The sequence below is a fragment of the Salmo salar genome, chromosome 05 (assembly GCF_965601325.2).
Source record: "Salmo salar chromosome 05, fSalSal1, whole genome shotgun sequence".
NCBI classification, from domain to species: domain Eukaryota; kingdom Metazoa; phylum Chordata; class Actinopteri; order Salmoniformes; family Salmonidae; genus Salmo; species Salmo salar.
In genome coordinates this window covers 286982-359070 of record NC_138295.1, presented here as the reverse complement: position 1 = coordinate 359070, position 72089 = coordinate 286982, and the positions used below count along the sequence as shown (strand labels likewise).

Below are 72089 nucleotides of genomic sequence, written 5' to 3'. Positions count from 1 at the left end.
GACATGCGTGTGTCTCCTAGGCAACCCTGTAACAGTGACATGCGTGTGTCTCCTAGGCGAACCTGTAACAGTGACATGCGTGTGTCTCCTAGGCGACCCTGTAACAGTGACATGCGTGTGTCTCCTAGGCGACCCTGTAACAGTGACATGCGTGTGTCTCCTAGGCAACCCTGTAACAGTGACATGCGTGTGTCTCCTAGGCGAACCTGTAACAGTGACATGCGTGTGTCTCCTAGGCGACCCTGTAACAGTGACATGCGTGTGTCTCCTAGGCGACCCTGTAACAGTGACATGCGTGTGTCTCCTAGGCGACCCTGTAACAGTGACATGCGTGTGTCTCCTAGGCAACCCTGTAACAGTGACATGCATGTCTCCTAGGCGACCCTGTAACAGTGACATGCGTGTGTCTCCTAGGCAACCCTGTAACAGTGACATGCGTGTGTCTCCTAGGCAACCCTGTAACAGTGACATGCGTGTGTCTCCTAGGCGACCCTGTAACAGTGACATGCGTGTGTCTCCTAGGCGACCCTGTAACAGTGACATGCGTGTGTCTCCTAGGCGACCCTGTAACAGTGACATGCGTGTGTCTCCTAGGCGACCCTGTAACAGTGACATGCGTGTGTCTCCTAGGCGACCCTGTAACAGTGACATGCGTGTGTCTCCTAGGCAACCCTGTAACAGTGACATGCATGTCTCCTAGGCAACCCTGTAACAGTGACATGCGTGTGTCTCCTAGGCGACCCTGTAACAGTGACATGCGTGTATCTCCTAGGCGACCCTGTAACAGTGACATCCATGTCTCCTAGGCGACCCTGTAACAGTGACATGCATGTCTCCTAGGCGACCCTGTAACAGTGACATCCATGTCTCCTAGGCGACCCTGTAACAGTGACATCCATGTCTCCTAGGCGACCCTGTAACAGTGACATGCATGTCTCCTAGGCGACCCTGTAACAGTGACATGCATGTCTCCTAGGCGACCCTGTAACAGTGACATGCATGTCTCCTAGGCGACTACAGCAGCCGTGTGCAACAGCTTTCCATCTTGTTGGTTTTCTAAACCCAGTTTTTTTAGATGAGCGTTGAGGTGTGCAGGAGTCTCTGTCCCGCTGATGTTCTGGAATTCTCTAATAAAACAAGTCCTGTCAATTTTCCTCAAAACTTTGTTGAGTCTTATACATCTTTGCCATGGGGTAGTTGGGCGTTAATTCACATTTCATTCTGTGTGAAGGCTGTTATAGGTCTGTTGTGGCTTCACTCACAGGTGTGAAATTAGCTCTTGACTAATCCAGAAGGAAAACTAGGGATGTCTTTTTCAGGAACATTAATCCTACTCCGGGATTCTCCATTCTCATGCCTTTTCAAATCTAGTTTTATTGGTCGCATACACATATTTAACAGATGTTATTGGTCCATATTTAACAGATGTTATTGGTCCATATTTAACAGATGTTATTGGTCCATATTTAACAGATGTTATTGGTCACATATTTAACAGATGTTATTGGTCCATATTTAGCAGATGTTATTGGTCCATATTTAGCAGATGTTATTGGTCCCATGGTTAGCAGATGTTATTGGTCACATATTTAACAGATGTTATTGGTCCATATTTAACAGATGTTATTGGTCCATATTTAACAGATGTTATTGGTCCATATTTAACAGATGTTATTGCGGGTGTAGTGAAATGCCTGGTTCTCCTAGGGTCCTGCCTTAGTCCTGGTTTATTAACTATTCTCCTTGATGTGTGTTTAGTCCAGGACTAGGACCTACTGTGTTAATGTTAACCCCATTTCTTCTCACAGCTGCTCTGTTAGGTGAAATGCTCTAAGGCGGTGTGTAGACAGAGAAAAGCCTGGGTTGCAGGCTCAACACATTTATAACATAAATACTTTACCTCTGAGATAAATCTACCAACTTAAAAAAAAAAAGTGATACCTTTGATAGAAGCAACAAAAAGAGGGAAGGAAGAAAAGTATTGCATTGTAAAAGTATTGGAGGAGCTTCTTCTAAGAGCAGGCTCCATTTTGTCTCTTGTTGTGGAGAGTGTAGTTATGTTTATGACCACTAGTTGTCAGCATTGTCCTGTATCCGCTGTGAGAGCAAGGTGACGGTCTTATCTGCAGAGGGCTAAGAGTTGGCGTGACAGCAGGCTTCAGTTCCAACCAAGCAATGACACCTGATGCAACTAATCATCAAATCCTGTTCATTAATGAGGAATGTATTAGTTGTGTGACTGCTTGGCTGGAGCAAAATCCTGCACCCACACGGACACAGGTGAGTTAGAATCAGGAAACCATATGTTGGGGAAGCTACTCTGAAAATATAGTTGATCAATTACTGGAGGAAGTTAAGCTACGCTAAGCTACCCTTAAAGATGTACTATGCAGAAAGGGGCCATTTCCTGTACTATGCAGAAAGGGGCCATTTCCTGTACTATGCAGATAGGGGCCACTTCCTGTACCATGCAGAAAGGAGCCATTTCCTGTACTATGCAGAAAGGGGCCATTTCCTGTACTATGCAGAAAGGGGCCATTTCCTGTACTATGCAGAAAGGGGCCACTTCCTGTACCATGCAGAAAGGAGCCATTTCCTGTACTATGCAGAAAGGAGCCATTTCCTGTACTATGCAGAAAGGGGCCATTTCCTGTACTATGCAGAAAGGGGCCATTTCCTGTACTATGCAGAAAGGGGCCATTTCCTGTACCATGCAGAAAGGGGCCATTTCCTGTACTATGCAGAAAGGGGCCATTTCCTGTACTAGTTTAGTGTAGAGAATCATCATCGAAACCGCTGTGAAATATTGTTTTATTTCACCTTAATTTAAATATCTTTTACATAACCGTAAATATTTTGTTTGAAGCTGGAAGTAAAAGACACAAACACGAACCCTAAGAATGGGAAGCAGAGAACTAGTGCACATAGAACATGGAATAGCTCTCTCTGCCCTTAACCTTGTTCTGAACACCTCCAAAACAAAGGTCATGTGGTTTGATAAGAAGAATGCCCCTCTTCCCACAGGTGTGATTACTACCTCTGAGGGTTTAGAGCTGGAGGTAGTCACCTCATATAAGTACTTGGGAGTATGGCTAGACAGTTGTCGTGGAAAATTGCAAGATTATGTTATAATGCTTGTATTGTATTATAATGGTTGTTTTATTCGACAGAATAGAGTATTCTGTTAACTATTGTGTGTGTGTTCTACTGAGGATGGGGCCTCTATGAGATAACACTGACAGAGGAGATTTACGATGTCTTTGGGTGATTAAACCTAAAGAGCATTCCAGAGGACATGAGGTAATGTTTCTGTTCTATACCGTACCAGGGAGAGACGGGTCCAGTTTGGAGTAGGAGGACCAGACACTGGTCTGTTCTATACCGTACCAGGGAGAGACGGGTCCAGTCTGGAGTCGGAGGACCAGACGCTGGTCTGTTCTATACCGTACCAGGGAGAGACGGGTCCAGTTTGGAGTAGGAGGACCAGACACTGGTCTGTTCTATACCGTACCAGGGAGAGACGGGTCCAGTCTGGAGTCGGAGGACCAGACGCTGGTCTGTTCTATACCGTACCAGGGAGAGACGGGTCCAGTTTGGAGTAGGAGGACCAGACACTGGTCTGTTCTATACCGTACCAGGGAGAGACGGGTCCAGTCTGGAGTAGGAGGACCAGACACTGGTCTGTTCTATACCGTACCAGGGAGAGACGGGTCCAGTTTGGAGTAGGAGGACCAGACACTGGTCTGTTCTATACCATACCAGGGAGAGACGGGTCCAGTTTGGAGTCGGAGGACCAGACGCTGGTCTGTTCTATACCGTACCAGGGAGAGACGGGTCCAGTTTGGAGTAGGAGGACCAGACACTGGTCTGTTCTATACCGTACCAGGAAGAGACGGTTCCAGTTTGGAGTAGGAGGACCAGACACTGGTCTGTTCTATACCGTACCAGGGAGAGACGGGTCCAGTTTGGAGTAGGAGGACCAGACACTGGTCTGTTCTATACCGTACCAGGGAGAGACGGGTCCAGTCTGGAGTCGGAGGACCAGACGCTGGTCTGTTCTATACCGTACCAGGGAGAGACGGGTCCAGTTTGGAGTAGGAGGACCAGACACTGGTCTGTTCTATACCGTACCAGGGAGAGACGGGTCCAGTCTGGAGTAGGAGGACCAGACACTGGTCTGTTCTATACCGTACCAGGGAGAGACGGGTCCAGTTTGGAGTAGGAGGACCAGACACTGGTCTGTTCTATACCGTACCAGGGAGAGACGGGTCCAGTTTGGAGTCGGAGGACCAGACGCTGGTCTGTTCTATACCGTACCAGGGAGAGACGGGTCCAGTTTGGAGTAGGAGGACCAGACACTGGTCTGTTCTATACCGTACCAGGGAGAGACGGGTCCAGTTTGGAGTAGGAGGACCAGACACTGGTCTGTTCTATACCGTACCAGGGAGAGACGGGTCCAGTTTGGAGTAGGAGGACCAGACACTGGTCTGTTCTATACCGTACCAGGGAGGGACGGGTCCAGTTTGGAGTAGGAGGACCAGACACTGGTCTGTTCTATACCGTACCAGGGAGAGACGGGTCCAGTTTGGAGTCGGAGGACCAGACACTGGTCTATACAATGAAAACTGTTGACTTAGCAGTTGCTGTCTGCTATGTTTTATAGATATCTTTCATACAAATCTTAACCTTGTGACCTATTCTATGTATCTGTGGTTCATCATGTACGTTGAGAGGGGTGTATCTTGGCTATAAAAGATCTTTGTACTTTTGTGTTATCACTTCTCAATGGCGCATCATTGAATGTCAAGTGCTATTGCAAAGCTCTTATTATTAAAGATGTAGTTATAAGTATAACTCTGACTGGTGTGTGAAGTTTGTAACTCTCCTCATTTGGTAATGCAGAAATTAGCCACCACACAGTACACTGTCCTTCTCTCAGCACATATCAAAGCTGCAGGCTAATGTTACATCTAAACTTGGTTTCCTCCATCGTAATCGCTCCTCTTTCACCCCAGCTGCCAAACTAACCCTGATTCAGATGACCATCCTACCCATGCTAGATTACGGAGACATAATTTATAGATCGGCAGGTAAGGGTGCTCTCGAGCGGCTAGATGTTCTTTACCGTTCGGCCATCAGATTTGCCACCAATGTTCCTTATAGGACACATCACTGCACTCTATACTCCTCTGTACACTGGTCATCTCTGTATACCCGTTGCAAGACCCACTGGTTGATGCTTAGTTATAAAAGCCTCTTAGGCCTCACTCCCCCCATCTGAGATATTTACTGCAGCCCTCATCCTCTACATGCAACACCCGTTCACTCCCCCCCTATCTGAGATATTTACTGCAGCCCTCATCCTCCCCATTCAGCACCCGTTCACTCCCCCCTATCTGAGATATCTACTGCAGCCCTCATCCTCCACATACAACACCCCTTCACTCCCCCCTATCTGAGATATCTACTGCAGCCCTCATCCTCCACATACAACACCCGTTCACTCCCCCCTATCTGAGATATCTACTGCAGCCCTCATCCTCTACATACAACACCCGTTCACTCCCCCCTATCTGAGATATCTACTGCAGCCCTCATCCTCTACATGCAACACCCGTTCACTCCCCCCTATCTGAGATATCTACTGCAGCCCTCATCCTCCACATACAACACCCGTTCTGCCAGTCACATTCTGTTAAAGGTCCCCAAAGCACACACATCCCTGGGTCGCTCCTCTTTTCAGTTCGCTGCAGCTAGCGACTGGAACGAGCTGCAACAAACACCCAAACTGGACAGTTTTATCTCCATCTCTTCATTCAAAGACTCAATCATGGACACTCTTACTAACAGTTGTGGCTGCTTATCGTGATGTATTGTTGTCTCTACCTTCTTGGCCTTTGCGCTGTTGTCTGTGCCCGATAATGTTTGTACCATGTTGTATTGCTACCATGTTGTATTGCTACCATGCTGTGTTGTCATGTTGTGTTGCTGCCATGCTATGTTGTTGTCTTAGATCTCTCTATGTAGTGTTGCTACCATGCTGTGTTGTCATGTGTTGCTGCCATGCTATGTTGTTGTTTTAGGTCTCTCTTTATGTAGTGTTGTGGTGCTACTTGCTACCATGTTGTGTTGTCATGTGTTGCTGCCATGTTGTGTTGTCATGTGTTGCTGCCTTGCTGTGTTTTCATGTGTTGCTGCCATGTTGTGTTGTTGTCTTAGGTCTCTCTTTATGTGGTGTTTTGGTCTCTCTTGTCATGATGTGTGTTTTGTCCTATATTTGTATTTTATTTTTAATCCCAGGCCCCGTCCCCTCAGCAGGCCTTTTGGTAGGCCGTCACTGTAAATAAGAATTTGTTCTTAACTGACTTGCCTAGTTGAATAAAGGTTGAATAAAATAATAAACAACACTAATCCATCTATGTTATGGGAAACCACCAAAGCTTATTTGTGTGGCCTGATAATATATTGTAGTGCAATTTTTTTTTTCTTTACGTCTGAACAAAGAAATCTGGAATTACAACTTTCTAATTTAGAACAGGAACACAAACACCCATCCAAGGACAATTATAAAAAAGTGGTCAGATGAAGCAGGTGCTAAACTACAGGACTGTTTTGCACAGCCTGGAATATGTTCTGGGATTCCTCCGATGGCATTGAGGAGTACACCACATCAGTCACTGGCTTTATCAATAAGTGCATCGAGGACGTCGTTCCCACAGTGACTGTACGTACATACCCCAACCAGAAGCCATGGATTACAGGCAACATTCGCACTGAGTTAAAGGGTAGAGCTGCCGCTTTCAAGGAGCGGGACTCTAACCCGGAAGCTTATAAGAAATCCCGCTATGCCCTGCGACGAACCATCAAACAGGCAAAGCTTCAATACAGGACTAAGATTGAATCATACTACACCGGCTCCGACGCTCGTCTTATGTGGCAGGGCTTGTAAACTATTACAGACTACAAAGGGAAGCACAGCTGCGAGCTGCCCAGTGACACGAGCCTACCAGACGAGCTAAACCACTTCTATGCTCGCTTCGAGGCAAGCAACACTGAGGCATGCATGAGAGCATCAGCTGTTCCGGACGACTGTGTGATCACGCTCTCCGTAGCCGACGTGAGTAAGACCTTTTAAACAGGTCAACATACACAAGGCTGCGGGGCCAGACGGATTACCAGGACGTGTGCACCGGGCATTTGCTGACCAACTGGCAGGTGTCTTCACTGACATTTTCAACATGTCCCTGATTGAGTCTGTAATACCAACATGTTTCAAGCAGACCACCCTAGTCCCTGTGCCCTAGAAAGCGAAGGTAACCTGCCTAAATGACTACCGACCCGTAGCACTCACGTCGGTAGTCATGAAGTGCTTTGAAAGGCTGGTCATGGCTCACATCAACACCATCATTCTGGAAACCCTAGACCCATTCCAATTCGCAAACCTCCCCAACAGATCCACAGATGACGCCATCTCAATCGCACTCCAGACTGCCCTTTTCCACCTGGACAAAAGGAACACCTATGTGTGAATGCTGTTAATTGACTACAATTCAGCTTTCAACACCATAGTGCCCACAAAGCTCATCACTACACTAAAAGGGTACGACAACACATTTTCCCACTCAGGAGACTGAAAAGATTTGGTCCCCAGATCCTCAAAAAGTTCTATAGCTACACTGTCGAGAGCATCCTGACCGGCTGCAACACCGCCTCGTATGGCAACTGCTCACTCGGCATCTGACCGTAAGGCGCTACAGAGGGAAGTGCGTACGGCCCAGTACATCATTGGGGCCAAGCTTACTGCCATCCAGGACCTATATACAAGGCGTGTCAGAGGAAGGCCCAAAACATTGTAAAAGACTCCATTCACCCGTTATAGAGTGTTCTCTCTGCTACCACACGGCGGTACCGGAGCGCCAAGTCTAGAACCAAAAGGCTCCTTAAAGGCTTCTACCCCAAATTTATCAAATGGCCACCCGGACTATTTATTTTGACCCCCCCGTTGCAACTCGCTGTTTACTATCTATGCATAGTCACTCTACCCCCACCTACATGTACAAATTACCTCAACTAACCTGTACCCCAGCACATTGACTCTGTACCGGTACCCCCTGTATATAGCCTCCACATTGACTCTGTACCGGTACCCCCTGTATATAGCCTCCACATTGACTCTGTACTGGTACCCCCTGTATATAGCCTCCACATTGACTCTGTACCGGTACCCCCTGTATATAGCCTCCACATTGACTCTGTACCGGTACCCCCTGTATATAGCCTCCACATTGACTCTGTACCGGTACCCCCTGTATATAGCCTCCACATTGACTCTGTACCGGTACCCCCTGTATATAGCCTCCACATTGACTCTGTACCGGTACCCCCTGTATATAGCCTCCACATTGACTCTGTACCGGTACCCCCTGTATATAGCCTCCACATTGACTCTGTACCGGTACCCCCTGTATATAGCCTCCACATTGACTCTGTACCGGTAGCCCCTGTATATAGCCTCCACATTGACTCTGTACCGGTACCCCCTGTATATAGCCTCCACATTGACTCTGTACCGGTACCCCCCTGTATATAGCCTCCACATTGACTCTGTACCGGTACCCCCCTGTATATAGCCTCCACATTGACTCTGTACCGGTACCCCCTGTATATAGCCTCCACATTGACTCTGTACCGGTACCCCCTGTATATAGCCTCCACATTGACTCTGTACCGGTACCCCCTGTATATAGCCTCCACATTGACTCTGTACCGGTACCCCCTGTATATAGCCTCCACATTGACTCTGTACCGGTACCCCCTGTATATAGCCTCCACATTGACTCTGTACCGGTACCCCCTGTATATAGCCTCCACATTGACTCTGTACCGGTACCCCCTGTATATAGCCTCCACATTGACTCTGTACCGGTACCCCCTGTATATAGCCTCCACATTGACTCTGTACCGGTACCCCTTGTATATAGCCTCCACATTGACTCTGTACCGGTACCTCCTGTATATAGCCTCCACATTGACTCTGTACCGGTACCCCCTGTATATAGTCTCCACATTGACTCTGTACCGGTACCCCCTGTATATAGCCTCCACATTGACTCTGTACCGGTACCCCCTGTATATAGCCTCCACATTGACTCTGTACCGGTACACCCTGTATATAGCCTCCACATTGACTCAGTACCGGTACCCCCTGTATATAGCCTCCACATTGACTCTGTACCGGTACCTCCTGTATATAGCCTCCACATTGACTCTGTACCGGTACCCCCTGTATATAGCCTCCACATTGACTCTGTACCGGTACCCCCTGTATATAACCCCCACATTGACTCTGTACCGGTACCCCCTGTATATAGCCTCCACATTGACTCTGTACCGGTACCCCCTGTATATAGCCTCCACATTGACTCTGTACCGGTACCCCCTGTATATAGCCTCCACATTGACTCTGTACCGGTACCCCCTGTATATAGCCTCCACATTGACTCTGTACCGGTACCCCCCTGTGTATAGCCTCCACATTGACTCTGTACCGGTACCCCCTGTATATAGCCTCCACATTGACTCTGTACCGGTAGCCCCTGTATATAGCCTCCACATTGACTCTGTACCGGTACCCCCTGTATATAGCCTCATTATTGTTATTTTATTGTGTTATTATATAATTTTTTTTAGAACTTTAGTTAGAACTGCATTGTTGGTTAAGGGCTTGTAACTAAGCATTTCACTGTAAGGTCTACACCTGTTGTATTCGGCGCATGTAAGGGGTGCGTATTGACGGCAGAGAAGTCAGGCGCAGGAGAGCAAAAAACTGTGTTTACAACGGCGCAGTTTAATAATTAAAACCACCGGAAACAGAAGAATAAATAAATGGGTACAAAACCCGTCGCACACCAGACATAACGTGCACAAGCACTTACAATAAACAATTCCGGACAAGGACATGGGAGGAACAGAGGGTTAAATACACAACATGTAATGATGGAATTGAAACCAGGTGTGTGGGAAGACAAGACAAAACAAATGGAAAATGAAAAGTAGAAAGCCGGCGACGCCGACCGCCGCCTGAACAAGGAGAGGCAGCGACTTCGGCGGAGGTCGTGACAGCGCGTGTGACAAATACAATTTCATTTGATTTGATTAGATATGTCCCTGCCCCTTGATACTGGTTTATGTGTCAAGAATTATCTGCAATTTATGATCAGTCAGCAGTTCACACACCAAGTAGTCTACTGGGAATACATTCAACACTTAAAGTAGATGGCCCTAGCTAGCATAAAGACAGTACCAGACCACAACAGAACAAATAATAATACTTATCACTCCTGGAGATATCAGGAGTCCGGAAACTCCCGGTTGCCACATCGAAAATGCCCTTCATTACGAAGTCTTCTTCCGCGAGGTGCTGTCTGCAGATCCTGCTAGCTCAAGCTTGCACGTCGTTCCTTTTCAAGACATGAAGCCACTCCTTCAAAAGTTGTGGGTCCTTGAGTAGCCGATGGTAGTTTACAGAGGGATTTTTTTGGAGCCAAATCATACAACCTGGCGCTATACAGTTCATGTGTGAATTACTACTTGTTGTTGCCATCTACATCGTCCGCACCGAACCTCACTCTCTTCAATTCATTCTCCAAGCGAACAGTAGCGGTGCGTCCCCCCCATGTGATAATTGGGTTGTTTGCTCCATAACCTCTTAGTTAATATGCCTTGCGACCGTGATATAAAGGCCTAAAGGCCGAGACAATAAGAAGACACAATGGCAGAATAAATTCAACCACACCTTTGTTTTATCACAAAACCTGATAGTAACCTCTGTCTAGTGAAGTCCACAAGCATATTGCATGTAACAAACAGTTACATGACCTACAGCACAGTCAATCAAGTTAATGTTTCAAACAACTGTTGATTTAGAACCACAAGTCGCAAAGAAAACAAGAGCTGCCTCCACTATTCCAGCACCATTTCAACTTCAACATTTCAACATCATCAAATAATCTCTGCTTAGTCTAATACAGTGACAACTAAAAGAGACCAAAAACTATTTAGTCCAATCAACGTAAGCTAAATATGATGTGGCAGTCCATGGTTCTGATTTCTGTGCGTGTGCGTGCTCGTTCGTGCAAGTAGAAAAACATGTTCACTCACCCTACTTGTGGAGAAACGCCATCCTCCTCTCTTTCAAGTTGATGAAGCGGTCTATCACTCTGTCATACAGTACACACTTTTAGTTGTTGTTGTCCTAGGTTACCTGGCTAAAAGAGCAGGTGTATTAGGATTCATTCTAACTGACGATTCATTCTAACTGACGATTCATTCTAACTGACGATTCATTCTAACTGACGATTCATTCTAACTGACGATTCATTCTAACTGACGATTCATTCTAACTGACGATTCATTCTAACTGACGATTCATTCTAACTGACGATTCATTCTAACTGACAATTCAATCTAACTGACGATGCAATCTAACTGATGCAAGTAACTGACGCAAGCAGTCAAATTAGATTTAAAAAACAGATTAAAAAAACACCTTATGGAAAAGCTGGGACTGTGAAACAACACAAATATTGGCACAGACACACACACACACACACACACACACACACACACACACACACACACACACACACACATATAGCCCTTCGTACATCAGCTGATATCTCAAAGTGCTGTACAGAAACCCAGCCTAAAACCCCAAACAGCATGCAAAGCATGTGAAAGAAGCACGGTGGCTAGGAAAAACTCCCTAGGAAAAACTCCCTAGAAAGGCCAAAAACCTAGGAAGAAACCTAGAGAGGAACCAGGCTATGAGGGGTGGCCAGTCCTCTTCTGGCTGTGCAGGGTGGATATTATAACAGAACATGGTCAAGATGTTAAAATGTTAAAATGTTCATAAATGACCAGCATGGTCAAATAATAATAATCATAGTAGTTGTCGAGGGTGCAACAAGCACGTCCGGTGAACATGATGGTTCGTCTGAGGGCGTTGCGAGATTTCTTATAAGCGTCCGGATTGGTGTCCCGCTCCTTAAAAGCGGCAGCTCTAGCCTTTAGCTCGATGCGGATGTTGCCTGTAATCCATCGGTACGTACGGTCACTGTGGGGACGACGTCGTCGATGCACTTGTTGATGAAGCCGATGACTGAGGTGATATACTCCTCAATGCCATTGGATGAATCCCGGAACATATTCCAGTCTGTGCTAACAAAACAGACCTTTAGCGTAGCATCCGCATCATCTGACCACTTCCGTATTGAGCGAGTCACTGGTACTTCCTGATTTAGTTTTTGCTTGCAAGCAGGAATCAGGAGGATAGAATTGTGGTCATATTTGCCAAATGGAGGGCGAGGGAGAGCTTTGTATGCATCTCTGTGTGTGGAGTAGAGGTGGTCTAGAGTTTTTTTTCCTCTGGTTGCACACAACATTTGGTAAAACTGATTTAAGTTTGCCTGCACTAAAGTCCCCGGCCACTAGGAGCGCTGCTTCAGGATGACCATTTTCTTGTTTGCTTATGGCCTTGTAGAGTCTATAGGTCTGTCATGACGTTGCCCTCTTTGAGTACAGCGAGCACCATCTCTCTCTCTGTCTCTCTCTGTCTCTCTCTCTCTGTCGGTCTCTCTCTCTGTCTCTCTCTCTCTCTCTCTCTCTCTCTCTCTCTCTCTCACTCTCACTCTCACTCTCACTCTCACACCCAGGCTGCTGTTAGGCAGGTCATAAATTCCTGGAGGAGATTCTTCCTCATGGCCAGACAGTATCGAGAGAGTGAGTTTTCATAGAGAGAACAAAGGAACTTCTTCCACCTCACAGAACTTGAGAACTGAACAATATTCATGTTCTGGAGAATGTATAAACGGTCGGTGAAGTAGCCAGCTACGAACTGGTCTGTTTGGTACAATTTTGTGACACTCATGAGAGACAATACACCCACATTACCATAACCCTGTTATTACAAGAGTCTCAGTTGTGAGGCTTGCATCTAATTGTTGTATAAAATGAATGAGTAAAGATTCAACTATTTGTGAAATTATATAATGTGATTTTAAACTGTTTAATGAAGGAAACTCCAATTCCCTTTGGAGTTTAACTAAATCATAGGCCCGCCCCATGAGCACAGACATTGATCTGGCATCGTGGGAAAGCCCCTTTCAGCTCTTCCGAATATAATTTTTCTTGAGTTTATCTTGAGACCAAGCTTACCTCAACTACGAGAGGGCTACGGTTTGAGCCCAGACGATGACACACTGAGCATAAATATACACTGCTCAAAATAGTAAAGGGAACACTAAAATAACACATCCTAGATCTGAATGAATGAAATAATCTTATTAAATACTTTTTTCTTTACATAGTTGAATGTGCTGACAACAAAATCACACAAAAATAATCAATGGAAATCCAATTTATCAACCCATGGAGGTCTGGATTTGGAGTCACACTCAAAATTAAAGTGGAAAACCACACTACAGGCTGATCCAACTTTGATGTAATGTCCTTAAAACAAGTCAAAATGAGGCTCAGTAGTGTGTGTGGCCTCCATGTGCCTGTATGACCTCCCTACAACGTCTGGGCATGCTCCTGATGAGGTGGCGGATGGTCTCCTGAGGGATCTCCTCCCAGACCTGGACTAAAGCATCCGCCAACTCCTGGACAGTCTGTGGTGCAACGTGGCGTTGGTGGATGGAGCGAGACATGATGTCCCAGATGTACTCAATTGGATTCAGGTCTTGGGAATGGGCGGGCCAGTCCATAGCATCAATGCCTTCCTCTTGCAGGAACTGCTGACACACTCCAGCCACATGAGGTCTAGCATTGTCTTGCATTAGGAGGAACCCAGGGCCAACCGCACCAGCATATGGTCTCACAAGGGGTCTGAGGATCTAATCTCGGTACCTAATGGCAGTCAGGCTACCTCTGGCGAGCACATGGAGGGCTGTGCGGCCCCCCAAAGAAATGCCACCCCACACCATGACTGACCCACCGCCAAACCGGTAATGCTGGAGGATGTTGCAGGCAGCAGAACGTTCTCCACGGCGTCTCCAGACTGTCACGTCTGTCACATGTGCTCAGTGTGAACCTGCTTTCATCTGTGAAGAGCACAGGGCGCCAGTGGCAAATTTGCCAATCTTGGTGTTCTCTGGCAAATGCCAAACGTCCTGCACGGTGTTGGGCTGTAAGCACAACCCCCACCTGTGGACGTCGGGCCCTCATACCACCCTGATGGAGTCTGTTTCTGACCATTTGAGCAGACACATGCACATTTGTGGCCTGCTGGAGGTCATTTTGCAGGTCTCTGGCAGTGCTCCTCCTGCTCCTCCTTGCACAAAGGCGGAGGTAGCGGTCCTGCTGCTGGGTTGTTGCCCTCCTACGGCCTCCTCCACGTCTCCTGATGTACTGGCCTGTCTCCTGGTAGCGCCTCCATGCTCTGGACACTACGCTGACAGACACAGCAAACCTTCTTGCCACAGCTCGCATTGATGTGCCATCCTGGATGAGCTGCACTACCTGAGCCACTTGTGTGGGTTGTAGACTCCGTCTCATGCTACCACTAGAGTGAAAGCACCGCCAGCATTCAAAAGTGACGAAAACATCAGCCAGGAAGCATAGGAACTGAGAAGTGGTCTGTGGTCCCCACCTGCAGAACCACTCCTTTATTGGGGGTGTCTTGCTAATTGCCTATAATTTCCACCTGTTGTCTATTCCATTTGCACAACAGCATGTGAAAATTTATTGTCAATCAGTGTTGCTTCCTAAGTGGACAGTTTGATTTCACAGAAGTGTGATTGACTTGGAGTTACATTGTGTTGTTTAAGTGTTCCCTTTATTTTTTTGAGCAGTATATATATACACTGAGATCATATGACACTTAAATAAAGTCCACCTGTGTGCAATCTAACTAATTATGTGACTTCTGAAGGTAATTGGTTGCACCAGATCTTATTTTGGGGCTTCATAGGAAAGGGGGTGAATACATATGAACTCACCACTTTTCCGTATTTGTTTTTCTTCAAAGAATTTTTAAACAAGTAACTTTTTTCATTTCACTTCAAATTGATTGCAATTATTCCCGAATGAGTGAGCGTTCATGTGCAAAGGATTAGCATTTCAATTGTTATAATTATCAACTTTGTAGCGTCTCTTATCTTTTGCGCCCTTATCGGTCCCTTTGTCTAACAAGCCGCCATGCCGGTTTAGCCCACTAGGGCACATTCCCCTATCATTTCCTTGTAACCATATCTACTTGTTTGTTTGTGTGCATTTCTGTGATTATTTAGTTAGTAAATAAATGATTTAAGACAATTGATGTATGGATGACTCATTGTGAAGACTGGGTTCGTGCAGATAACCAACAATTTACGACGTTTGGAATGAGACTAACGTGAGGTAAAGAATAATTCATTAATCAGAAGACTAATTGATCAGATATTAAAATATCTGAAAGTTATATTAGGAAAATTATAACTTTGTAATCTGAATATTTTCCTTGGTGCTCCGACTTCCTAGTTAATTACATTCACATGATTAAGTTAGTTTAATCACTTAATAATAATTACAGAGAATTTATTTGATAAAAATAAGTCTTCAGTTTAATGATGCCAAAGACAAAGCAGGTCTTAGTGCCAGCATCAGTCTGTGGTGGTAAATAGACACCTAAAAATAATATAGCCAGCTAGTTAACATCAGCATTCTACATCTAGCTACATATTGAACTTCCATCCTCTCAGGCCAGGGGCACAACAATGTATGAATTAATGGTTGGATCAGAATTGCAGTTATAATCATTGGCCAGTAGGGAGAATTAAGTAAAACCAAATCCCTATCTCCATTCATGGCTAACTTATGAAAGGGCCAATTTTACCTAGCTAGCTAGGTACCGGAGAACAATAACACAACGAGATGCAACAATTCAAGTTTTTCTGTCAATGACGTATGCTCTCAATGGGATTTGATAGGAGTGACGCCAAAATCCAAGCTGGCTTCCCTTGGTGCACCTGGACCACTTACAGTTGAGCTCACTCAGTTTAGCTCAATGCTGATTGACACCTGTTTTATACTTTTTATTTATCAAGGGAGGCCAAATGCTCGCTGGTTTCCCTTGCCTTCAACGCTATGGCGGCAAGGACGTCATACTCATTTGGACCAGATAGCATCAGATAGATGGCCTACAGGTAGAGAGACAGAGGGGGCGCTGTTTCGCTCGCTCTGATGCTTTGTCCTGTGAGATTCTTTTATTTCTTTTTTATTTCACTTTTATTTAACCAGGTAGGCCAGTTGAGAACAAGTTCTCATTTACAACTGCGTCCTGGCCAAGAAAAGCAAAGCAGTGCGACAAAAACAACAACACAGAGTTACACATGGGATAAACAAACGTACAGTCAATAACACAATAGAAAAATCTATGTACATTGTGTGCAAATGTAGTAAGATTAGGGAGTTAAGGCAATAAATAGGCCATAGTGGCGAAATAATTACAATTTAGCATTAACACTGGAGTGATAGATGTGCAGATGATGATGTGCAAGTAGAGATACTGCAAAAGAGCAAAAAATAAATAAAAACAATATGGGGATGAGGTAGTTGGATGGGCTATTTACAGATGGGCTGTGTACAGGTGCAGTGATCGGTAAGCTTCTCTGACAGCTGATGCTTAAAGTTAGAGAGGGAGATATAAGACTCCAGCTTCAGTGATTTTTTGCAATTCGTTCCAGTCGTTGGCAGCAGAGAATTGGAAGCAAAGGCGGCCAAAGGAGGTGTTAGCTTTGGGGATGACCAGTGAAATATGAATACATGCCACTGTGTGCGAAAACACAATAACACAGACAATTTGCTGATTCCTGCCAGTGGCGCACTGGCTTCAGTCGTTATAGTGGCAATTTAAAATAGCACTGACCATAGCTGAATCTTTTATTTCAGCTCATGAAACATGGGATCAACACCTTACATGTTGCGTTTATCATTTTGTTCAGTGTATTTTGTGAAATGTATTATGTAGATGAGGTTGTTTGACAGAGTCAGAGAGGTTGGACAGGAATGGGGAGTGGGTGGTATTTTATTTTGTTGGAAATGAAGGTTTAATTAAGAGAATATAGTGCACTCCAGTACAGTAGGTGGCGCTGTATGCACCTGTCAGTCGGTTACGATCCACCAATAAAAACTCATAGAAGAAGAACCATGGCTAGTTAAAGCCTACAAAAAGAAGCCATTATTATCGCTCTCTATAGCGCATTGAAGCCAAATAAAGTCGGTTAAGATGGTGTCATGGAGGCAATATGCCCAGTTTGAGCTACTCATGGAAGAAGGGATGTTGCAGGCTCGCTCAGTGCTGTATTCTCTCATTGAGTAACTCAAGTTGAAGGCATTGCAGGCTAAATTATCCTTCTGCGTGTGTTTCCCCCCCCCCCCCTACATCTGGTGATTGTCTTTTAAACATTTTTATTTACACGACGAGTGACCAAGAAGAATGCAATTTTTTCAATTGCTATAATAGGGGATCCTGTTTTCTGAGAACAATGTCTGTTGTACCACGGTCGGATTTGAACTTCCGTTGATTCAATGAGAGGGGCAGTCGTTCTCCCCTGGATCTGACTCCCTCAATCACACAAAATTAAAAATAACTCATCCACATCTCCTGCTGGTCATTCTATAATAATGTGGTTCGAACTCGGTCCTGCAATCTGACCGTCAAACAGGGAATGCACAATTTACTAAATATATATAACTGAATGGCATTTTCTTCTGACAATCGCTTTATAGTTGCAGTGTAGCCCAGTAGTTCAGGCTCTATCCTCATTATATGCGCCTCCCTTTAATCCCAAAATGACATCTACAAACATGTGACCAGTCCAGAACAAACCGAGATCAAGCTCCCTCTCCGTTAATTCAAAGTGCGTCACGGAATCACGCGGTGCACAGGAGAGATCTAGTGCGCACTATTATACCCGGGGATAAATAATCGTCAAAGTTCTGTCGTATCATGGTGAAGATAGCGTTCAACTCTGCTCTGGCGCAGAAAGCCCTGCAAGGGAAGGAGGCTGGGCTGGTCTCTGAGAAGGTACGTTTCTCTGTCTGGACATCAGCGGTGGTCTGATGGCGCTGCAGCGGGACAGAAGAGGCCTTCCCCCGGCTACAGCACCACTCAGAGCCCGGGTAGACTAGACCCACTGGTGCAGTGGTCATAGAAGCTAGAATCACATGGCAGAATGAACCAGTATTTGTGTGTTAAAGGTCTCTAGAGCACAGATACTGTGGTTCAATCGCTGCTCCCGAGTGGCGCAGCGGTCTAAAGCGCTGCATCTCAGTGCTAGAGGCGTCACTACAGACCCTTGTTTGATTCCGGGCTGTATCACAACGGGCCGTGATTGGGAGGGCGGCGCACAATTGGCCCAGCATCGTTAGGGTTTGGCCAGGGTAGGCTGTCATTGTAAATAGGAATTTGTTCTTAACTGACGTGCCTAGTTAAATAAAAGCAGAATAGAAGCATCGCTCAGTGTGCTGTGAGATGCGCCATGATTTGGGTCTGATTTGGGTCGGCCCATTTTAGAATGTTCACAGCTGTCAGTTATTGGTGGAATTTCCCGTCAGATTGAAACATTGTTGCGCTGGCCTTATTAAATTATATATATAGTATAACATAATAGGTATAACATAATGTTATATATATATATATATATATATATATATATTTAATAAGGCAATGTATTATAATAGGTATAACATTATGTTACTGCATTTAACATTGTTGCACAAATTGACACCGTTTTTTTCTATATGAAACATTGTTGTACTGTACTGATAGAGAATACCCAAATTGATGGGATTACATGTTGCTATAATTTCTGTCTCTCTCTCTGTGTGTGTTTCTAGGATCCCGAGGCAGCTGTGGGTAACCTTAGCAGCAGTAATCAAGGCTCTACAGGGAAATGTGTCCTCACTCTACTGGCTCTGTCGTTCATCCTGACTGGGGCTATAGTAGGGGCAGCCTGCCTCTACCGATACTACACACCCAAGGTACTGAATCCTTTGGATGGACTCTGTGTATTTTTATCATGTTACCCCCTCTCTGGGGACCTTATCATTTTGATTGACTGAGTTGCCCCCCCTGCTGTTCTCCCTCTGTAGAGGCTGTACCACGGGGCCATGCAGTTCAGTGAGGTGTCCAGCGGGGCGGCGGTAGAGAGACAGCCCTACTATCTGCCCCGCGTCGAGGAGGAAGTAGAGATCTCTGACAACATGGCCACCATCAAGGTCCCACCCCCTCGCTTTGCCCAGGGAGACCCCGCATATATCCTGCACGACTTCCAAAAGGTACACACACGGATTCCTGATTCATTTAGGATCTTAGACACAGAGTTTACGAAACCTCCAGATGCATATTTTATATATCACAGTTTTGATAGAAATATTCTTTAATGTCACAGAGGACTAGAGTTAGTTAGTTAGTTATCCATCATTAACAGTAATGTTACAGAGGACTAGAGTTAGTTAGTTAGTTAGTTAGTTAGTTAGTTAGTTAGTTAGTTAGTTAGTTATCCATCATTAACAGTAATGTTACAGAGGACTAGAGTTAGTTAGTTAGTCAGTTAGTTAATCAGTCAGTTAGTTAGTTAGTTACTATCCATCATTAACAGTAATGTTACAGAGGACTAGAGTTAGTTAGTTAGTTATCCATTATTAACAGTTATGTTACAGAGGACTAGAGTTAGTTAGTTATCCATCATTAACAGTAATGTCACAGAGGACTAGAGTTAGTTAGTTAGTTACTATCCATCATTAACAGTAATGTTAGAGGACTAGAGTTAGTTAGTTAGTTAGTTATCCATTATTAACAGTAATGTTACAGAGGACTACATAACATCATGTTTCAGTTAAAATCCATATTAACAGTTTTTAGAGTGTTGAACATGGGATCCTTTGTTCTGGACAAGGCCATTTCCAGGCATAGAGCCAACATGGAATTTAATTATATTGGAATTATTTAGAAAATTCCCAAAACAAATATTTTCCCCTAAATGTACATTTTAAGCTCAAATAATGCAGCAGAAAAAATCAACTATTTAAAATAAAGGTTCCCTGCTGGACAATGATTGTCCTGACTTGAGGCTAAGAGAGAACTTTGCAGTTTTAAAGGTAATTTCCTATAATAAAAAATCATTGCTTATGACGTGATTATATTCTATCAAGGGGGCTCAACCTCCGGGGTGACAGCAACCTAAAACGGGAGCTGCGAGTGTGTGTGTGCTACACTAGTGACAGACGCACGCTCGCGCACACATTCGGCCTAAATACAACTACACAAACAATCCATTATATGACAACTGGCTGTTATATTGTAATGGATGATGGCAGACATAAGTGAGAGTTTTCTGACATATTTCTGGTGTGTGTAGAAGCTGACGGCATATCTGGACCTGACTCTGAGGACATGCTTTGTGATTCCCCTGAACACTTCAGTGGTTCTGCCTCCTCAAGACCTCATGGACCTCTTCATGCAGTTAATGGTGAGAACAGACGTTTAGCTCAGCAGGCTAACACAGTCTCATGGTGAGAACAAACGTTTAGCTCAGCAGGCTAACACAGTCTCATGGTGAGAACAAACGTTTAGCTCAGCAGGCTAACACAGTCTCATGGTGAGAACAGATGTTTAGCTCAGCAGGCTAACACAGTCTCATGGTGAAAACAGACGTTTAGCTCAGCAGGCTAACACAGTCTCATGGTGAAAACAGACGTTTAGCTCAGCAGGCTAACACAGTCTCATGGTGAAAACAGACGTTTAGCTCAGCAGGCTAACACAGTCTCATATATGAGAACAGACGTTTAGCTCAGCAGGCTAACACAGTCTCATGGTGAGAACAGATGTTTAGCTCAGCAGGCTAACACAGTCTCATGGTGAAAACAGACGTTTAGCTCAGCAGGCTAACACAGTCTCATGGTGAAAACAGACGTTTAGCTCAGCAGGCTAACACAGTCTCATGGTCAGAACAGACGTTTAGCTCAGCAGGCTAACACAGTCTCATGGTCAGAACAGACGTTTAGCTCAGCAGGCTAACACAGTCTCATGGTGAGAACAGACGTTTAGCTCAGCAGGCTAACACAGTCTCATATATGAGAACAGACGTTTAGCTCAGCAGGCTAACACAGTCTCATGGTGAGAACAGACCTGAGACTGTGAGTAGAGGGGCGGAGGGGTAGAGAACATATTGTTGTTGATTAGTTGTCTGCTAAAGTATCAGATGAATGAATGAGTGTGTGTGTGTGTGTGTGTGTGTGTGTGTGTGTGTGTGTGTGTGTGTGTGTGTGTGTGTGTGGTGTGTGTGTGTGTGTGTGTGTGTGTGTGTGTGTGTGTGTGTGTGTGTGTGTGTGTGTGTGTGTAGTCGGGGTCGTTCCGTAGCTACCTGGTACAGGAGGACCTGGTCGTGACGGAGCGTGTTGATGACGTCACAGAGATGGGCTTCTATATCCGCCGGCTGTGTGAGGGCAAGGACACATACAGGATGCAGCGCCGCAGTGACCTAACAGGTGGGTTTGTGTCTGTTTACAGGATTTAACAAATGTCTGTTACGGGTGTGTGTTGAAAGCTTGCGTGTGTGTAGGGCTGTCCCCGACAACAACAACAAAATATTGGTTGACCGAGCGTCGTCTGTTCTTTTGGCCAATTGATTGGTCGACATTTTAAAACGTGTGTTTTTCCATATACAGTATAGACTCGTCCTATGTGTTTTAGTCAAGTACAGTTTATCAATCAAATGTATTTCCGTTCACCTTCATCCAGCCTAAAACCCCAAACAGCAAGCAATGCAGGTGTAGAAGCACGGTGGCTAGGAAAAACTCCCTAGAAAGGCCAGAACCTAGGAAGAAACCTAGAGAGGAACCAGGCTATGAGGGGTGGCCTGTCCTCTTCTGGCTGTGCCAGCTGGAGATTATAACAGAACATGGCCAAGATGTTCAAAAGTTTATAGATGACCTGCAGGGTCAGATAATAATAATCACAGTGGTTGTAGAGGGTGCAACAGGTCAGCACCTCAGGAGTAAATGTCAGTTGGCTTTTCACAGCCGAGCATTCAGAGTTAGAGACGAAAGTCGAAAACCACAGCAGGTCCGGGACAAGGTAGCACTTCCAGTGAACAGGTCAAGGTTCCATAGCCACAGGCAGAACAGTTGAAACTGGAGCAGCAGCATGACCAGGTGGACTGGGGACAGCAAGGAGTCATCAGGCCAGGTAGTCCTGAGCTCAGGTCCCCCTGGCTATCCCAACCCTGCCAACAGCTCCGCACCCCCGCAGCTACTTGCCCAAGCCTCTCCAGCTTCTCCTTCACCCAAATCCAGATAGCAGATGTTCTGAAAGGGCTGCAAAACCTGGACCCGTACAAATCAGCTGGGCTAGAAAATCTGGACCCTCTCTTTCTAAAATTCTCCGCCACCATTGTTTCAACCCCTATTACTAGTCTGTTCAACGTCTCTTTCGTATCGTCCGAGATTCCTAAAGATTGGAAAGCTGCCGCGGTCATCCCACTCTTCAAAGGGGGTGACACTCTAGACCCAAACTGTTACAGACCTATATCCATCCTGCCCTGCCCTTCTAAAGTCTTCGAAAGCCAAGTTAACAAACAGATCACTGACCATTTCGAATCCCACCGTACCTTCTCCGCTGTGCAATCCGGTTTCCGAGCTGGTCGTGGGTGCACCTCAGCCACGCTCAAGGTACTAAACGATATCATAACCGCAAACGATAAAAGACAATACTGTGCAGCCGTATTCATTGACCTGGCCAAGGCTTTCGACTCTGTCAATCACCGTATTGTTATCGGCAGACTCAACAGCCTTGGTTTCTCAAATGACTGCCTCGCCTGGTTCACCAACTACTTCTCAGATAGAGTTCAGTGTGTCAAATCGGAGGGCCTGTTGTACGGACCTCTGGCAGTCTTTATGGGGGTACCACAGGGTTCAATACTCGGGCCGACTCTTTTCTCTGTATCAACGATGTCGCTCTTGCTGCGGGTGATTTCTTGATCTACCTCTACGCAGATGACACCATTCTGTATACATCTGGCCCTTCTTTGGACACTGTGTTAACAAACCTCCAAACAAGCTTCAATGTCATACAACACTCCTTCTGTGGCCTCCAACTGCTCTTAAACGCTAGAAAAACTAAGTGCTCTTCAACTGATCGCTGCCCGCACCTGCCCGCCTGACTAGCATCACTACTCTGGACGGTTCTAACTTAGAATATGTGGACAACTACAAATACCTAGGTGTCTGGCTATACTGTAAACTCTCCTTCCAGACTCATATTAAGCATCTCCAATCCAAAATTAAATCTAGAATTGGCTTCCTATTCCACAACAAAGCCTCCTTCACTCATGCTGCCAAACATACCCTCGTAAAACTGACCATCCTACCGATCCTCGACTTCGGCGATGTCATTTACAAAATAGCCTCCAACACTCTACTCAATAAACTGGATGCAGTCTATCACAGTGCCATCCGTTTTGTCACCAAAGCCCCATATACTACCCACCACTGCGACCTGTATGCTCTCGTTGGCTTGCCCTCGCTACATATTCGTCGCCAGACCCACTGGCTCCAGGTCATCTCTGCTAGGTAAAGCTCCGCCTTATCTCAGCTCACTGGTCACCATAACAACACCCACCCGTAGCACGCGCTCCAGCAGGTATATCTCTCTGGTCATCCCCAAAGCCAACACCTACTTTGGCCGCCTTTCCTTACAGTTCTCTGCTGCCAATGACTGGAAAGAATTGCAAAAATCACTGATGCTGGAGTCTCTTACCTCCCTCACTAGCTTTAAGCATCAGCTGTCAGAGCAGCTCACAGATCACTGCAGCTGTACACAGCCCATCCAACTACCTACCTCATCCCCATATTGTTTTTACTTACTTGCTTTGCTCTTTTGCACACCAGTATTTCTACTTGTACATCATCATCTGCACATCTATCACTCCAGTGTTAATTTGCTAAATTGTAATTACTTCGCTACTATGTCCTAGTTATTACCTTACCTCCTCACGCCATGTGCACACACTGAATATAGATTTTTCTATTGTGTTATTGACTGTACTTTTGTTTATCCCATGTGTAACTCTGTGTTGTTGTTTGTGGCACAATGCTTTGCTTTATCTTGGCCAGGTCACAGTTGTAAATGAGAACTTGTTCTCAACTTGCCTACCTGGTTAAATAAAGGTGAAATAAAAAAAATAAAAAATAAATGTACGGCAGGACCAAATCAGAAAGATAAGTAGGAGCAAGTCCATGTAACGCTTGTATGTTAGCAGTAAAACCTTGAAATCAGCCCTTGCCTTAACAGGAAGCCAGTGTAGAGAGGCTAGCACTGGAGTAATATGATCACATTTCTTGGTTCTAGTCAGGATTCTAGCAGCCGTATTTAGCACTAACTGAAGTTTATTTAGTGCTTTATCCGGGTAGCCGGAAAGTAGAGCATTGCAGTAGTCCAACCTAGAATTAACAAAAGCATGGAATTAATTGTTCTGCATCATTTTTGGGCAGAACGTTTGTGGTTTTTGCAATGTTACGAAGATGGAAAAAAGCTGTCCTTGAACTATTCTTGATATGTTCGTCAAAAGAGAGATCAGGGTCCAGAGTAACGCCGAGGTCCTTCACAGTTTTATCTGAGATGACTGTACAACCATCCAGATTAATTGTCAGATTCAACAGAAGATCTCTTTGTTTCTTGGGACCTTGAACAAGCATCTCTGTTTTGCCCGAGTTTAAAAGTAAAACATTTGCCGCCATCCACTTCCTTATGTCTGAAACACAGGCTTATAGGGAGGGTGATTTTTGGGCTTCACCATGTTTCATCGAAATGTACAGCTGTGTGTCATCCGCATAGCAGTGAGGTAAAATATATAGTGAAAACGGAACCTTACAGTTGATTTGTCAGAAGACAAACCATCCACAGATACAATCTGATATCTTTCCGACAGATAAGATCTAAACCAGGCCAGAACTTGTCCATGTAGACCAATTTGGGTTTCCAATCTCTCCAAAAGAATGTGGTGATCGATGGTATCAAAAGCAGCACTAAGATCTAGGAGCACGAGGACAGATTCAGAGCCTCGGTCTGACGTCATTAAAAGGTCATTTACCACCTTCACAAGTGCAGTATCAGTGCTATGATGGGGTCTAAAACCAGACTGAAGCGTTTCGTATACATTGTTTGTCTTCAGGAAGGCAGTGAGTTGCTGTGCAACAGCTTTTTCAAAAATGTTTGAGAGGAATGGAAGATTCGATATAGGCCGATAGTTTTTTATAATTTCTGGGTCAAGATTTGGCTTTTTCAGGAGAGGCTTTATTACTGCCACTTTTAGTGAGTTTGGTACACATCCGGTGGATAGAGAGCCGTTTATTATGTTCAACATAGGAGGGCCAAGCACAGGAAGCAGCTCTTTCAGTAGTTTAGTTGGAATAGGGTCCAGTATGCAGCTTGACGGTTTAGAGGCCAAGACTATTTTCATCAGTATAGACTCGTCCTATGTGTTTTAGTCAAGTAAAGTATTAAAAATTAATATTACAGCGAGCTACTGCTGCAGCGACCACCACAGAACATCAGCACGCTGTCCGTGTTGCTTAATAAGCTGCAACATAATTACAGCCATTTCTGACTGAAAATGTCTGTTACCGAAATCCCTCATTTGTTTAGGGGAAAAACATTCCCCATTCCCTCAACCCTTGGCTCCCGAGTGGTGCTGGGGTCTAAGGCACTACATCTCAGTGCAAGAGGCGTCACTACAGTCCCTGGTTCGAATCCAGGCTCTATCACATCCGGCCGTGATTGGGAGTCCCATAGGACGGCGCACAATTGGCCCAGCTTTGTCTGGGTTTGTCCGGGGTAGGCCGTCATTGTAAATAAGAATTTGTTCTTAACTGACTTCCGTAGTTAAATAAAATAAATGTTAAAAAAAAAATATATATACATTTACGTGAAACATCGCATGCATGACGGTGTGACCAATAGGGCCTGACCTATATCATAATCACATCAATAAATTGGTTATAACAAACACATGACAGAAAAATGGATGCAGAGCATGTGACAATCTCAAAACAGGGGAATGTTTACTTAAGAGGTAAAAGAGAAGTCAGATATGTGGAATAAATGTGACTAGTTGTGGAAATTAATGGAGATCAAGAAAAATAAGGGAAGGAGCAAGCACTGCGTGTATATTATGTGTGTCAAACAGGTGCTGGATACATTACAAAATAATTTCTCTGACCGTTTGGCACAATGTAAACGACACTAAATCAGTTATCAGCGGACCAGAGAGTCTGTCACGTTATGCATTTTTTGTAAAGCCTTTTTTCCAGCAAAGACTGAAATCAGTCACATTCATTCTTGAATGCAATTTACGAAATGGAACGGTTTATTTCTTGTTTATGCTAATTATTTATTTTATTTAACTAAAATGCTTGATTCCCTTTGAAATCATGAATGACTCGTATTCTGTGGGATGACATGAACGAATTAATGATCGATTGATACAGGCTTAATGGTATTAAGACTAAATAGAATGCACTCTGAGGCCTACAGCTAGATGGAGGTTATACAAGGCTGCTATACCTAGTCTACTAATGATAATGACCTGGTGGTTCTATACCTAGTCTACTAATGATAATGACATGGTGGTTCTATACCTAGTCTACTAATGATAATGACATGGTGGTTCTATACCTAGTCTACTAATGATAATGACATGGTGGTTCTATACCTAGTCTACTAATGATAATGACATGGTGGTTCTATACCTAGTCTACTAATGATAATGACATGGTGGTTCTATACCTAGTCTACTAATGATAATGACATGGTGGTTCTATACCTAGTCTACTAATGATAATGACATGGTGGTTCTATACCTAGTCTACTAATGATAATGACATGGTGGTTCTATACCTAGTCTACTAATGATAATGACATGGTGGTTCTATACCTAGTCTACTAATGATAATGACATGGTGGTTCTATACCTAGTCTACTAATGATAATGACATGGTGGTTCTATACCTAGTCTACTAATGATAATGACATGGTGGTTCTATACCTAGTCTACTAATGATAATGACATGGTGGTTCTATACCTAGTCTACTAATGATAATGACATGGTGGTTATATACCTAGTCTACTAATGATAATGACCTGGTGGTTCTATACCTAGTCTACTAATGATAATGACATGGTGGTTCTATACCTAGTCTACTAATGATAATGACATGGTGGTTCTATACCTAGTCTACTAATGATAATGACATGGTGGTTCTATACCTAGTCTACTAATGATAATGACATGGTGGTTCTATACCTAGTCTACTAATGATAATGACATGGTGGTTCTATACCTAGTCTACTAATGATAATGACATGGTGGTTCTATACCTAGTCTACTAATGATAATGACATGGTGGTTCTATACCTAGTCTACTAATGATAATGACATGGTGGTTCTATACCTAGTCTACTAATGATAATGACATGGTGGTTCTATACCTAGTCTACTAATGATAATGACATGGTGGTTCTATACCTAGTCTACTAATGATAATGACATGGTGGTTCTATACCTAGTCTACTAATGATAATGACATGGTGGTTCTATACCTTGTCTACTAATGATAATGACATGGTGGTTCTATACCTAGTCTACTAATGATAATGACATGGTGGTTCTATACCTAGTCTACTAATGATAATGACCTGGTGGTTCTATACCTAGTCTACTAATGATAATGACATGGTGGTTCTATACCTAGTCTACTAATGATAATGACATTGTGGTTCTATACCTAGTCTACTAATGATAATGACATGGTGGTTCTATACCTAGTCTACTAATGATAATGACATGGTGGTTCTATACCTAGTCTACTAATGATAATGACCTGGTGGTTCTATACCTAGTCTACTAATGATAATGACATGGTGGTTCTATACCTAGTCTACTAATGATAATGACATGGTGGTTCTATACCTAGTCTACTAATGATAATGACATGGTGGTTCTATACCTAGTCTACTAATGATAATGACATGGTGGTTCTATACCTAGTCTACTAATGATAATGACATGGTGGTTCTATACCTAGTCTACTAATGATAATGACATGGTGGTTCTATACCTAGTCTACTAATGATAATGACATGGTGGTTCTATACCTAGTCTACTAATGATAATGACATGGTGGTTCTATACCTAGTCTACTAATGATAATGACATGGTGGTTCTATACCTAGTCTACTAATGATAATGACATGGTGGTTCTATACCTAGTCTACTAATGATAATGACATGGTGGTTCTATACCTAGTCTACTAATGATAATGACATGGTGGTTCTATACCTAGTCTACTAATGATAATGACATGGTGGTTCTATACCTAGTCTACTAATGATAATGACCTGGTGGTTCTATACCTAGTCTACTAATGATAATGACATGATTCATTATTATAAGGGGATCACTTTTTTGTTGTTGATTTATAAATATAATTTTTCGGACAATTTGGAACAGTGTAAAGAACACTAAATAAATGGTGATACCAGAGGCTGTTCTGATGGAAAGAAGTGTGAAGCCTTTATTATGGCATAGCAAAGATAAACAACTTCACAGATTGGTCCGTTTTTAATCAGCCATGTTGCGTGAGGCTCGGCGCTCAGGGAATCAGCTGTTAAACGCTGAAACACCCAACAGAAGAGGATCTGTCTTATTTCTGTAGATGTACATTCTGAAAGTATTCAGACCCCTTGACTTTTTCAATATTTTGTTACGTCACAGCCTTATTCTAGAATTGATATTTAACTTTTATGTTAATCAATCTAAACACAATACCCCATAATGAAAAAGCAAAAACAGGTTTTTAGAATTTTTTTTGCAATTGTATTAAAAAAACAGAAAAACTTAATATGTTCATGGTGTACAAGACACCTGTCTAATTCGTGCCCGTCCGAGTGGACTGATCCATTGCGGAGGCCCGTCCGAGTGGACTGATCCATTGCGGAGGCCCGTCCGAGTGGACTGATCCATTGCGGAGGCCCGTCCGAGTGGACTGATCCATTGCGGAGGCCCGTCCAAGTGGACTGATCCATTGCGGAGGCCCGTCCGAGTGGACTGATCCATTGCGGAGGCCGTGAGGATGGCACAGTCCATGACTCTAAGACGTGCTACTGAAATTGTACATGATGATTAAGGACAATGGTGCAACACTAATAAATATATGATCTTATAACGGGCGCTTTCTGTGGTTCTGAAACATCAGTGCGCTGTCTAATTTGCACCTTTTGCTAGACCATATTGCTGTGTGCATAATAGCAAAGTTAACCAGCATATTGCTGTGTGCATAATGGCAAAGTTAACCAGCATATTGCTGTGTGCATAATGGCAAAGTTAACCAGCATATTGCTGTGTGCATAATGGCAAAGTTAACCAGCATATTGCTGTGTGCATAATGGCAAAGTTAACCAGCATATTGCTGTGTGCATAATGGCAAAGTTAACCAGCATATTACTGTGTGCATAATAGCAAAGTTAACCAGCATATTGCTGTGTGCATAATGGCAAAGTTAACCAGCATATTGCTGTGTGCATAATGGCAAAGTTAACCAGCATATTACTGTGTGCATAATAGCAAAGTTAACCAGCATATTGCTGTGTGCATAATGGCAAAGTTAACCAGCATATTACTGTGTGCATAATAGCAAAGTTAACCAGCATATTGCTGTGTGCATAATGGCAAAGTTAACCAGCATATTACTGTGTGCATAATAGCAAAGTTAACCAGCATATTGCTGTGTGCATAATAGCAAAGTTAACCAGCATATTACTGTGTGCATAATAGCAAAGTTAACCAGCATATTGCTGTGTGCATAATGGCAAAGTTAACCAGCATATTGCTGTGTGCATAATGGCAAAGTTAACCAGCATATTGCAGTGTGCATAATAGCAAAGTTAACCAGCATATTGCTGTGTGCATAATAGCAAAGTTAACCAGCATATTGCTGTGTGCATAATGGCAAAGTTAACCAGCATATTGCTGTGTGCATAATGGCAAAGTTAACCAGCATATTGCTGTGTGCATAATAGCAAAGTTAACCAGCATATTGCTGTGTGCATAATGGCAAAGTTAACCAGCATATTGCTGTGTGCATAATAGCAAAGTTAACCAACATATTGCTGTGTGCATAATAGCAAAGTTAACCAGCATATTGCTGTGTGCATAATGGCAAAGTTAACCAGCATATTACTGTGTGCATAATGGCAAAGTTAACCAGCATATTGCTGTGTGCATAATGGCAAAGTTAACCAGCATATTGCTGTGTGCATAATGGCAAAGTTAACCAGCATATTGCTGTGTGCATAATGGCAAAGTTAACCAGCATATTGCTGTGTGCATAATGGCAAAGTTAACCAGCATATTACTGTGTGCATAATGGCAAAGTTAACCAGCATATTGCTGTGTGCATAATGGCAAAGTTAACCAGCATATTGCTGTGTGCATAATGGCAAAGTTAACCAGCATATTGCTGTGTGCATAATGGCAAAGTTAACCAGCATATTGCTGTGTGCATAATGGCAAAGTTAACCAGCATATTGCTGTGTGCATAATGGCAAAGTTAACCAGCATATTGCTGTGTGCATAATGGCAAAGTTAACCAGCATATTGCTGTGTGCATAATGGCAAAGTTAACCAGCATATTGCTGTGTGCATAATGGCAAAGTTAACCAGCATATTGCTGTGTGCATAATAGCAAAGTTAACCAGCATATTGCTGTGTGCATAATGGCAAAGTTAACCAGCATATTGCTGTGTGCATAATGGCAAAGTTAACCAGCATATTGCTGTGTGCATAATGGCAAAGTTAACCAGCATATTGCTGTGTGCATAATGGCAAAGTTAACCAGCATATTACTGTGTGCATAATGGCAAAGTTAACCAGCATATTGCTGTGTGCATAATGGCAAAGTTAACCAGCATATTGCTGTGTGCATAATGGCAAAGTTAACCAGCATATTGCTGTGTGCATAATGGCAAAGTTAACCAGCATATTGCTGTGTGCATAATGGCAAAGTTAACCAGCATATTGCTGTGTGCATAATAGCAAAGTTAACCAGCATATTGCTGTGTGCATAATAGCAAAGTTAACCAGCATATTGCTGTGTGCATAATGGCAAAGTTAACCAGCATATTACTGTGTGCATAATGGCAAAGTTAACCAGCATATTGCTGTGTGCATAATAGCAAAGTTAACCAGCATATTGCTGTGTGCATAATGGCAAAGTTAACCAGCATATTGCTGTGTGCATAATAGCAAAGTTAACCAGCATATTGCTGTGTGCATAATAGCAAAGTTAACCAGCATATTGCTGTGTGCATAATGGCAAAGTTAACCAGCATATTACTGTGTGCATAATGGCAAAGTTAACCAGCATATTGCTGTGTGCATAATGGCAAAGTTAACCAGCATATTGCTGTGTGCATAATGGCAAAGTTAACCAGCATATTGCAGTGTGCATAATGGCAAAGTTAACCAGCATATTGCTGTTGAGAAAACAGCCCTTGTCTTAATTGTCAAACAGAAGTGAGGAGAGAGGAAACCAACATAATTAGGTCTATAATCAACAGCCTAACTGTTAAATGTGCCTGGTGTTATACATCATCCATATACACTGGATTCAGAAAGGATTCAGGCCCCTTGACCTTTTCCACATTTTGTTACATTACATCCTTTTTCTAAAATGTATTAAATATTTTTTTCCCTCATCAATCTACACACAATACCCCATAATGACAAAGTGAAAACAGTTTTTTTTAGAATTAAACTGATATCACATTTCCATAAGTATTCAGACCGTTTACTCAGTAATATGTTGAAGCACCTTTGGCAGCGATTACAGCCTTGAGTCTTCTTGGGTGTGACGCTACAAGCTTGGCACACCTTTTTTTGTGGAGGTTCTCCCATTCTTCTCTGCAGATCCTCTCAAGCTCTGTCAGGTAGGATGGGGAGCTTCGTTGCACAGGTATTTTTAGGTCTCTCCTGAGGTGTTCGATCGGGTTCAACTCCGGGCTCTGGCTGGGCCACTCAAGGATATTCAGAGACTTGTCCCGAAGCCACTCCTGAGTTGTCTTGACTCTGTGCTTAGGGATATTGTCCTATTGGAAGGTGAACCTTCACCCCAGTCTGAGGTCCTGAGCACTCTGGAGCAGGTATTCACCAAGGATCAAATCAAATGTATTTATATAGCCCTTCTTACATCAGCTGATATATCAAAGTGCTGTACAGAAACCCAGCCTAAAACCCCAAACAGCAAGCAATGCAGGTGTAGAAGCACGGTGGCTAGGAAAAACTCCCTAGAAAGGCCAAAACCTAGGAAGAAACCTAGAGAGGAACCAGGCTATGAGGGGTGGCCAGTCCTCTTCTGGCTGTGCCGGGTGGAACAAGTGCTCTATTGATTTAATGACATTAATTGTTGACCAGTTGAAAAAGGATTTTAGTGAAATGGATAATACGATTAAAGACAAACGCACAGCTCTACAAATAGCTGTTAATGATGATGGCATATTCAATGAACTGATGAAAACTAACCAAGCGCTCCAGGACAAGCTGTCCACAGAAATAAAGGAACTTAAAATCAAGAAATTCAACCAAGACAAAAAAGATAAGGCCGAGGATAAAGTCTACTTCTGGAGAAACCCTGACAAAGGAGGTCCTGCTCCTCTCCATGTCAGACGCAGGAGGGATGACACTTACTTTGATCCACACCCGTCTGACCAACACTCTACAACCAGCGCCTCATCGGCTTCCAGTGGCAGTTTTTTATTCAACGAGAGACTGGGCCAACGGAAGGGCGCAGGTGGCCGCAGGCACGCGCATCGACGAGATGCCGCACCCGACGGGGTAAGAAGAAACGACTATCAGAGGCAGAGGAGACCGTTCACACGGTCCCAGAACCCACGGGACTGAGTGTCTTTAATTTACCAAGCAAGATATTGAGCCCTGCCCATGTCTCTTTGCTTAATAAAGGGTTATCTTTTGTGCCTACAACACAGTGTAACGATTTTGACGTTAAGGTAGACATGTTCAAGTTTTTTAGAAACAACCGTTTAAGGGAATACTTTAGCTCCCCTAATCCTGACACTTCTATTGAACCAGTAGGTTACTTACCTGTACGTACTCCGACTCCTTTTAGAAGCAAGAGTTATTTTGTACCTCCAGCCAATCGCAATCACTCTATCGAGACATATTGCAGACTTGTTGAAAAAGATGTTGCTCATCTCCTTAAGAATAAACAGGACTTCAAATCTTTCCATAATTTATCTAAGGATGAAAAACAAGCTTTGCTTGATTTACAATCCGATACGTCAGTCCTTATTCGTCCTGCTGATAAGGGTGGGTCGGTTGTACTCATGGATAGGACAGCTTATGTAAATGAGTGTCATAGACAACTGCTTGACAACACCTTTTACAAGAAACTCAGAAGTGACCCTACTTCCCAATTTCAGAATACTATCTTTACTGTCCTAGATGGTTATCTAAATTCTGGTCAGATAACTAAAAAAGAATATGACTTTCTGGCCATTCAACACCCTAAAATTGCCACTTTCTATACTTTGCCGAAATTACACAAGAATGTTACAAACCCTCCAGGGCGCCCTATTGTAGCGGGCATTGATGCAGTAACGGCCCCTCTATCTACTTTTGTGGATTTTTTTATTAGACCACTTGCAGAACAGCTCCCCTCCTTTGTAAAGGACACCAGCAGTATGATCTCTATCATTGAATCTCTTGATCCTCTGCCTGAGAACACCTTGTTAGTTACTTTTGATGTTGAGTCGTTATACACAAATATTCCACATGAGGGCGGTATTGAAGCCATGGAACATTTTCTTCTGCAACGTGACCCTAATGAGCTACCTTCCAGTGCTGCATTATAACATTGGCTGAAATAGTACTCACCCACAACTACTTCATGTTTCTAAATGATTTCTTTATTCAGACGAAGGGTACTGCTATGGGATCCCCCATGGCTCCTAACTATGCTAATTTGTATGTGGGTTACATGGAGAAACAATCCATTTTCAACCCTCTAAAAATGTTTTCTTGCCTAACATCATTATTTGGAAACGGTATATTGACGATATTTTTGTTCTATGGAGGGGTGATGCAGAACTGCTCCAGGCGTTTTATGCTTTTCTTAACTCCTGTTCTGAACATTTGAGATTTACTATGCAGTCTGATACACGTCAAATTAGTTTTCTTGATCTTTTGATCGTGTGTGAAGATAATGTTTTATACACTGATCTTTACAGGAAACCTACTGATCGTAACAGTTTGTTGAGGGCTGATAGTTGTCACCCACTGCCCTTGAAAAATAGTTTGCCCTACAGCCAATTCTGTCGAATCAAAAGAATTTGTATTAAACAATCAGATTTCGACAGAAATATGGCTGAGACGCACAGAAAGTTCAAGGAGAGGGGGTATAAAAATGATCAGATTAATATTGCCATTGAGAAAATTCAAAACAAAACTAGACATGACCTTTTTCAAGGTCAGTCTCGCAAAAAGACGCATTCTTGCGTTCTCACTACCCGCTATTCAAAGTGCTCTGAACAAATTAAAGGAATCGTTCACAAACATTGGCACATTCTGAAATATGATGATAGTCTCGTTAATGTGTTTTCTGATCTTCCCCTGGTCGTATTCTCGCGGGGCAGAAATCTCAGAGACCAATTGGTACACTCTGATTTACCACCCCAAGATATTCCTGAACAACGTCTATTTGCGCCCATACTGGATGGAAATTACAAGTGTAATGGCTGTGCTCAATGCAATGGCACTTATAAATGTAGATCCTTCAAACACCCCCAAACAGGGAAATCTATCCCAATTAAAGGTGTTATTACGTGTTCCACTAAGGCAGTTATTTATCTTATAACTTGTCCTTGTGGTAAAAATTATGTGGGTAAAACAAAGCGTGAATTAAAAGTACGTATCTCAGAGCATCGTAGCACCATTAGGTGCAAAAACTTAACTTACCCAGTTGCGGCCCACTTTTTGGAAGCAAACCATCCGATTTCGTCTCTGCGTTATATTGGTATTGAACATGTCACCCTCCCGAGGAGAGGGGGTGACCTTGATAATTTATTGTTAAAACGAGAGGCTGCCTGGATCTTTAATTTAACCTGTTAGGGCTAGGGGGCAGTATTGACACGGCTGGATAAAAAACATACCCGATTTAATCTGGTTACCACTCCTACCCAGTAACTAGAATATGCATATACTTATTACATATGGATAGAAAACACCCTAAATTTTCTAAAACTGTTTGAATGGTGTCTGTGAGTATAACAGAACTCAAATGGCAGGTCAAAACCTGAGAGATTCCTTTACAGGAAGTGGCCTGTCTGACCATTTCTTGAACTTCTTTTCCATCTCTATCATTTACTAAGGATCTCTGCTCTAACGTGACACTTCCCACGTCGTCCATAGGCGCTCAGAGCCCGGGAAAAAACAGAATGTCGTCATTCCAGCCCCAGGCTGAAACACATTATCGCCTTTCTCAAGTGGCCGATCAAGGGACACTGGGCTTATGCGCGTGACCCGACCGCCCCCGCCTTTGGGATTTTTTCATCTGTTTGCCGAAAAGGAGATTCCCTGTCGGAATATTATCGCTTTTCTACGAGAAAAATGTCGTAAAAATTGATTTTAAACAGCGGTTGACATGCTTCGAAGTACGGTAATGGAATATTTAGAATTTTATTGTCACGAATTGCGCCATGCGCGCGACACTTCTTTACTATTTCGGATAGTGTCTGGAACGCACGAACAAAACGCCGCTATTCGGATATAACGATGGATTATTTTGGACCAAACCAACATTTGTTATTGAAGTAGCAGTCCTGGGTGTGCATTCTGACGAAGACAACAAAAGGTAATCAAACTTTTATAATAGTAAATATGATTATGGTGAGTGCTAAACTTGCCGGGTGTCTAAATAGCGAGCCCGTGATGCCTGGGCTATGTACTTAGAATATTGCAAAATGTGCTTTCACCAAAAAGCTATTTTAAAATCGGACATATCGAGTGCATAGAGGAGGTCTGCATCTATAATTCTTAAAATAATTGTTATGCTTTTTGTGAACGTTTATCGTGAGTAATTTAGTAAAATGTTAGCGAATTCCCCGGAAGTTTGCGGGGGGTATGCTAGTTCTGAACGTCACATGTTAATGTAAAAAGCTGGTTTTTGATATAAATATGAACTTGATTGAACAAAACATGCATGTATTGTATAACATAATGTCCTAGGGTTGTCATCTGATGAAGATCATCAAAGGTGAGTGCTGCATTTAGCTGTCTTCTGGGTTTTGGTGACATTATATGCTGGCTTGAAAAATGGGTGTCTGATTATTTCTGGCTTGGTACTCTGCTGACATAATCTAATGTTTTGCTTTCGTTGTAAAGCCTTTTTGAAATCGGACAGTGTGGTTAGATTAACGAGAGTCTTGTCTTTAAATAGCTGTAAAATAGTCATATGTTTGAGAAATTGAAGTAATAGGATTTTTAAGGTTTTGAAAATCGCGCCACAGGCTGGCAGTGGCTGTTACGTAGGTGGGACGCAAGCGTCCCACCTAGCCCATAGAGGTTAAAGACCCTTGCTCCCTTCGGTCTCAACATAGACTTTGATCTGAAGCCATTCTTGTGATAATTGTGATTTTGCCATTGTAATTGTTTGTTAGATACATTTTAGACTACAAATGCTATGATCGTATGCTATCCATTTGTTTGTCTTTTTGTATGTTCTTTGTATGCCATTTTTTTTAAATATTTGAGTTAACCAATGATATTAGGCCATACTTGGCCATGATTACAAACACCTGTGTGTCTCTTGACACTATATAAATGACTCATCTCGCAGTGTTTGATGATACCCTGATGAAGACAGCTTCGCTGTCGAAACGTTGGTGATAAAATTTTTGCATCTGAGCTCTTAGAGTGTGCGGCTTTCCTTTATTTTCTAGTGTTCTACTCCGCTAGCCAGCACCTCGCCTTTAAAGGTGTGCGTTTCTTTTTTCTAGATGGAGATGATAACAGAACATGGTCAAGATGTTCAAATGTTCATAAATGACCAGCATAGTGAACAGGGCAGGGTTCCATAGCCGCAGGCAGAACAGTTGAAACTGGAGCAGCAGCACGGCCAGGTGGACTGGGGACAACAAGGGGTCATCATGCCAGGTAGTCCTAAGGCATGGTCCTCGGGCTCAGGTCCCCCGAGAGAGAAAGAGAGAATTAGAGAGAGCATACTTAAATTCACACAGGACACCGGATAAAACAGGAGAAATACTCCAGATTAAACAGACTGACCCTAGCCCCCCAACACATAAATTAATGCAGCATAAATACTGGAGGCTGAGACAGGAGGGGTCAGGAGACACTGTGGCCCCATCCGATGATACCCCCGGACAGGGCCAAACAGGCAGGATATTAACCCCACCGACTTTGGCAAAGCACAGCCCCCACACCACTAGAGGGATACCTTCAACCACCAATTTACCATCCTGAGACGAGGCCGAGTATAGCCCACAAAGATCTCCGCCACGGCACAACCCAAGGGGGTGGCGCCAACCCAGACAGGAAGACCACGTCAGTGACTCAACCCACTCAAGTGACACACCCCTCCTAGGGACGGCATGGAAGAACACCAGTAAGCCAATGACTCAGCCCCTGTAATAGGGTTAGAGGCAGAGAATCCCAGTGGAGAGATGGGAACCGGCTAGGCAGAGACAGCAAGGGCTGTTCGTTGCTCCAGAGCCTTTCAGTTCACCTTCACACTCCTGGGCCAGACTACACTCAATCATAGGACCTACTGAAGAGATGAGTCTTCAATAAAGACTTAAAGGTTGAGACCGAGTCTGCATCTCTCACACGGACAGGCAGACCATTCCATAAAAATGGAGCTCTATAGGAGAAAGCCCTGCCTCCAGCTGTTTGCTTAGAAATTCTAGGGACAATTAGTAGGCCTGCGTCTTGTGACCGTAGCGTACGTGTAGGTATGTACGGCAGGACCAAATCGGAAAGATAGGTAGGAGCAAGCCCATGTAATGCTTTGTAGGTTAGCAGTAAAACCTTGAACTCAGCCCTTGCCTTACATTTACATTTACATTTATGTCATTTAGCAGACGCTCTTATCCAGAGCGACTTACAAATTGGTGCATTCACCTTATAATATCCAGTGGAACAACCACTTTACAATGGTGCATCTAAATCTTTTAAGGGGGGGGGGTAGAAGGATTACTTTATCCTATCCCAGGTATTCCTTAAAGAGGTGGGGTTTCAGGTGTCTCCGGAAGGTGGTGATTGACTCCGCTGTCCTGGCGTCGTGAGGGAGCTTGTTCCACCATTGGGGTGCCAGAGCAGCGAACAGTTTTGACTGGGCTGAGCGGGAACTGTGCTTCCTCAGAGGTAGGGAGGCAAGCAGGCCAGAGGTGGATGAACGCAGTGCCCTTGTTTGGGTGTAGGGCCTGATCAGAGCCTGAAGGTACGGAGGTGCCGTTCCCCTCACAGCTCCGTAGGCAAGCACCATGGTCTTGTAGCGGATGCGAGCTTCGACTGGAAGCCAGTGGAGAGAGCGGAGGAGCGGGGTGACGTGAGAGAACTTGGGAAGGTTGAACACCAGACGGGCTGCGGCGTTCTGGATGAGTTGTAGGGGTTTAATGGCACAGGCAGGGAGCCCAGCCAACAACGAGTTGCAGTAATCCAGACGGGAGATGACAAGTGCCTGGATTAGGACCTGCGCCGCTTCCTGTGTGAGGCAGGGTCGTACTCTGTGAATGTTGTAGAGCATGAACCTACAGGATCGGGTCACCGCCTTGATGTTAGTGGAGAACGACAGGGTGTTGTCCAGGGTCACGCCGAGGCTCTTAGCACTCTGGGAGGAGGACACAAGGGAGTTGTCAACCGTGATGGCGAGATCATGGAACGGGCAGTCCTTCCCCGGGAGGAAGAGCAGCTCCGTCTTGCCGAGGTTCAGCTTGAGGTGGTGATCCGTCATCCACACTGATATGTCTGCCAGACATGCAGAGATGCGATTCGCCACCTGGTTGTCAGAAGGGGGAAAGGAGAAGATTAATTGTGTGTCATCTGCATAGCAATGATATGAGAGACCATGTGAGGATATGACAGAGCCAAGTGACTTGGTGTATAGCGAGAATAGGAGAGGGCCTAGAACAGAGCCCTGGGGGACACCAGTGGTGAGAGCACGTGGTGCGGAGACAGATTCTCGCCACGCCACCTGGTAGGAGCGACCTGTCAGGTAGGACGCAATCCAAGCGTGGGCCGCGCCGGAGATGCCCAGCTCGGAGAGGGTGGAGAGGAGGATCTGATGGTTCACAGTATCAAAGGCAGCAGATAGGTCTAGAAGGATGAGAGCAGAGGAGAGAGAGTTAGCTTTAGCAGTGCGGAGAGCCTCCATGACACAGAGAAGAGCAGTCTCAGTTGAATGCCCAGTCTTGAAACCTGACTGATTAGGATCAAGAAGGTCATTCTGAGAGAGAGATAGCAAGAGAGCTGGCCAAGGACGGCACGTTCAAGAGTTTTGGAGAGAAAAGAAAGAAGGGATACTGGTCTGTAGTTGTTGACATCGGAGGGATCGAGTGTAGGTTTTTTCAGAAGGGATGCAACTCTCGCTCTCTTGAAGACGGAAGGAACGTAGCCAGCGGTCAAGGATGAGTTGATGAGCGAGGTGAGGTAGGGGAGAAGGTCTCCGGAAATGGTCTGGAGAAGAGAGGAGGGGATAGGGTCAAGTGGGCAGGTTGTTGGGCAGCCGGCCGTCACAAGACGCGAGATTTCATCTGGAGAGAGAGGGGAGAAAGAGGTCAAAGCACAGGGTAGGGCAGTGTGAGCAGGACCAGCGGTGTCGTTTCACTTAGCAAACGAGGATCGGATGTCATCAACCTTCTTTTCAAAATGGTTGACGAAGTCATCCGCAGAGAGGGGGGAGGGGGAGGAGGATTCAGGAGGGAGGAGAAGGTAGCAAAGAGCTTCCTAGGGTTAGAGGCAGATGCTTGGAGTTTAGAGTGGTAGAAAGTGGCTTTAGCAGCAGAGACAGAAGAGGAAAATGTAGAGAGGAGGGAGTGAAAGGATGCCAGGTCCGCAGGGAGGCGAGTTTTCCTCCATTTCCGCTCGGCTGCCCGGAGCCCTGTTCTGTGAGCTCGCAGTGAGTCGTCGAGCCACGGAGCAGGAGGGGAGGACCGAGCCGGCCTGGAGGATAGGGGACAGAGGAAATCAAAGGATGCAGAGAGGAAGGAGAGGAGGGTTGAGGAGGCAGAATCAGGAGATAGGTTGGAGAAGGTTTGAGCAGAGCGAAGAGATGATAGGATGGAAGAGGAGAGAGTAGCGGGAGAGAGAGAGCGATGGTTGGGACGGCGCAATACCATCCGAGTAGGGGCAGAGTGAGAAGTGTTGGATGAGAGCGAGAGGGAAAAGGATACAAGGTAGTGGTCGGAGACTTGGAGGGGAGTTGCAATGAGATTAGTGGAAGAACAGCATCTAGTAAAGATGAGGTCAAGCGTATTGCCTGCCTTGTGAGTAGGGGGGGAAGGTGAGAGGGTGAGGTCAAAAGAGGAGAGGAGTGGAAAGAAGGAGGCAGAGAGGAATGAGTCAAAGGTAGACGTGGGGAGGTTAAAGTCACCCAGAACTGTGAGAGGTGAGCCATCCTCAGGAAAGGAACTTATCAAGGCGTCAAGCTCATTGATGAACTCTCCAAGGGAACCTGGAGGGCGATAAATGATAAGGATGTTAAGCTTGAAAGGGCTGGTAACTGTGACAGCATGGAATTCAAATGAGGAGATAGACAGATGGGTCAGGGGAGAAAGAGAGAATGTCCACTTGGGAGAGATGAGGATTCCAGTGCCACCACCCCGCTGGCTCGATGCTCTAGGGGTATGCGAGAACACGTGGGCAGACGAGGAGAGAGCAGTAGGAGTAGCAGTGTTATCTGTGGTAATCCATGTTTCCGTCAGCGCCAGGAAGTCTAGGGACTGGAGGGTAGCATAGGCTGAGATGAACTCAGCCTTGTTGGCCGCAGACCGGCAGTTCCAGAGGCTGCCGGAGACCTGGAACTCCACGTGGGTCGTGCGGGCTGGGACCACCAGGTTAGAGTGGCAGCGGCCACGCGGTGTGGAGCGTTTGTATGGCCTGTGCAGAGGGGAGAGAACAGGGATAGACAGCCACATAGTAGACAAGCTACAGAAGAGGCTACGCTAATGCAAAGGAGATTGGAATGACAAGTGGACTACACGTCTCGAATGTTCAGAAAGTTAAGCTTACGTTGCAAAAATCTTATTGACTAAAATGACAAATGATACAGTACTGCTGGCTGGTGGAGTAGGCTAGCTAGCAGTGGCTGCGTTGTTGACTTTGAACGTGTAGCTGGCTAGGTAACCTCGATAGTTTCAATACTACATGTCATGATACAAAGCAACTTTGTAGCTAGCTAGCTAACATAACACTAATCAAGACGTTCCTTGTAATGTATTTAGTTTCTACAATGCTGCTCGTCGGTAATAGTTGGCTGGGTTAGGAAAAATGGCGTCGCGGGGGACGGAAATAGCTGGCCAGCTAACCTCGATGGCTGGCTAGCTAACCTCGATAATTACTAAACTATACAATTATCAAGCTATGACAAAGACAACTAAGTAGCTAGCTAGCTAACACTGCACTAGTCAAATCGTTCCGTTGTAAAGTATTAGTATCTACAGCGCTGCTAGTCGGTAACGGTTGGCTAGCTAGCAGTGGGTTAATGATGACCAGGTGGGTTGACTAAGTCTGGCGTCGCGTCGCGGCTGGCTAGCTCACCTCGATAATTACTCAAACTACACAATTATCTTAGATACAGAGACAGCAAAGACAACTATGTAGCTGGCTAACTAACACTAACACCACACTAATCAAGTCGTTACGTTGTAATGTAATAGTTTCTACAGTGCTGCTAGTCGGTAGAAGTTGGCTAGCTAGCAGTGATGACTAGCTAGCTAGCAGCTAGCAGTGTTGACTACGTTAGGAGGATGAAGATAGCTAGCCTCGATAATTACTCTATTTACTCTAAACTACACAATTATCTTTGATACAAAGACGGCTATGTAGCTAGCTAAGAAGAATTGCTCAGATCAAACAAATCAAGCCGTTGTAATGTAGTGAAGTGTAATATTACCTGTGGAGCGAAGCGTAGTGCAACTGCTCGCTCCAAACCGGAAGTGTATAACAGAAAGCCAGTGTAGGGAGGCTAGCACTGGAGTAATATGATCACATTTCTTGGTTCTAGTCAGGATTCTAGCAGCCGTATTTAGCACTAACTGAAGTTTATTTAGTGCTATATCCGGGTAGCCGGAAAGTAGAGCATTGCAGTAGTCTAACTTAGAAGTAACAAAAGCATGGATACATTTTTCTGCATCAATGTTGGACAGAACATTTCTGATTTTTGCAATGTTACGCAGATGGAAAAAAAGCTGTCCTTGAAACAATCTTGATATGTTCCTCAAAAGAGAGATCAGGGTCCAGAGTAACGCCGAGGTCCTTCACAGTTTTATTTGAGAGGACTGTACAACCATCCAGATTAATTGTCAGATTCAACAGAAGATCTCTTTGTTTCTTGGGACCTAGAACAAGCATCTCTGTTTTGTCCGAATTTAAAAGTAGAAAGTTTGCAGCCATCCACTTCTTTATGTCTGAAACACAGGCTTCTAGCGAGGGCAATTTTGGGGCTTTACCATGTTTCATTGAAATGTACAGCTGTGTGTCATCCACATAGCAGTGAAATTTAACATTATGTTTTCGAATGACATCCCCAAGAGGTAAAATATATAGTGAAAACAATAGTGGTCCTAAAACGGAACCTTGAGTAACACCGAAATTTACAGTTGATTTGTCAGAAGACAAACCATTCACAGAGACAAACTGATATCTTTCCGACAGATAAGATTTAAACCAGGCCTGAACTTGTCCGTGAGGACCAATTTGGGTTTCCAATCTCTCCAAAAGAATGTGGTGATCGATGGTATCAAAAGCAGCACTAAGATCTAGGAGCACGAGGACAGACGCAGAGCCTCGGTCTGACGTCATTAAAAGGTCATTTACCACCTTCACGAGTGCAGTCTCAGTGCTATGATGGGGTCTAAAACCAGACTGAAGCGTTTCGTATACATTGGTTGTCTTCAGGAAGGCAGTGAGTTGCTGCGCAACAGCTTTTTCTAAAATCTTTGAGAGGAATGGGAGATTCGACATAGGCCGATTAGTTTTTTTATATTTTCTGGGTCAAGGTTTGTCTTTTTGAAGAGAAGCTTTATTACTGCCACTTTTAGTGAGTTTGGTACACATCCGGTGGATAGAGAGCCGTTTATTATGTTCAACATAGGAGGGCCAAGCACAGGAAGCAGCTCTTTCAGTAGTTTAGTTGGAATAGGGTCCAGTATGCAGCTTGAGGGTTTAGAGGCCATGATTATTTTCATCATTGTGTCAAGAGATATAGTACTAAAACACTTTAGTATCTCCCTTGATCCTACTTTGATCTTTACTTTGCTCAGTTCATCTTTCCCTTGATCCTGACTAGTCTCCCAGTCCCTGCCATTGAGAAACATCCCCACAGTATGATGCTGCCACCACCATGCTTCACTGTAGGGATGGTGCCAGGTTTCGTCCAGACATGATGCTGCCACCACCATGCTTCACTGTAGGGATGGTGCCAGGTTTCGTCCAGACATGATGCTGCCACCACCATGCTTCACTGTAGGGATGGTGCCAGGTTTCGTCCAGACATGATGCTGCCACCACCATGCTTCACTGTAGGGATGGTGCCAGGTTTCGTCCAGACATGATGCTGCCACCACCATGCTTCACTGTACGGATGGTGCCAGGTTTCTTCCAGATGTGACTCTTAGCATTCAGGCCGAAGAGGTTCATCTTGGTTTCCACAGACCAGAGAATCTTGTTTCTCATGGTCTGAGTCCTTTATGTGCCTTTTGGCAAAATCCAAGCGGGCTGTCATGTGCCTTTTACTGAGGGGTGGCTTCTGTCTGGCCACTCTTCCATAAAGGCCTGATTGGTGGAGTGCTGCAGAGATGTTTGTCCGTCTGGAAGGTTTCCCCATCTCCACAGGTTTTTGCTCTCGACGTACTGTCAATTGTGGGACCTTATATAGACAGGTGTGTACCTTTCCAAATCATGTTCAATCAATTGAATTTATCACAGGTGGACTCCAATCAAGTTGTAGAAACATGATGATTAATGGAAACAGGATGCACCTGAGCTCAATTTCGAGTCCCATAGCAAAGGGTCTGAATACTTACGTGTAAAAGGCTTGTGTGTGTGTGTGTATAGATTGTTGTACTTGGACCTGTTCTTGTTGGGTCTAATCTCTCGCTCTATCCTCTCTCTTGCGCTCTCCTCTCTATTCTCTCCCTCTCTATTCTCGTGCTCTATTCTCTCTTCTCTTTCTCTCTAACTCTCTATTCTCTTTCTCTCTCTGTTTTCTCTCCCCTTTTCTCTATTTCCTCTCTCTGTCTCTCTCTAGGAGGAGGGATTCATAAGCGTTCGGTAGAGGAGTGTTTCACCATCCGTCACTTTGAGAACACCTTCGTCACCGAGACCAAGATCTGCAAGGCCTAATGGGAGAACACCCGCACACGTGGAGTGAGGGAGAGAGAGGTGTAGAGGGATAGAGGGAGAGATGTATGGCACATAAAGAGAGAGGGAGACAGATGGGTATAAGGAGGGAGTGAATGTAGTAGTAAAGATTAATTTTATATGAAACCCTAAATGTAATGTTTCCCTGCTTCATCCCACCGTAGACTTACAATTATCTGTTTTGTTTCTATGATTAACCCCTCCACTCTGTCACCATTAACCTCTACCCTCTGACCCCTGTCTACAGAGCCAAACCCATCCTCAGCTAGTCCATTACCTGGTTGTGCTAGCTGACCTCTTCTGGCCTGTTGACTGTTAGGCTGCATTCACACAGGGAGACCAATTCTGATCTATTTTCACTAATCAGATCTGGAAAAGATCTGATGTCAAAAGACCTGATGTGATTTGTTAAAAGACAAATTAGTTGAAAAAATATCAGAATTGGGCTGCTTGTGCGAACACAGCCTTAGAGGTCTGACACTGTTTCTCCATTTCCTGATGCCACCTAGTGGTTACCATGTATACAACATGTCTGAACCATGTCCAGTAGGTGACTAACCTCTGACCTAGAGCCGGCCCCCTCTGCCTCCTAGCGACAAGGCCCGGCCCCCTCTGCCTCCTAGCGACAAGGCCCGGCCCAAACCCCAAGCCTGGGACCTAGAGGTCTACCCTGACAGACTCGACCCTAACCCCGACAGACTCGACCCTGACCCCGACAGACTCGACCCCGACAGACTCGACCCCGACAGACTCGACCCTAACCCCGACAGACTCGACCCTGACCCCGACAGACTCGACCCCGACAGACTCGACCCTGACCCCGACAGACTCGACCCCGACAGACTCGACCCTAACCCCGACAGACTCGACCCTGACCCCGACAGACTCGACCCCGACAGACTCGACCCTGACCCCGACAGACTCGACCCTGACCCCGACAGACTCGACCCTGACCCCGACAGACTCGACCCTGACCCCGACAGACTCGACCCTACAGCACTGTGCTGATGGTATAGAGGCGACGGGCTACACAGTTGGATGTGAGAGGCAGGACGTGTGAAGGTAAAAATACCTTAATAGAAAATGACTCCAGTTAAATACTACTCTGGTGAAAGTATTGGGGTTTAAATATCCTGAAGTACCTTAAAGCAGACAGCATGATGTTCTTGTATTTTAAATGTACAGACAGCCATGGGCACACACCAACACTGAACAGATCATTTACAAACAAAGCATTTGTGTTTAGTGGTCCGCCATTTCAGAGACGGTGGGGATGACATGTTCTCTTGATGAGTGACTGAATAGGACCATTTTCCTGTCCTGCTAAGCACAGTACTTTTGGGTGTCGGGAAAATGTAAAGAATAAAAAGTACATTATTTTCTTTAGGAATGTAGTGGATTAAAAGTAGAAGTTATAAATAGTGAAGTGCAGAGGGGCTGGTAAGTCAGCATTTCGCTGTAAGGTCTACTACACCTGTTGTAGTCAGCATTTCGCTGTAAGGTCTACTACACCTGTTGTATTCAGCATTTCACTGTAAGGTCTACTACACCTGTTGTAGTCAGCATTTCGCTGTAAGGTCTACTACACCTGTTGTATTCAGCATTTCGCTGTAAGGTCTACCTACACCTGTTGTAGTCGCTCGCGTGGCACTCCCGTGACGCTCGCGAAGGTCACCACACCGGATTCGCTCGCGAGGTCTCCTCCCGGACGGGCATGGCGGGGCCCCAAAAAACTACTTAAGCAGTACTTGAAAGTATTTTTACTTAGTTACTTTACACCACTGTGCACATGCTTGCGTGTGTGTTTTACAGAACACAAGCACTTAACAGATGCTGGGTCGATGTTTATTCAGAAAGAGTAGAATGTTAGAATAAAATTCCCTTTTTTGTTGTCCAATAAAGATCCATGTCTTTACCTAAAGGTTACCTTAACATGAATGGTGTTATTTAGTGGTGTTTGAGGAAGGGATGAAAACACATTTTACTTTGCTACCTGACAACTTTACGGTCTTTACTTTTTAATTACTGTTTATATTTTTAGTTTTTCCCTCACTCAACTTTTTTTCATTCAACTTTTTCACTCCGGACGCTATATCGGGACATGGTTCGTCGAGACCTCCACCAGCCGAAGCTAAGTAACATTAACATGATGCCTTCTAATTGCAGTCGCTGTACTCATAATATACAGGAGAACGATCGACTTACGGCGAGGATAGCTGTGCTGCAAGCCCAGCTTCAGACGCGATCGTTAGGCAAGGGTAATTTCAGTGTAGGAAAGGATGAAACAGCGTCTGTGCCACCAGTAAGTACAGATAGTAACGTTAGTATAAATCCCTTCGCACGGTCCCCGCAGCCGGACATCTTTCTCATGGCTTCTGGAGGGAAACGCTGTAGGAATGCTCAACCGGTGTCGCTTATTCAGCCGACAGAAACTTTCAACCGGTTCTCCCCATTAAGCAGCGAGTCGGAGTCAGAGGCCGAGACTTCTCTGGTCTCTGCTCCTCCCGTTACGGGGTCTGAGACGCCGAAGCCTCCCACCATTAGCTCTGACAAATTGAAAACCCTAGTCATTGGCGACTCCATTACCCGCAGTATTAGACTTAAAACTAATCATCCAGCGATCATACACTGTTTACCAGGGGGCAGGGCTACCGACGTTAAGGCTAATCTGAAGATGGTGCTGGCTAAAGCTAAAACTGGCGAGTGTAGAGAGTATAGAGATATTGTTATCCACGTCGGCACCAACGATGTTAGGATGAAACAGTCAGAGGTCACCAAGCGCAACATAGCTTCAGCGTGTAAATCAGCTAGAAAGATGTGTCGGCATCGAGTAATTGTCTCTGGCCCCTCCCAGTTAGGGGGAGTGATGAGCTCTACAGCAGAGTCTCACAACTCAATCGCTGGATGAAAACTGTTTTCTGCCCCTCCCAAAAGATAGAATTTGTAGATAATTGGCCCTCTTTCTGGGACTCACCCACAAACAGGACCAAGCCTGGCCTGTTGAGGAGTGACGGACTCCATCCTAGCTGGAGGGGTGCTCTCATCTTATCTACGAACATAGACAGGGCTCTAACTCCCCTAGCTCCACAATGAAATGGGGTGCAGGCCAGGCAGCAGGCTGTTAGCCAGCCTGCCAGCTTAGTTGAGTCTGCCACTAGCACAGTCAGTGTAGTCAGCTCAGCTATCCCCATTGAGACCGTGTCTGTGCCTCGATCTAGGTTGGGCAAAATTAAAAATGGCGGTGTTCGCCTTAGCAATCTCACTAGTATAAAGACCTCCATTCCTGCCATTATTGAAAGAGATTGTGATACCTCACATCTCAAAATTGGGTTACTTAATGTTAGATCCCTCACTTCCAAGGCAGTTATAGTCAATGAACTAATCACTGATCATAATCTTGATGTGATTGGCCTGACTGAAACATGGCTTAAGCCTGATGAATTTACAGAGTTAAATGAGGCCTCACCTCCTGGTTAAACTAGTGACCATATCCCCCGTGCATTCCGCGGAGGTGTTGCTAACATTTATGATAGCAAATTTCAATTTACAAAGAAAAATATGTACTTTCGTCTTTTGAATTTCTAGTCATGAAATCTATGCAGCCTACTCAATCACTTTTTATAGCTACTGTTTACAGGCCTCCTGGGCCATATGCAGCGTTCCTCACTGAGTTCCCTGAATTCCTATCGGACCATGTAGTCATAGCAGATAATATTCAAATTTTTGGTGACTTTAATATTCACATGGAAAAGTCCACAGACCCACTCCAAAAGGCTTTCGGAGCCATCATCGACTCAGTGGGTTTTGTCCAACATGTCTCTGGACCTACTCACTGCCACAGTCATACTCTGGACCTAGTTTTGTCCCATGGAATAAATGTTGTGGATCTTAATGTTTTTCCTCATAATCCTGGACTATCGGACCACCATTTTATTACGTTTGCAATCGCAACAAATAATCTGCTCAGACCCCAACCAAGGAGCATCAAAAGTCGTGCTATAAATTCTCAGACAACCCAAAGATTCCTAGATGCCCTTCCAGACTCCCTCTGCCTACCCAAGGACGTCAGAGGACAAAAATCAGTTAACCTGTTATGGCTAGGGGGCAGTATTTTCACAGCCGGATAAAAAACGTACCCAATTTTAATCTGATTATTACTCCTGCCCAGTAACTAGAATATGCATATAATTATTAGCTTTGGATAGAAAACACCCTAAAGTTTCTAAAACTGTTTGAATGGTGTCTGTGAGTATAACAGAACTCATTTGGCAGGCCAAAACCTGAGAAGATTCCATGCAGGAAGTGCCCTGTCTGACAATTTCTTGCCCTTCTTGATTATCTCTATCCATTACAGAGGATCTCTGCTGTTACGTGACACTTCCTACGGCTCCCATGGGCTCTCAGAAGGCGGCAAAAAGCTGAATCGTGGCTTTGCAGGCTCTGGCTGAAAAACATTAGCGCGTTTGGATAGTGGCTGGTCACAGTACTGTGAGACTCAGGCGTGTGCCCGCGTCGACCCCATGCTTTGTTTTCTTTCGTCTGTTTACCTAAACGCAGATTCCCGGTCGGAATATTATCGCTTTTTTATGAGAGAAATGGCATAAAAATTTATTTTAAACAGCGGTTGACATGCTTCGAAGTACGGTAATGGAATATTTAGAAATCTTTTGTCACGAAATGCGCCATGCTCGTGACCCTTATTTACACTTCGGATAGTGTCTTGAACGCACAAACAAAACGCCGCTGTTTGGATATAACGATGGATTATTTTGGACCAAACCAACATTTGTTATTGAAGTAGCAGTCCTGGGAGTGCATTCTGACGAAGAACACCAAAGGTAATCAAACTTTTCTTATAGTAAATCGGAGTTTGGTCAGGGCTAAACTTGGTGGGTGTCTAAATAGCTAGCCGTGATGGCTGGGCTATCTACTCAGAATATTGCAAAATGTGCTTTCACCGAAAAGCTATTTTAAAATCGGACACCTCGATTGCACAAAGGAGTTCTGTATCTATAATTTAAAATAATTGTTATGTTTTTTGTGAACGTTTATCGTGAGTAATTTAGTAAATTCACCGGAGGTTTGCGGGGGGGTATGTTAGTTCTGAACGTCACATGCTAATGTAAAAAGCTGGTTTTTGATATAAATATGAACTTGATTGAACAAAACATGCATGTATTGTATAACATAATGTCCTAGGTGTGTCATCTGATGAAGATCATCAAAGGTTAGTGCTGCATTTAGCTGTGGTTTTGTTTTTTGTGACATATGCTAGCTTGAAAAATGGGTGTCTGATTATTTCTGGCTGGGTACTCTGCTGACATAATCTAATGTTTTGCTTTCGCTGTAAAGCCTTTTTGAAATCGGACAGTGTGGTTAGATAAAGGAGAGTCTTGTCTTTAAAATGCTGTGAAATAGTCATATGTTTGAAAAATTGAAGTTTTTGTATTTTGGAGGAATTTGTAATTCGTGCCACGCCTATCATTGGATATTGGAGCAGGTGTTCCGCTAGCGGAACGTCTAGATGTAAGTTAACCACCTAACTGAGGAACCTTGCGCAATACCCTAGATGCAGTTGCACCCCTAAAAACTAAAAACATTTGTCATAAGAAACTAGCTCCCTGGTATACAGAAAATACCCGTGCTCTGTAGCAAGCAGAAAATTGAAACGGAAATGGCGCCACACCAAACTGGAAGTCTTCCGACTAGCTTGGAAAGACAGTACCGTGCAGTATCGAAGAGCCCTCACTGCTGCTCGATCATTATATTTTTCCAAACTAATTGAAGAAAATAAGAACAATCCGAAATGTATTTTTTATACTGTCGCAAAGCTAACTGAAAAGCAGCCTTTGCAAATGGAGGATGGCTTTCACTTCAGCAGTAATAAATTCATGAACTTCTTTGAGGAAAAGACTGACTTCTGGGGAAGTTAACCAGAGACTGATGAATTGACTCTCCAGCAGACGGACAGGCGATTCCAACAGAGAAGACAACAACGACATACGGGCGTAAGTATATACATTGCAATTATTCTCGAATGAGCGGCCGTTCATGTGCAAAGGATAAGCATTTCAGTGAATATAATTATCCAATGTGTGTAGTGAATCCATTTTGTCTTTCCCACTCTTTCTCAGTCCCCACCCCTTTCCTTTGTCTACCAAACCGTCATATCGGCTTCATCCGCTACGGACTTTTTCTTTGTATCATGTAGTAACCAAATATCTACTGTTTGTTTGTTATGTAATTCTGTGTGATTATTTAGTTAGTAAATAAATAATTAAGCCAATTTGTATATCGCTGATTCATGATTTAGGCTAGGGTTCGTGCAGATATCCAAGGGTTTGCGACATTCAGTAATGAGAACTGATGAGGTAATAATAATTAATAGAAGACTAATTGATCAGATATTAAAATAGCTGAAGAGTTATGTTCGGAAAATTATAACTCTGTAATCTCAACATTTTCCGTGGTGCCCTGACTTCCTAGTTAATTAATGTTTACATGATTAGTTTAATCACGTAATAATTAAACCTAGAGAACTGATTTGATATAAATAAGTCTTCACGTTTAATGATAGTCCAGACGTGACAGGTGCTTTCAAGGCATCTGGGAGCTCTGAAAAAACAAGGTAGAATCATGACGTCAGTGATCTTCAGGTTGGAGCTCTAGAAAGAGGCTTGGAATTCCAAGTTGGATGACCGCTCAAAACTAACTTTTTTGTCATTGCTCTTTTTTTCTGGGACTAACGTTAACTTGTCTTGAACTCACTGGAGTTCTGAGTTTCCAGTTGTGTTGAACACGGAAGAAGTCATGCTGGATTGATAGCATGGCCAATGTATTCAACATTTTATGGCCCAAGGTGTTGCATGTAAATATTTATCATTTTAAGCTTGGAAAAGAGACCCTTAAACCCAGACTTAGACCACACACCCTCTCCACTGAATAGCAGGCTCGTGATTGCTTTGCAACGCTTGCAGTTAGCCACTGATTCCTTCCAAAACACTCATTGCTGAGTTTGCAATTTCCAACTTGTTGTGTATTTGTCACGATTCTCTAAGACAGAACCCAGAAGCAGACCAGGACAAGGTGAGTAAAATGAAAGTGAGTATTTATTGGTAGTCTTGATGTGTATATTGAGCAATCCAGGAGGCGGAGCGGCAGCGGAGGTGAGTTGATGAGAGTAAATGGGTTGATCCAATGAAGTCACTGTATCCACCGACGGCCAGGCAAGGGAGTTGAATGTTCCGGGAGAATGACTGTAGACAGAGTAAACGGGAGGGAGTAACCAGTAACAAGCACAAAACAACAAAACTAGCTCAGGAAACATGAGGCTGATATGCTGGCACAACATACTGTTCGTTGCTAACGATCCAGCAGGGAATGGATGTCAGCTCAGGGTTTAAGAAGAGGTGATGATCAGGACCAGGTGTGCAGAAGGTTGATGAGATGCAGGTGCGGGTAATCACTAGATCTCCCACCTAACTTCATTGCCTAGCAACCAGACAGGGTGCGTTCAGGAACCTTAGACAACACTCCAAACAAAAAAAACAGTCAGCTCAGGCAGAAACAGACTCAGGAAGCGGGATTCCTGACAGTATTGTTTATGTCCACTGATACGTTTTATCTCTAATTTCTCTCCATTATTTCTCTTCACATGACAAGGATTAAAAATAATTTTCCAGTAGGCTTTCGACTTGACTCATGATGATGACTGCTAGCTAAGATTTTGAAAGTATGATGTTGACATGATCAGTCCAATCAAAGCTACTGTAAATATAATGTGATTTAACGTCATTTTATCTGTGGCCAATGACCTTGAGCCTTCTTGGATGGGCACTTCTAATGTAAATCTGTGGCAGAACCCAAGGGTCTCCCCTTAGACTTGGCGGTGACATATTGTCCCAATGAGTGACAGAACACTGAGCTAATCACGGTGCAACGTTCCATATTTTCTGCTGGCTTTCCCCACCACCGTAGAAATCACTGAGCTAGGCTGAAACACCTGCTTTATTAACTCAATGATATATATATTTTTTTACATTGTTTGCAAACTGATATGTGACATGTAATAATGCACGAATGTAAAAAAAAATATGCTAAAAATGTGGGGCTCAAAACAGGTGGGGTTCTGTCCCACCTGCCCTGAATGACGGGTCGCCACTGGTCATGACACACACATTTCACAGACTGCGGCTTACTGCCCATGTGGTCATGTTGTCTAAGCTCATACGGAAGCTTCTGGTTATTGGTGGCATGTTATAGAGCCTATCCACGATGATATAGGCTATAGGTTAGTCGTTAAGGTTGTGGATGTGACTGTCTCACTGACCAATTTGGACTCAGGACTGGTCGTATGACTGTCTACAGTGACTGTCAATCATCAAATCATTGGAATGAGATACATAAAAATATAAATAACATTTATCTGATTATTCGATTACATAAAGAAAGACCCATTTATTATTTTCTGTATTGTCAAGAAGCCACAACTATTAATTGGCCAAAACATACTGGTGCAAGAGTCGAACCAGAACCTATAATTAAATACACAACATTTTAAAAATCAAATCATTATTCCATTTCTTGTTATTTAATATTTGCTTTAGACAATAAAAACAAAAACAAAACCGTTTGTGTGGTTTGATTTCAGATTGATTCAAATCAGATAATTGAGGAACAACCCTTTACTCGTTTTTTTTTTTATCTCGTCATCTATTAGGAAATATTAATTGGCCAAAAAGTACTTGGACCCACACTGACCCACGTTGGACCCACACTGACCCACGTTGGACCCACACTGACCAAGGTTGGACCCACACTGACCAACGTTGGACCCACACTGACCAACGTTGGACCCTCACTGACCAAGGTTGGACCCACACTGACCAAGGTTGGACCCACACTGACCAAGGTTGGACCCACACTGACCAACATTGGACCCACACTGACCAACATTGGACCCACACTGACCAAGGTTGGACCCACACTGACCAAGGTTGGACCCACACTGACCAACATTGGACCCACACTGACCCACGTTGGACCCACACTGACCCACGTTGGACCCACACTGACCAAGGTTGGACCCACACTGACCAAGGTTGGACCCACACTGACCAAGGTTGGACCCACACTGACCAAGGTTGGACCCACACAGACCAAGGTTGGACCCACACTGACCAAGGTTGGACCCACACTGACCCACGTTGGACCCACACTGACCTACATTGGACCCACACTGACCCACGTTGGACCCACACTGACCAAGGTTGGACCCACACTGACCAAGGTTGGACCCACACAGACTAACATGGACCCACACTGACCAACGTTGGACCCACACTGACCCACGTTGGACCCACACTGACCCACGTTGGACCCACACTGACCAACATGGACCCACACTGACCAAGGTTGGACCCACACTGACCAAGGTTGGACCCACACTGACCAAGGTTGGACCCACACTGACCAAGGTTGGACCCACACTGACCCACGTTGGACCCACACTGACCAACATTGGACCCACGTTGGACCCACACTGACCAAGGTTGGACCCACACTGACCAACGTTGGACCCACACTGACCAAGGTTGGACCCACACTGACCAAGGTTGGACCCACACTGACCAAGGTTGGACCCACACTGACCCACGTTGGACCCACACTGACCCACGTTGGACCCACACTGACCAACATTGGACCCACGTTGGACCCACACTGACCAATGTTGGACCCACACTGACCAACGTTGGACCCACACTGACCAACATGGACCCACACTGACCAAGGTTGGACCCACACTGACCAAGGTTGGACCCACACTGACTAACATGGACCCACACTGACCAACGTTGGACCCACACTGACCCACGTTGGACCCACACTGACCCACGTTGGACCCACACTGACCCACGTTGGACCCACACTGACCAAGGTTGGACCCACACTGACCAAGGTTGGACCCACACTGACCCACGTTGGACCCACACTGACCAACATTGGACCCACGTTGGACCCACACTGACCAAGGTTGGACCCACACTGACCAACGTTGGACCCACACTGACCAAGGTTGGACCCACACTGACCAAGGTTGGACCCACACTGACCAAGGTTGGACCCACACTGACCAAGGTTGGACCCACACTGACCCACGTTGGACCCACACTGACCCACGTTGGACCCACACTGACCAACATTGGACCCACGTTGGACCCACACTGACCAATGTTGGACCCACACTGACCAACATGGACCCACACTGACCAAGGTTGGACCCACACTGACCAAGGTTGGACCCACACTGACCAATGTTGGACCCACACTGACCAACATGGACCCACACTGACCAAGGTTGGACCCACACTGACCAAGGTTGGACCCACACTGACCCACGTTGGACCCACACTGACCCACGTTGGACCCACACTGACCAACATTGGACCCACGTTGGACCCACACTGACCAATGTTGGACCCACACTGACCAACATGGACCCACACTGACCAAGGTTGGACCCACACTGACCAAGGTTGGACCCACACTGACCAATGTTGGACCCACACTGACCAAGGTTGGACCCACACTGACCAATGTTGGACCCACACTGACCAAGGTTGGACCCACACTGACCAATGTTGGACCCACACTGACCAATGTTGGACCCACACTGACCAATGTTGGACCCACACTGACCAAGGTTGGACCCACACTGACCAATGTTGGACCCACACTGACCAATGTTGGACCCACACTGACCAATGTTGGACCCACACTGACCAAGGTTGGACCCACACTGACCAAGGTTGGACCCACACTGACCAAGGTTGGACCCACACTGACCAATGTTGGACCCACACTGACCAAGGTTGGACCCACACTGACCAAGGTTGGACCCACACTGACCAATGTTGGACCCACACTGACCAATGTTGGACCCACACTGACCAATGTTGGACCCACACTGACCAAGGTTGGACCCACACTGACCAAGGTTGGACCCACACTGACCAATGTTGGACCCACACTGACCAATGTTGGACCCACACTGACCAAGGTTGGACCCACACTGACCAAGGTTGGACCCACACTGACCAAGGTTGGACCCACACTGACCAATGTTGGACCCACACTGACCAAGGTTGGACCCACACTGACCAATGTTGGACCCACACTGACCAAGGTTGGACCCACACTGACCAAGGTTGGACCCACACTGACCAATGTTGGACCCACACTGACCAATGTTGGACCCACACTGACCAAGGTTGGACCCACACTGACCAAGGTTGGACCCACACTGACCCACGTTGGACCCACACTGACCAACATTGGACCCACGTTGGACCCACACTGACCAAGGTTGGACCCACACTGACCAACGTTGGACCCACACTGACCAAGGTTGGACCCACACTGACCAAGGTTGGACCCACACTGACCAAGGTTGGACCCACACTGACCCACGTTGGACCCACACTGACCCACGTTGGACCCACACTGACCAACATTGGACCCACGTTGGACCCACACTGACCAATGTTGGACCCACACTGACCAACGTTGGACCCACACTGACCAACATGGACCCACACTGACCAAGGTTGGACCCACACTGACCAAGGTTGGACCCACACTGACTAACATGGACCCACACTGACCAACGTTGGACCCACACTGACCCACGTTGGACCCACACTGACCCACGTTGGACCCACACTGACCCACGTTGGACCCACACTGACCAAGGTTGGACCCACACTGACCAAGGTTGGACCCACACTGACCCACGTTGGACCCACACTGACCAACATTGGACCCACGTTGGACCCACACTGACCAAGGTTGGACCCACACTGACCAACGTTGGACCCACACTGACCAAGGTTGGACCCACACTGACCAAGGTTGGACCCACACTGACCAAGGTTGGACCCACACTGACCAAGGTTGGACCCACACTGACCCACGTTGGACCCACACTGACCCACGTTGGACCCACACTGACCAACATTGGACCCACGTTGGACCCACACTGACCAATGTTGGACCCACACTGACCAACATGGACCCACACTGACCAAGGTTGGACCCACACTGACCAAGGTTGGACCCACACTGACCAATGTTGGACCCACACTGACCAACATGGACCCACACTGACCAAGGTTGGACCCACACTGACCAAGGTTGGACCCACACTGACCCACGTTGGACCCACACTGACCCACGTTGGACCCACACTGACCAACATTGGACCCACGTTGGACCCACACTGACCAATGTTGGACCCACACTGACCAACATGGACCCACACTGACCAAGGTTGGACCCACACTGACCAAGGTTGGACCCACACTGACCAATGTTGGACCCACACTGACCAAGGTTGGACCCACACTGACCAATGTTGGACCCACACTGACCAAGGTTGGACCCACACTGACCAATGTTGGACCCACACTGACCAATGTTGGACCCACACTGACCAATGTTGGACCCACACTGACCAAGGTTGGACCCACACTGACCAATGTTGGACCCACACTGACCAATGTTGGACCCACACTGACCAATGTTGGACCCACACTGACCAAGGTTGGACCCACACTGACCAAGGTTGGACCCACACTGACCAAGGTTGGACCCACACTGACCAATGTTGGACCCACACTGACCAAGGTTGGACCCACACTGACCAAGGTTGGACCCACACTGACCAATGTTGGACCCACACTGACCAATGTTGGACCCACACTGACCAATGTTGGACCCACACTGACCAAGGTTGGACCCACACTGACCAAGGTTGGACCCACACTGACCAATGTTGGACCCACACTGACCAATGTTGGACCCACACTGACCAAGGTTGGACCCACACTGACCAAGGTTGGACCCACACTGACCAAGGTTGGACCCACACTGACCAATGTTGGACCCACACTGACCAAGGTTGGACCCACACTGACCAATGTTGGACCCACACTGACCAAGGTTGGACCCACACTGACCAAGGTTGGACCCACACTGACCAATGTTGGACCCACACTGACCAATGTTGGACCCACACTGACCAAGGTTGGACCCACACTGACCAAGGTTGGACCCACACTGACCAAGGTTGGACCCACACTGACCAATGTTGGACCCACACTGACCAATGTTGGACCCACACTGACCAAGGTTGGACCCACACTGACCAAGGTTGGACCCACACTGACCAAGGTTGGACCCACACTGACCAAGGTTGGACCCACACTGACCAAGGTTGGACCCACACTGACCAAGGTTGGACCCACACTGACCAAGGTTGGACCCACACTGACCCACGTTGGACCCACACTGACCAATGTTGGACCCACACTGACCAAGGTTGGACCCACACTGACCAATGTTGGACCCACACTGACCAAGGTTGGACCCACACTGACCAAGGTTGGACCCACACTGACCAACATTGGACCCACGTTGGACCCACACTGACCAATGTTGGACCCACACTGACCAACATTGGACCCACGTTGGACCCACACTGACCAAGGTTGGACCCACACTGACCAATGTTGGACCCACACTGACCAAGGTTGGACCCACACTGACCAAGGTTGGACCCACACTGACCAATGTTGGACCCACACTGACCAATGTTGGACCCACACTGACCAACATTGGACCCACGTTGGACCCACACTGACCAATGTTGGACCCACACTGACCAACATTGGACCCACGTTGGACCCACACTGACCAATGTTGGACCCACACTGACCAACATTGGACCCACGTTGGACCCACACTGACCAAGGTTGGACCCACACTGACCAAGGTTGGACCCACACTGACCAAGGTTGGACCCACACTGACCAAGGTTGGACCCACACTGACCAAGGTTGTCATTATTTGTTTTCTGTTAGTAAATTCCCAATTTTGATGTTTTGGTTTTAAACTAGAAAAACATTTAAAACGATTAATTTCCACTTGGGTAACAAATAATAATGACAAAATGTATCATTGCATTTTATTTTTATTTTTATTTTGTTCATACCTGGAAGTACACGATCCCTAATATAATATTCATGAAGCATATGCAAAGCAGATGTGTTTACGGTCTAGGTTGGGCTGCAGTGTCAGCAGCACAGAGAAAGGATTAGACATTTGTGTGACAGGAAGATAAAAATAGTAATGTTAGCTAAGATGTTTAACTTATCATGAAATTTGCATGCCAATAGAACAAACTCAACAACAACTGAACAAAGTTGGCTTGCACTACCTGCCTAGCTAGCATTAGCCGGCTAAAGTTATTGCTGACTAGCTAGCAAGCTGGCCAACTGACTAGCTAGCTAGCCCCACCTGGCTACTGGATATAGTCATGCTAGCTAGCGGAAGTAAGTTAGTCCCTCATGCTAGCTAGTAGTAGCTAGCTAGTGGAAGCAAGCTAACGTTAGTCCCTCAATCTGCTACAAGATGAAGCGGCCCGACCAGAGGTACCTGCTGCAGAAAGAGATTGCCTGGTGACGATTTCTACATTACTTTCTGTATCTAACTTTGCTAGATCTTCTGTCTGGCTGGTGCTTATTGACTGTTTAGGCTAATAAAGAGCTGCAATTAGTGTAATTAGTATTTGATCCTTTGCATAGCTATTTCTTACACATTCAATACAACAATATCCAGTTATGCGCTGACCAACTGGCAATCACTTCCGGCGCCGACAAAGATGGCCGCCTCGCTTCGCGTTCCTAGGAAACTATGCAGTATTTAGCTTTTTTATGTGTTATTTCTTACATTGTTACCCCAGGTAATCTTAGGTTTTACTACATACAGTCGGGAGGAACTATTGGATATAAGAGCAACGTCAACTCACCAACATTACGACCAGAAATACAACTTTCCCGAAGCGGATCCTCTGTTTGGTCCACCACCCAGGACATTGGATCTGATCCCAGCCGGCGACCCAAAACAACGGCGCCGCAGAAGAAGGGGCAGACGGAGCGGTCTTCTGGTCAGGCTCCGTAGACGGGCACATCGCGCACCGCTCCCGAGCATACTACTCGCCAATGTCGAGTCTCTTGACAACAAGGCAGACGATATCAGAGCAAGGGTAGCATTCCAGAGAGACATCCGAGACTAACGTTCTTTGTTTCATGGAAACATGGCTCAATCGAGACACGCTATCTGAGTCGGTACAGCCACCCGGTTTCTTCACGCATCACGCCGACAGAAACGAGCATCTCTCTGGTAAGAAGAAGGGCGGGGGTGTATGCCTTATGATTAACGAGACGTGGTGTGATCATAACAACATACAGGAACTCAAGTCATTTTGTTCACCTGACATAGAATTCCTCACAATCAAATGCCGACCGCATTATCTACCAAGAGAATTCTCTTCGATTATAATCACAGTCGTGTATATCCCCCCCCAAGCAGACACCTCGACGGCCCTGAAAGAACTTCATTCGACTCTTTGTAAACTGGAAACCACATATCCTGAGGCTGCATTTATTGTAGCCGGGGATTTGAACAAGGCTAATTTGTAAACAAGGCTCCCCAAATTCTATCAGCATATCGGATGTGCTACCAGGGTGGGCAAAACCCTAGACCACTGTTATTCTAACTTCCGCGATGCATATAAGGCCCTCCCCCGCCCTCCCTTCGGAAAATCTGACCACGACTCCATTTTGTTGCTCCCAGCCTATAGACAGAAGCTAAAACAGGAAGCTCCCGCCCTCAGGTCTGTTCAACGCTGGTCCGACCAATCGGATTCCACGCTTCAAGATTGATTTGATCACGTGGACTGGGATATGTTCCGCATTGCTGCGAACAACAACATTGACGAATACGCTGACTCGGTGTGCGAGTTTATTAACAAGTGCATCGGTGATGTTGTACCCAGAGCGTCTATTAAAACATTCCCCAACCAGAAACCGTGGATTGATGGCAGCATTTGCTCAAAACTGAACGCGCGAACCGCTGCTTTTAATCAGGGCAAAGTGACCGGAAACATGACCGAATACAAACAGTGTAGCTATTCCCTCCGCAAGGCAATCAAACAAACTAAGCGTCAGTACAGAGACAAAGTGGAGTCGCAATTCAACGGCTCAGACACGAGAGGTATGTGGCAGGGTCTACAGTATCACGGACTACAAAAGAAAAATCAGCCCCGTCGCGGATCACGATGCCTTGCTCCCAGACAGACTAAACAACTTTTTTGCTCGCTTTGAGGACAATACAGTGCCACTGACACGGCCCGCTACCAAAACCTGCGGGCTCTCCTTCACTGCAGCCAACATGAGTAAAACATTTAAACGTGTTAACCCTCGTAAGGCTGCAGGCCCAGACGACATCCCTAGCCGCGTCCTCAGAGCAGGCGCAGACCAGCTGGCTGGTGTGTTTACAGACATATTCAATCAATCCTTATCCCAGTCTGTTGTCCCCACATGCTTCAAGAGGGCCACCATTGTTCCTGTTCCCAAGAAAGCTAAGGTAACTGAGCTAAATGACTACTTCCCTGTAGCACTCACTTCCGTCATCATGAAGTGCTTTGAGAGACTAGTCAAGGATCATATCACCTCCACCTTACCTGACACCCTAGACCCACTCCAATTTGCTTACCGACCCAATAGGTCCACAGACGACGCAATCGCCATCACACTGCACACTGCCCTAACCCATCTGGACAAGAGGAATACCTATGTAAGAATGCTGTTCATCGATTACAGCTCAGCATTTAACACCATAGTACCCTCCAAACTCGTCATTAAGCTCGAGACCCTGGGTCTCAACCCCGCCCTGTGCAACTGGGTCCTGCACTTCCTGACGGGTCGCCCCCAGGTGGTGAGGGTAGGTAACAACATCTTCACCCCGCTGATCCTCAACACTGGGTCCCCACAAGGGTGCGTTCTCAGCCCTCTCCTGTACTCCCTGTACTCCTCACCTCCTCCCTGTACTCCGGCCTACAGGGAGGAGGTGAGGGCCCTCGGAGTGTGGTGTCAGGAAAATAACCTCGCACTCAATGTCAACAAAACAAAAGAGATGATCGTGAACTTCAGGAAACAGCAGAGGGAGCAGCCCCCTATCTACATTGACGGGACAGTAGTGGAGAGGGTGGAGAGTTTTTTTAAGTTCCTCGGCGTACACATCACGGACAAACTGAAATGGTCCACCCACACAGACAGCGTGGTGATGAAGGCGCAGCAGCGCCTCTTCAACCTCAGGAGGCTGAAGAAATTCGTCTTGTCACCAAAAACACTCACAAACTTTTACCGATGCATAATCGAGAGCATCCTGTCGGGCTGTATCACCGCCTGGTACGGCAGCTGCTCCGCCCACAACCGCAAGGCTCTCCAGAGGGTAGTGAGGTCTGCACAATGCATCACCGGGGGCAAACTACCTGCCCTCCAGGACACCTACACCACACGATGTCACAGCAAGGCCAAAAAGATCATCAAGGACATCAACCACCTGAGCCACTGCCTGTTCACCCCGCTATCATCCAGAAGGCGAGGTCAGTACAGGTGCATCAAAGCTGGGACCGAGAGACTGAAAAACAGCTTCTATCTCAAGACCATCAGACTGTTAAACAGCCATCACTAACACAGAGAGGCTCCTGCCAACATACTGACTCAACTCTAGCCACTTTAATAATGTGAAAATTAATGTAATCAATTTATTACTTGCCACTTTATATTATTTATATTAGATAATGTTTACATAACCTACATTATTCATCTCATATGTATATATTGTACGCTATACCATCTACTGCATCTTGCCATCTTGATGTAATTAGATGTATCACTAGCCACTTTAAACAATGCCACTTTATATAATGTTTTCATTACCTACATTACTCATCTCATATGTATATACTGTACTCTATGCCATCCTGATGTAATGTATCACTAGCCACCTTAAACAATGCCGCTTTATATGTTTTCATACCCTACAATACTCATCTCATATGTATATGTATATACTGTACTCCATACCATCTGTTACATCTTGCCTACGCCGTTCGGCCATCACTCATTTATATATTTTTATGTACATATTCGTATTCATTCCTTTACACTTGTGTGTACAAGGTAGTTGTTGTGGAATTGGTAGATTACTTGTTAGATATTACTGCATGGTCGGAACTAGAAGCACAAGCATTTCGCTACACTTGCATTAACACCTGCTAACCATGTGTATGTGACAAATAAATTGTATTTGATTTGAAGTGTCTTCACTGACATTTTCAACCTCTCCCTGTCCAAGTCTGTAATACCAACATGTTTCAAGCAGACCACCAGAGTCCCTGTGCCCAAGAACACTAAGGTAACCTGCCTAAATGACTCCCGACCCGTAGCACTCACGTCTGTAGCCATGAAGTGATTTGAAAGGCTGGTCATGGCTCACATCAACACCATTATCCCAGAAACCCTAGACCCACTCCAATTTGCATACTGCCCCAACAGAGCCACAGATGATGCAATCTCAATCGCACTACACACTGCCCTTTCACACCTGGACAAAAGGAACACCTATGTGAGAATGCTATTCATTTGACTACAGCTCAGCGTTCAACACCATAGTGCCCACAAAGCTCATCAATAAGCTAAGGACTCTGGGACTAAACACCTCCCTCTGCAACTGGATCCTGGATTTCCTGACGAGCCGCCCCTAGGTGGTAAGGGTAGGCAACAACACGTCTACCATGCTGATCCTGGGGGCTGGGGCCCCTCAGGGGTGTGTACTTAGCCCCCTCCTGTATTCCCTGTTCACCCACGACTGCGTGGCCAAACACGACTCCAACACCATCATTCAGTTTGCTGATGACACAACAGTGGTAGGCCTGATCACCGACAACGATGAGACAGCCTATAGGGAGGAGGTCAGAGAACTGGCCGTGTGGTGCCAGAACAACAACCTCTTCCTCAATGTGAGCAAGACTAAGGAGATGATTGTGGAATACAGGAAAAGGCGGGGCGAACATAACATCGACGGGGCTGTAGTGGAGCGGTTCGAGAGTTTCAAGTTCCTTGGTGTCCACATCACCAATGAACTATCAAGGTCCAAACACACCAAGACAGTCGTGAAGAGGGCACGACAAAACCTTTTCCCCCTCAGGAGACTGAAAAGACTTGGCATGGGTCCTCAGATCCTCAAAAGGTTCTACAGCTGCACCACCGGTTGCATCACCGCCTGGTATGGCAACTACTCGGCATCTGACCGTAAGGCTCTACAGAGGGTAGTGCGAACGGCCCAGTACATCACTGGGGCCAAGCTTCCTACCATCCAGGACCTCTACACCAGGCGGTGTCAGAGGAAAGCCCATATAGTTGTCAGAGACTCCCGTCACCCAATTTATAGACTGTTTTCTCTGCTACCGCACGGCAAGCGGTACCGGAATGCCAAGTCTAGGACCAAAAGGCTCTTCAACAGCTTCTTCCCCCAATCCGTAAGACTGCTGAACAATTCATAAAATCGCCACCGGACAATTTACATTGACCCCCCCTCCTTTTGTACACTGCTGCTACTCGCTGTTTGTTTATTATCTATGCACAGTCACTTCGCCCCCACCTACATGTACAGATTACCTCAACTAGCCTGTACCCCTGCACACTGACTCGGTACCGGTGCCCCCTGTATTTAGCCTCGTTATTGTTTATTGTTATTCTTATTGTGTTACTTTTTATTCTTACTATTTATTTTAGTCTACTTGGTAAATATTTTCTTCTTCTTGAACTGCATTGTTGGTTAAGGGCTTGTCAGTCAGCATTTCACGGTAAGGTCTACACTTGTTGTATTCGGCGCATGTGACAAATAAAGTTTTATTTGATTAGGGGAAGTTGCTTTGCTGTTGGCACCAATCCCACGCTGGCAGACATCACCCACTTTATCCCCCTTATCTTAAATGTTGCTTCCTCTTGTTCAACTGCTCTTTGATTAAATTGGTTTCCTTAAATATTTACATTTGCTTCAAGTGTGCGTTTTTTGGCCGAAAGTTGACAGATGACACTTGGAACTCTGTTTTAGAGGGTAACTTGAAGCATAAAGCCCATTTTCCAGCTGGTTTTGGCTTAGTAAAACACACCAGTCTCTGTCCTAATTTCAACAATGTGTACCAATGTGGTATTTTTTGTAGTAAATCGTGCCCCTGGTCTAGAAACTCAGTCACGTTTTCTTTTTACTATTTTCAACTTCAGTATCCAAAATGTTGTGGCTTCTCCCCATAGCATAGTAATTACAAAAGTGTACAAAGCTGGAAGTAGGACTTAGGTATAAAAGCTCTCATATGGTTTTTGGAGAATTTTGGTGGGCACTATTTTGACCCAAAGGTTCCATGGCCACAATAAAGTTAGATTGTGATTCAGAATGTCATAGGAATTTTCTACAATTAATTTGATCTGCAGATAGATACAGAGAAGATATTGTCTCAACACTCACCTTCCAATCGGTGTGGGCAACTTGATAGCATTTGGAATTACACCCTTAATGTCCAACTTAATTAAATGCCCTTAATTTGCATTGTTGCTTTCATGGTTGAGATCAACAGTCGGAATGTAAGAGTGGTAATGTAATGAATTACAGTGGCAGTATTTTTGTGATCCAGCAGGTGGCAGTAATGCACCTTCAGTAACTGAGCAGCCGAATGACCAATGCAGAGAGCAGGGTCTAGAGAGCAGGGTCTAGAGAGCAGGGGGAGAGAGAGCAGAGGGAGAGAGAGCAGGGAGAGAGAGAGCAGTGTCTAGAGAGCAGGGTCTAGAGAGCCGGGTCTAGAGAGCAGGGGGGGAGAGAGGGGGAGAGAGAGCAGGGAGAGAGAGAGCAGTGTCTAGAGAGCAGGGGGAGAGAGAGCAGGGGGAGAGAGAGCAGGGAGAGAGAGAGCAGGGAGAGAGAGAGCAGGGAGAGAGAGAGCAGTGTCTAGAGAGCAGGGTCTAGAGAGCCGGGTCTAGAGAGCAGGGGGGGAGAGAGCAGGGGGAGAGAGAGCAGGGAGAGAGAGAGCAGTGTCTAGAGAGCAGGGGGAGAGAGCAGGGTGCAGAGAGCCGGGTCTAGAGAGCAGGGTCTAGAGAGCAGGGGGAGAGAGAGCAGGGGGAGAGAGAGCAGTGTCTAGAGAGCAGGGGGAGAGAGCAGGGTGCAGAGAGCCGGGGGAGAGAGAGCAGGGGGGAGAGAGAGTAGGGGGAGAGAGAGCAGGGGGAGAGAGAGCAGGGTCTAGAGAGCAGGGGGAGAGAGAGCAGGGTCTAGAGAGCAGGGTCTAGAGAGCAGGGGGAGAGAGAGCAGGGGGAGAGAGAGCAGTGTCTAGAGAGCAGGGGGAGAGAGCAGGGTGCAGAGAGCCGGGGGAGAGAGAGCCGGGGGAGAGAGAGCAGGGGGGAGAGAGAGTAGGGGGAGAGAGAGCAGGGGGTGAGAGAGCAGGGTCTAGAGAGCAGGGTCTATATACAGGGGGTACCGGTACAGAGTCAATGTGCGAGGACACTGGTTAGTCGAGGTAATATGTACACTACGGTTGAAAAGTTTGGGGTCATTTAGAAATGTCCTTGTTTTTGAAAGAAAAGCAAATTTTTTGATCATTAATTAAAATAATATCAAATTGATCAGAAATAGTGTAGACATTGTTAATGTTGTAAATGACTATTGTAGCTGGATTCTTTTAAGTGGAATATCTACATAGGCATGCAGAGGCCCATTATCAGCAACCATCACTCCTGTGTTCCAATGGCACGTTGTGTTAGCTAATCCAAGTTTATCATTTTAAAAGGCTAACTGATCATTAGAAAACCCTTTTGCAATTATGTTAGCACAGCTGAAAACTGTTGTTCTGTTTAAAGAAGCAATAAAACTGGCCTTCTTTAGACTAGTTGAGTATCTGGAGCATCAGCATTTGTGGGTCTTTCTTCTGAAACTCGTCAGTCTTTTCTTGTTCTGAGAAATGAAGGCTCTTCTATGCGAGAAATTGACAAGAAACTGAAGATCTCATACAACGCTGTGTACAACTCCCTTCACAGAACAGAGCAAACTGGCTCTAACCAGAATAGAAAGAGGAGTGGGGGCACCGGTTAGTCGAGGTAATTTAGGTAATATGTACATCTAGGTAGAGTTATTAAATTTACTTTGCATTGATAATAAACAGAGAGTAGCAGCAGTGTAAAAGAGGGGGGGGGGGGGGGGGCAATGCAAATAGTCTGGGTAGCCATTTGATTAGATGTTCATGAGTCTTGGGGTTTGAAGCTGTTTAGAAGCCTCTTGGACCTAGACTTGGTGCTCCGGTACCGCTTGCCGTGCGGTAGCAGAGAGAACAGTCTATGACTTGGGTGGCTGGAGTCTTTGACAATTTGTAGGGTCGTCCTCTGACACCGCCTGGTATAGAGGTCCTGGATGGCAGGAAGCTCGGCCCCAGTGATGTACTGGGCCGGGCGCACTACCCTCTGTAGTGCCTTGCGGTTGGAGGCCGAGCAGTTGCCATAACAGGAAGTGATGCAACCAGTCATCACTGACCTCACAGTGAAATGCTGAATACAACAGGTGTAGTAGACCTCACAGTGAAATGCTGAATACAACAGGTGTAGTAGACCTCACGGTGAAATGCTGAATACAACAGGTGTAGTAGACCTCACAGTGAAATGCTGAATACAACAGGTGTAGTAGACCTCACAGTGAAATGCTGAATACAACAGGTGTAGTAGACCTCACAGTGAAATGCTGAATACAACAGGTGTAGTAGACCTTACAGTGAAATGCTGAATACAACAGGTGTAGTAGACCTCACAGTGAAATGCTGAATACAACAGGTGTAGTAGACCTCACAGTGAAATGCTTAATACAACAGGTGTAGTAGACCTCACAGTGAAATGCTGAATACAACAGGTGTAGTAGACCTTACAGTGAAATGTTTACTTACAGGCTTTAACCAACAGTGCAAAAAAGGTATTAGGTGAACAATAGGTAAGTAAAGAAATAAAAACAACAGTAAAAAGACAGTGAAAAATAACAGTAGCGAAGCTACATACAGTAGTGAGGCTATATACAGGCACCGGTTAGTCAGGCTGATTGAGGTAGTATGTACATGTAGATATGGTTAAAGTGACTAAGCATATATGATGAACAGAGAGTAGCAGTAGCATAAAAGAGGGTTTGGTGGGTGGTGGGACACAATGCAGATAGACCAGTTAGCCAATGTGCGGGAGCACTGGTTGGTCAGCCCAATTGAGGTAGTATGTACATGAATGTATAGTTAAAGTGACTATGCATATTTGATAAACAGAGAGTAGCAGCAGCGTAAAAGAGGGGTTGGGTGGCACACAATGCAAATAGTCTGGGTTTGATTTGATTTGATTTGATTACCTGTTCAGGAGTCTTATGGCTTGGGGGTAAAAACTGTTGAGAAGCCTTTTTGTCCTAGACTTGGCACTCCGGTACCGCTTGCCATGCGGTAGTAGAGAGAACAGTCTATGACTGGGGTGGCTGGGGACTTTGACAATTTTTAGGGCCTTCCTCAGACACCGCCTGGTGTAGAGGTCCTGGATGGCAGGCAGCTTAGCCCCAGTGAGGTACTGGGCCGTGCGCACTACCCTCTGTAGTGCCTTGCGATTGGAGGCCGAGCAATTGCCGTACCAGGCAGTGATGCAACCAGTCAGGATGCTCTCGATGGTGCAGCTGTAGAACCTTTTGAGGATCTGAAGACCCATGCCAAATCTTGGGGAATAGGGGGAGGGGGAATAGGCTTTGTCGTGCCCCCTTCACAACTGTCTTGGTGTGTTTGGATCATTCTAGTTTGTTGGTGATGTGGACACCAAGGAACTTGAAGCTCTAAACCTGCTCCACTACAGCCCCGTCGATGAGAATGGAGACGTGCTCGGTCCTCCTTTTCCTGTAGTCCACAATCATCTCCTTAGTCTTGGTTACGTTGAGGGAGAGGTTGTTATTCTGGCACCACCCGGCCAGGTCTCTGACCTCCTCCTTGTAGGCTGTCTCATCGTTGCCGGTGATCAGGCCTACCACTGTTGTGTCGTCTGCAAATTTGATGATGGTGTTGCAGTCGTGGGTGAACAGGGAGTACAGGAGGAGACTGAGCACACACCCCTGAGGGGCCCCCGTGTTGAGGTGCAGCGTGGCGGATGTGTTGTTACCTACCCTTACCACCTAGGGGCGGCCCATCAGGAAGTCCAGGACTCAGTTGCAGTGGGAGGTGTTTAGTCCCAGGGTCCTAATAATATGCATATTCTAGTTTCTGGGCCAGAGTAGTAACCTGTTTAAAATGGGAACGTTTTTCATCCGGCCGTGAAAATACTGCCCACTAGCCCAGCAGGTTAAGGGCACTATGGTGTTCAACGCTGAGCTGTAGTGTCATGACTCCCGCCGAAGTCGGCCCCTCTCCTTGTTCGGGCGGCGTTCGGCGGTCGACGTCACCGGCTTACTAGTTGCCACCGATCGATGTTTCACTGTTCGTTTGGTTTTGTCTTTATTGTGTACACCCGTTTTTGATTTCCCTAATTATGTTTATTATTTAACCCTCTGCATTTCCTGTTTGTCTTGTCGGTTTCCTGTTTTGTGTTCTTGGAGGGGTTGTTCCCCAATCCTGTATTTTCTATTAGAAGAAGTTTATTCATGAATTTTAGTAAACACGCATTTTGTTTACACTCATCCATGTGTCCTGCGCCTGACTCCGACACTTCTTCTAACTAGTGCATTACATGTAGTCAATGAATAACATTCTCACATAGGTGTTCCTTTTGTCCAGGTGTGAAAGGGCAGTGTGGAGTGCAATAGAGATTGCATCATCTGTGGATCTGTTGGGGCAGTATGCAAATTGGAGTGGGTCTAGGGTTTCTGGGATAATGGTGTTGATGTGAGCCATGACCAGCCTTTCAAATCACTTCATGGCTACAGACGTGAGTGCTACGGGTCTGTAGTCATTTAGGCAGGTTACCTTAGTGTTCTTGGGCACAGGGACTCTGGTGGTCTGCTTGAAACATGTTGGTATTACAGACTCGGACAGGGAGAGGTTGGAAATGTCAGTGAAGACATTTGCTAGTTGGTCAGCGCATGCTCGCAGTACACGTCCTGGTAATCCGTCTGGCCCTGCGGCCTTGTGTATGTTAACCTGTTTAAAGGTAAACATTCACAAGGAGGTTGGTATGCATTAAGAAAAGTAGGCCAGTTGCCATAGCAATTCATGTAGTATCCTCAGCATTATGCCTTTTCTACATCTGCCTTTCAGTAAGCAGGAAAGGAGGTTTGGGAATTATACCCACATCAATAAAAAGTATGATATTAACTTCACCTTCACCCAGCCCTATCCAGACCACTCACCCAGTCCAGTCACTCAGCCCTATCCAGTCCAGTCACTCAGCCCTATCCAGTCCAGTCACTCAGCCCTATCCAGTCCTGTCACTCAGCCCTATCCAGTCCAGTCACTCAGCCCTATCCAGTCCAGTCACTCAGCCCTATCCAGTCCAGTCACTCAGCCCTATCCAGTCCTGTCACTCAGCCCTATCCAGTCCAGTCACTCAGCCCTATCCAGTCCAGTCACTCAGCCCTATCCAGTCCAGTCACTCAGCCCTATCCAGTCCTGTCACTCAGCCCTATCCAGACCAGTCACTCAGCCCTATCCAGTCCTGTCACTCAGCCCTATCCAGTCCAGTCACTCAGCCCTATCCAGTCCTGTCACTCAGCCCTATCCAGTCCTGTCACTCAGCCCTATCCAGACCATTCACTCAGCCCTATCCAGTCCTGTCACTCAGCCCTATCCAGTCCAGTCACTCAGCCCTATCCAGTCCAGTCACTCAGCCCTATCCAGTCCTGTCACTCAGCCCTATCCAGTCCAGTCACTCAGCCCTATCCAGTCCAGTCACTCAGCCCTATCCAGTCCTGTCACTCAGCCCTATCCAGTCCAGTCACTCAGCCCTATCCAGTCCTGTCACTCAGCCCTATCCAGTCCTGTCACTCAGCCCTATCCAGTCCAGTCACTCAGCCCTATCCAGACCATTCACTCAGCCCAGAATATCTATTGGCTGAGGTACCTGTATGATCTTCTTTATGATCTGTTCATTTTCCATGCTGTTTCCTGGGGCATATTCTGACCCCCCACACACACAATATCAGAATTGTGTGAAGTGTAACTGGATATTGTTGTATTGAATGTGTAAGAAATAGCTATGCAAAGGATCAAATACTAATTACACTAATTGCAGCTCTTTATTAGCCTACACAGTCAATAAGCACCAGCCAGACAGAAGATCTAGCAAAGTTAGATACAGAAAGTAATGTAGAAATCGTACCTTTCTGCTGCAGGTTTTTTTAATTCATAATTTTTTTTTACCTTGGTTTAAATTTGCAAGTCAGTTAAGAGCAAATTTTTATTTACAATGATGGCCTAGGAACAGTGGGTTAACTGCCTTGTTCACGGGCAGAACGAGAGATTTTTACCTTGTTAGGTCGGGGATTCCTCTGGCCGTGCCACATTCATCTTGTAGCAGGTTGAGGGACTAACGTTAGCTTGCTTCCACTAGCTAGCTACTACTAGCTAGCATGAGGGACTAAATTAATTTCACTAGCTAGAATGACTATAGACAGTAGCCAGGCAAGGCTATGTAGCTAGTCAGTTAGCCAGCTTGCTAGCTAGTCAGCAATAACTTTAGCAGGCTAATGCTAGCTAGCCAGGTGGTGCAAGCCAACTTTATTCATTTGTTGGTTAGGGTTAGGCCCAATTTGGAAACCATAAACGAGAAAATGAGTTTAACCAATTTTAGTTACGATTTTCAACTATAAAAATTATAAAACTATTAATTTCTTTGTTTGGCCTTGTCAAGATGAAAGGAAATTGGAATTCTCCATGAACACATTAACTGTTAGTGAGTTAGACACTGTAGTTAGATACTGTAGTTAGATACTGTAGTTAGATAATGTAGTTAGACACTGTAGTTAGACACTGTAGTTAGATACTGTAGTTAGATACTGTAGTCAGGATTAGTGTGTTAGATACTGTAGTTAGGGTTAGTGTGTTAGATACTGTAGTTAGATACTGTAGTTAGATACTGTAGTCAGGGTTAGTGTGTTAGATACTGTAGTTAGGGTTAGTGTGTTAGATACTGTAGTTAGATACTGTAGTTAGATACTGTAGTCAGGGTTAGTGAGTTAGACACTAGTTAGATACTGTAGTTAGATACTGTAGTTAGATACTGTAGTTCGATACTGTAGTTAGGGTTAGTGAGTTAGACACTAGTTAGATACTGTAGTTAGATACTGTAGTTCGATACTGTAGTTAGGGTTAGTGTGTTAGACACTGAAGTTAGATACTGTAGTCAGGGTTAGTGAGTTAGACACTAGTTAGATACTGTAGTTAGATACTGTAGTTAGATACTGTAGTTAGGGTTAATGTGTTAGATACTGTAGTTAGATT

The 72089-nt window shown here is 45.4% G+C and overlaps 2 protein-coding genes across 2 annotated transcripts in view; both read left to right on the top strand.

Moving 5' to 3' along the window:
• Positions 1-1161, top strand: part of ssp2 (Sporozoite surface protein 2) — a 10367-nt gene extending 9206 nt beyond the window's left edge. The window contains 1 exon segment of the mRNA NM_001141637.1: positions 1-1161. This exon segment is cut by the window's left edge and continues 703 nt beyond it. Within this exon segment, the coding sequence (NP_001135109.1) occupies positions 368-700 (333 nt within the window). The 5' untranslated portion in view covers positions 1-367 and the 3' untranslated portion in view covers positions 701-1161.
• Positions 1162-17929: 16768 nt separating this feature from the next.
• Positions 17930-64537, top strand: itm2a (Integral membrane protein 2A; the record flags this gene model as incomplete). Its single annotated transcript, NM_001139826.1, is given in 7 exon segments — positions 17930-18067; positions 18880-19023; positions 19135-19320; positions 20403-20513; positions 21387-21531; positions 44598-46345; positions 64469-64537. Coding segments are annotated over 6 exon segments (759 nt in total). The 5' UTR covers positions 17930-17989.
• Between the last annotated feature and the right edge of the window lie 7552 nt (positions 64538-72089).